At 45.7% G+C, this 72,089-nt stretch overlaps 1 protein-coding gene across 1 annotated transcript; it reads left to right on the forward strand.

Annotated features, from left to right (window-relative positions):
* The first annotated feature begins 23,822 nt into the window (after positions 1–23,822).
* Positions 23,823–36,463, forward strand: LOC123396430. Its single transcript, XM_045091370.1, has 4 exons — positions 23,823–23,917; positions 24,210–24,465; positions 31,401–31,557; positions 36,290–36,463. The coding sequence occupies exons 1-4, from the start codon at positions 23,823–23,825 to the stop codon at positions 36,334–36,336; spliced, it is 555 nt and encodes a 184-aa protein (XP_044947305.1). The 3' UTR covers positions 36,337–36,463.
* Positions 36,464–72,089: the final 35,626 nt, after the last annotated feature.

Below are 72,089 nucleotides of genomic sequence, written 5' to 3' on the forward strand. Positions count from 1 at the left end.
GATCCCATAGGCGTTCATTTCCATGACAAGTGGCATCATGATATAGGTTCATGCGTAGATGATATCTCGAGTAGAACACAAAAGAGTTTGTGGGCATTGATGTTCAATTTGCTGCCCTCCTTAGTGTTTTCTTGATTTAGCGGTATTGTTGGATTGAAGCGACCCAGACCAACATTACTCGTGCGCTTACGAGAGACCGATTTCATCGACTAATTTGCAACTTGTTGCATAAAGATGACTAGCGGGTGTCTGTATCTTCAACTTTAGCTGAATCGGATTTGACGGAGGCGGTCCTTGGATAAGGTTAAATAGCAACTTGCATACCACCATTGTGGTTTTCGCGTAAGTAAGATGCGATCATACTAGATACCCGTAGCAGCCACGTAAAACATGCAACAACAAATTAGAGGGCGTCAAACTTGTTTTTGGAGGGTATGCATGTGATGTGATATGGCCAAAGACATGATATGATATATTGGATGTATGAGATAATAATGTCGTAATAGTTAAATATCGACTTGCACGTCGATGCTACGGCAACCGACGGGAGCCATAGGGTTGTCTTTAATTATTTTGCACTTGGAGATGCTTTGCTTTATTGCTAGTAGTAGCTATAGTAGTAACAACATAGTTAGCGCAACAACCTCGATGGGAGCACAATGATGGAGATCAAGGTGTGGCACCAGTGACGATGGAGATCATGCCAGTGCTTTGGTGATGGAGATCAAGAAGCACAAGTTCATGGCCATATCATGTCACTTATGATTTGCATGTGATGTTAATCCTTTTATGCACCTTATTTTGCTTAGGACGATGGTAGCATTATAAGGTGATCCCTCACTGAAATTTCAAGATAAAATTGTGTTCTCCCCGACTGTGCACCATTGCGATAGTTCGGCGTTTCGAGACACCACGTGGTGATCAGGTATGATAGACTCTATGTTCACATACAACGGGTGCAAAACAGTTGCACACGCGGAACACTCGGGTTAAACTTGACGAGCCTAGCATGTACATACATGGCCTCGGAACACAAGAGACCGAAAGGTCGAGCATGAATCATACAGTGGATATGATCAATGTGGAGATGTTCACCATTGAAGCTAAACTCAACTACGGTGATGATCGGACTTGAATTAGTAAATTTGGATCATGCGACACTCGAATGGCTAGAGGGATGTCAATTTGAGTGGGAGTTCTTAAGTAATATGATTAATTGAACTCATTGTCATGAACATAGTCAAAAGGTCTTTGCAAATTATGTTGTAGCTTGCATTGTAGCTCTACTGTTTTTGTTATGTTCCTAGAGAAAATTTAGTTGAAAGATGATAGTAGCAATTATGAGGACTGGGTCCGTAAACTAAGGATTGTCCTCATTGCTGTGCAGAAGGCCTATGTCCTTAATGCACCGCTCGGTGTGCTGAACCCCGAGTATCATCTGTGGATGATGCGAACATCTCACATACACGTTTTTGATGACTACGTGATAGTTCAGTGCGTAATGCTCAATGACTTAGAATTGAGGCGCCGAAGATGTTTTGAATGTCACGGAACATATGAGTGTTCCAAGAGCTGAAATTGGGATTTCAGGCTCGTGCCCACGTTGAGAGGTATAAGACCTCCGACAAGATTCTTTGTCTATGAAGTAAGGGAGAAAAACTCAATCGTTGAGCATGTGCTCAGATTGTCTAAGTACTAAAATCACTTGAATCGAGAGGGAGTTGATCTTCCAGATAAGATAGTGATTGACATAGTTCTCCAAAGTCACTCCCACCGAGCAACAGAGCTTCATGATGAACTATAACATATCAGGGATAGGGATGATGATCCTTGAGCTATTCACGATGTTTGACACCGCAAAAGTAGAAATCAAGTAGGAGCATCAATTGTTGATGGTTAGTGAAACCACTAGTTTCGAGAAGAGCAAGGGCAAGAAGGGATACTTCATGAAAGGCAAACCAGTTGCTGCTCTAGTGAAGAAACCCAAGGATAAGCCCAAACCCGAGACTAAGTGCTTCTATTATGAGGGGAACGGTCGCTCGAGTGGAACTACCCTATTTACTTGGTAAATGAGAAGGCTCGCAAAGTCGATAAAAGTATATTGGATATACATGATATTGATTTGTACTTTATTAGTACTCCTAGTAGGACCATGGTATTAGATACCGGTTCCGTTGCTAAGTGTTATTAACTCAAAATAAAAGCTACGGAATAAATGGATACTAGAAAGGGTGAGGTGATGATGTGTGTTGGAAGAAATTTCAAGGTTAATTTGACCAAACATCACACGCTCCCTCTACCATTGGGATTAGTGTTGAACCTAAATAAATGTTATTTGGTGTTTGCGTTGAGCATGAACATGATTAGATCGTGTTTATTGCAATGCGATTATTCATTTAAAGAGAATAATGGTTACTATATTTTCTTGAATAAATACCTTCAATGGTTTATTGAATCTCGATCATAGTGATACACATGTTCATGACATTGATGCCAAAAAATACAAAGTAGTAATGATAGCACCATTTACTTGTGGCAGTGCCGCTTGAGTCATATTGGTGTAAAACGCATGAAGAAGCTCCATACTAACGGATCTTTGGACTCACTTGTTTTTGAATCGTTTGAGACATGCGAACCATGCCTATTGGTGTAAACACATGAAGAAACTCCATGCAGATGGACCATTTGGACTCACTTGATTTAGAATCACTTGAGACATGCAAATCATGCCACATGGGCAAGATGACTGAAGGCCTCGTTTTCCAGTGAGATGGAACAAGAAAGTAATTATTGGAAGTAATACATTTTGATGTATGTAGTCCAATGAGTGTTGAGGCACGCAGTGGATATCGTTATGTTCTTACTTCACAGATGATTTGAGTAGATACTAGTATATTTACTTGATGAAACACAAGTCTGAATTATTGAAATGTTCAAGTAATTTCAGAGTGAAGTTGAAGATCGTCTTGACAAGAGGATGAGATGTCTATGATATGATCGTAGAGATGAATATTTGAGTTGCGAGTTTGGTACACATTTAAGACAATGTGAAAATTGTTTCACAACCAATGCCACCTAGAACACCATGGTGTGATGGTGTGTCCGAACGTCATAGTTGCGCCCTATTGGACATGGTGCATACTATGATGTCTCTTATCAAAATACCACTATCGTTTCTGGGTTAGGCATTAGAGACAACCGCATTCACTTTAAAAGGGCACCAAGTTATTCCGTTGAGATGACACCATATGAACTATGTTTTGGAGAAACCTAAGCTATTGTTTCTTAAAAGCTTGGGGCTGCGACGCTTATGTGAAAAAGTTTCAGCCTGATAAGCTCGAACACAAAGCAGATAAATGCATCTTCATAGGATACCCAAACTAGTTGGGAATACCTCCTATCTTAGATCCTAAAGCAAAGTGTTTGTTTCTAGAAACGGGTCCTTTCTCAAGAAAAAGTTTCTTGAGAAAGGATTGAGTGGGAGGATGGTGGAAACTTGATGAGTTTATTGAACCGTCACTTCAACCAGTGTGTAGCAGGGCGCAGGGAGTTTTTCGTGTAGCGCGTACACCAATTGAAGTGGAAGCTGGTGATAGTGATCATGAAGCTTCAGATCAAGTTACTACAAACCTCGTAGGTTGACAAGGTCACGTACTACTCCAGAGTGGTATGCTAACCCTGTCTTGGAGGTCATGTTGTTGGACAACAATGAACCTATGAGCTATGGAGAAGCGATGGTGGGACGGGATTCCGACAAATGGCTGGAGGTCATGAAATCTGAGAGAGGATCCATGTATGAAAACAAAGTGTGGACTTTGGAAGAACTACTTGATGGTTGTAAGACTATTAAGTACATATGGATCTTTAAAAGGAAGACAAACGATGATGGTGAAAAGTCACCATTAAGAAAGCTCGACTTGTCGCAAAGATGTTTCTGACAAGTTCAAAGAGTTGACTATGATGAGACTTCCTCACTCGTAGTAATGCTAAAAGTCTGTTGGAATTATGTTAGCAGTTGCTAGATTATTTATGAAATCTTGTAGATAGGATGTCAAAACATTGTTTCCTCGACGGTTTCCTTGAGGAAAGGTTGTATGTGATACAACCAGAAGGTTTTGTCGATCCTAAGTATTCTAACAAGTATGCAAGCTCCAGCGATCATTCTATGGACTGCAGCAAGCATCTCGGAGTTGGAATATACGCTTTGATGAGATGATCAAAGCTTTTGGGTTTATACAAGGTTTATGAGAAACTTGTATTTCCAAGGAAGTGAGTGGGAGCACTATAGAATTTCTGATAAGTATATGTGGTTCACATATTGTTGATCGAAAATAATGTAGAATTTCTAGAAAGCATAAAGGGTTGTTTGAAAGGAGTTTTTCAAAGGAAAACCTAGATTGAGCTACTTGAATATTGAGCATCAAGATCTATAGAGATAGATTAAAACACTTAATAAAACTTTTAAATGAATACATACTCTGACAAGATTTTGAAGGAGTTTAAAATAGATCAGTCAAAGAAAGAGTTCTTGGCAGTGTTATAAGGTGTGAGTGTTGAGTAAGACTCGAAGCCCGACCACGGCAGAAGAAAGACAAAGGACGAAGATCGTCCCCTATGCATTAGTCGTAGGCTCTATAGTATGCTATGCTGTGTACCGCACCTGATGTGTGCTTTGCCATGAATCTGTCAAGGGGTACAATAGTGATCCAGGAATGGATTACTGGACAGCGGTCAAAAGTTATCCTTATTAACTAGTGGAATAAGGAAAAAAATCTCGAATATGGAGGTGATAAAAGAGTTTGTCGTAAAGGGTTACGTCGATGCAAGATTTGACACCAATCCGGATAACTCTGAGTAGTAACCGAATTCATATAGTGGAGCAGTCATTTGGAATAGTTCCAAATGGCATGTGGTAGCAACATCTATAGGATGTCACAGAGATTTGTAAAGCACACACGGATCTGAAAGGTTCAGACCTGTTGACTAAAAACCTCTCTCACAAGCAACACATAATCGAACCCCAGAACTGTATGGGTGTTAGATTCATTGCAATCACATAGTGATGTGAACTAGATTATTGACTCTGGTGCAAGTGGGAGACTGATGGAAATATGCCCTAGAGGCAATCATAAATTGGTTATTATTATATTTCCTTGTTCATGATAATTGTTTATTATCCATGCTAGAATTGTATTGATTGGAAACTCAAATACATGTGTGGATACATAGACAACACACTGTCCCTAGTGAGCCTCTAGTTGACTAGCTCGTTGATCAAAGATGGTCAAGGTTTCCTGGCCATGGACAAGTGTTGTCACTTGATAACGGGATCACATCATTAGGAGAATGATGTGATGGACAAGACCCAAACTATGAATGTAGCATATCATCATGTCAGTTTAGTGTTATTGTTTTCTGCATTTCAATGTATCTGTTCCTATGACCATGAGATCATGCAACTCTCGTACATCGGAGGAATACCTTGTGTATCAAACGTCGCAACACAACTGTGAGACTATAAAGGTGCTCTACAGGTATCTCCGAAGGTGTCTGTTGGGTTGGCATGGATCAAGACTGGTATTTGTCACTCCGTATGAAGGAGAGGTATCTCGGGGCCCACTCGGTAATACAACATTACAATAAGCCTTGCAAGAAATGTGACTAAGGAGTTAGTCATGGGATCTTGTATTACGGAATGAGTAAAGAGATTTGCCGGTAACGAGATTGAACTAGGTATGGAGATATCGACGATCGAATCTCGGGCAAGTAACATACCGAAGGACAAAGGGAACAACATACGGGATTAACTGAATCCTTGACATAGAGGTTCAAACGATAAAGATCTTCGTATAATATGTAGGAGCCAATATGGGTATCCAGGTACCGCTATTGGTTATTGACCGAAGAGTGTCTAAGGTCATGTCTGCACAGTCCTCGAACCCGCAGGGTCTGCACACTTAAGGTTCGGTGATGTTTCAGTATTATTGAGTTATGTGTGTTTGGTAACCGAAAGTTGTTCGGAGTCTTGGGTGTGATCCCGGATGTCAAGAGGAGCTCCGGAATGGTTCGGAGGTAAAGATTAATATATAGGAAAGTTGCATTTGGCTTCCGGAAAGTTTTCGGGCATTACCGGTAAAGTACACGGAGTGACGAATGGGTTCTGGGGTTTTACTCGGAGGGGGCACCCACCCGGGAGAGGACCTAATAGGCCTAAAGGTGTTGCACCATCCCTTAGTGGGCTGGTGCGGCCAGACCAATAAGCCTATTTCGGCCAAGTGTAAAAGAAAAAGAAAAGAGAAGAAAGAAGGAAGGGCAATCTCACAAGGAAGAGGAGTCCTCCTCCACCAAACCTAATTGGAGGAGGAGGACTCCCCCTTGGATTCGGCCGAACCTCTCTGGCAAGGCAGCCCACCTCCCTCTTACTCCTATATATAGTGGAGGTTTCGTGGGCAGCCAACACCAGAAAAACTACGTGTTGCCCTCTCCTCCATAGATCGTCTCCCTCGCCTAGACTAGTCCGGTATAGCTTGGTGAAGCCCTGGTGGATTAGTTCACCACCACCACCACCAGCACGCCATCATGTTGGAGAACTCATCAACCTCTCCACCCCTCTTGCTAGATCAAGAAGGCGGTGATCGTCATCGATCTGTACGTGTGTTGAACGTGGAGGTGCCGTCCGTTCGGCACTAGATCGGGATAGATCGTGATGGGATCGCGGGACAGATCAAGATGAGATCGCGGGACGGGCTGCGATTTGGATCGCGAAGATGTTCCACTACATCAACCGCATTATATATGCTTCCGCTTAGAGATCTACAAGGGTATGTAGATTCACTCTCCCCTCTCGTAGATGATCATCACCATGGATAGGTATTGCGTGTGCGTAGGAATTTTTTTGTTTCCCATGCAACGTTCCCTAACACACGGTGTGGTGGTGGTGGTGGTGGTGGTGAACTAATCTAGCAGGGCTTCGCCAAGGAATGCCGGACTAATGTGGACGAGGGGGACGATCTATGGAGGAGAGGGCAACACATGGCTTTTTTGGTGTAGTTTGCCCTCAAAACCTCCACTATATATAGGAGGAATAGGAGGGAGGGCTGCCTTGCCTCCTACTCCAAGGACGAGGGTTCGGCTGAGCCAAGGGAGGAGAGTCCTCCCCCAATTCGGTTTGGTGGAGGACTCCCTTCCTACTTGGCCACCTCCTTCCTTTTTTTCATTTTCCTTTTATTTTTGCACCTTTGGCCGAAATAGGTTTATTGGGCTGGCCGCACCAGCCCACTAGGGGCTGGTGCGCCACCTCTAGGCATATTAGGTCCTCTCCCGGGTGGGTGGCCCCTCCCTATAAAACCCCAGAACCCATTCGTCACTCCCGGTACTTTACCGGTAAAGCATGAAATCTTTCCGGAAACCAAATGCAACTTTCCGATATATCAATCTTTACCTCTAGACCATTCTGGAGATCCTCATGACGTCATGGATCTCATTTGGGACTTCGAACAACTTTCGGTCACCAACATACATAACTCAATAATACTGAAACGTCACTGAACCTTAAGTGTGCAGACCATGCGGGTTCGAGAACTATGTAGACATGACGTGAGACACTATCCAGTCAATAACCAATATTGGGACATGGATGTCCATATTGGCTCCTACATATTCTATGAAGATATTTATCGGTTGAACCTCTATGTCAAGGATTGAGTTAATCCTGTATAACATTCCCTTTGTCCTTCGTATGTTACTTGCCCGAGATTCGATCGTCGGTATCTCTATACCTATTTCAATCTCATTACTGACAAGTCTATTTACTCATTCCATAATACAAAATCTCGTGGCTAACTCTTTAGTCACATTGCTTGCAAGGCTTGTTTGTGATGTTGTATTACCGAGTGAGCCCCGAGATACCTCTTCGTTATACCGAGTGACAAATCCCAATCTTGATCCATGCTAACTGATGTTTGCTGTGTATCCCCGTCAACGGTGCCAGAAATGCTTCTAATGTCTGTTATGCTACTGCACAAAAGACCTTCTAGTGGCGCCAGAAATGGGCACGTTGACGACACCAGGAATCCTTCTGCGTTGGTGTTCCCTCGAAGCGGAGAGGATGATGTAGCACGGCGGAGGTAAGTATTTCCCTCAGTTTGAGAACCAAGGTATCAATCCAGCGGAGGAGTATCTCAAGATCCTGCACAAACACAAAAGCTTGCACCCAACGCTATGAAGGGGTTGTCAATCCCTTATAGATTGTTTGCCAAGTGAGAACTGAAAGTAACAAAGCGAAGTAAAAGCGGAGTTGTAAACGATGGATGTGAATAGACCCGGGGCCATAGTGTTTACTAGTGGCTTCTCTCATGAAAGCAAGTAGACGGTGGGTGAACAAATTACTGTCGAGCAATTGATAGAACTGTGCAGAGTCGTGACGATATCTATGCAATGATTATTTCTATAGGCATCACGTCCGAAACAAGTAGACCGATACTTTCTGCATCTACTACTATTACTCCACACGTCGACCGCTATCCAGCATGCATCTAGTGTATCAAGTCCATAAGAAGAGAGTAACGCCTTAAGCAAGATGACATGATGTAGAGGGATAATATCAAACCAATGATAAAAAACCCCTTCTTTTTACCCTTGATGGCAACTGCTTGATGTGTGCCTTGCTGCCCCTACTGTCACTGGGAAAGGTCACCACATGGCAGAACCCAAAACCAAGCACTTCTCCCATTGCAAGAATCATAGATCTAGTTGGCCAAACAAAACCCAAGAATCGGAGAGACTTACAAGGATATCAAATCATGCATATAAGAAATCAGCAAAGACTCAAATATAAATCATAGATAATCTGATCACAAGTCCACAATTCATCGGATCTCGACAAACACACCGCCAAAGAAGATTACATCGGATAGATCTCCATGAAGATCATGGAGAACTTTGTATTGAAGATCCAAGAGAGAGAAGAAGCCATCTAGCTACTAACTATGGGCCCGTAGGTCTGAAGTGAACTACTCACGAGTCATTGGAAGGGCAATGATGATGAAGAAGAAGCCCTCCAACTCCAAAGTCCCCTCCGGCAGGGCGCCGGGAAGGGTCTCCAGATGAGATCTCGCGGAAACGGAAGCTTGCGGCGGCAGAAAAGTATTTTCGAGGCTCTCCTGATTTTTTGCAGAATATTTGGGAATTTATAGGCCAAAGACCTAGGTCAGGGGGCGGCCAGGGAGGCCACAAGCCTGCCCACCGCCGCCTCCCCCTAGTGGCGGAGTGGGGGCTTGTGGGCTCCCTGGAGCCCACCTGGCTTGGCCCAAAAGCCCCGTGGACTTCTTCCGTTCGGGAAAAAATCATTTCGGGGTTTTTCTTCCGTTTGGACTCCCTCCAAAATCAGATCTGAAAAGAGTCAAAAACACGGAAAAAATAGGAACTGCACTTGGCACTGAATTAATAAGTTAGTCCCAAAAAGATATAAAAAGGTACATACAACATACAAAGAAGGCAAGATAACAACGTGAAATCATCAAAAATTATAGATACGTTTGAGACGTATCACTAACTCAACGGAAACCTTTGGAGATACCTGTAGAGCACCTTTATAGTCACCCAATTACGTTGCGACGTTTGATACACACAAGGCATTCCTCCGGTGTTAGTGAGTTACATGATCTCATGGTCATAGGAACATATATTTGACATGCAGAAAACAGTAGCAATAAAATAACATGATCACATGCTACGTTCATAGTTTTGGTCTTGTCTATCACATCATTCTCCTAATTATGTGATCCTGTTATCAAGTGACAACACTTGTCTATGGTTAGTAAACCTCAACCATCTTTGATCAACGAGCTAGTCAACTAGAGGCTTACTAGGGACAATGTTTTGTCTATGTATCCACACATGTATTTGTGTTTCCATTTAATACAATTCTAGCATGGATAATAAACGATTATCTTGAAACATGAAATATAATAATAACTACTTTATTATTGCCTCTAGGGCATATTTCCAACACGTACCGCTCATGAAGCAGTGAGGGGTCGCCAATATCTTCCATGTTAAGTAGGTTAGTCTCAAGATGAGTGTTTATTCACTTGTCATTGCACGAGAATGTGGCGGTAATAGGGACGCCCAGTCCCAAAATGCAAATAAAATTTTTATGTTGTCAAATAATAAATTCCTTGGAAAGTTTTGGCATGGACGGTACCCGTGGATGCGGCTAGCCGTGGAATGTGAAATAATGGGGGAAAGAGGAACAAACTTTATTTCCAGTTTGGGAACCGCCTATGATTTGTTTAGCATTGGAGATATTGGAAATTCTTAGTTGTTTTCGTTGACAGGAAAACCATACCACCCAACATATTTTATCTCTAAATTTTTCGCTTTGAGCTCTAGCACCTCTACAAATCCCTGCTTCCCTCTGCGAAGGGCCTATCTATTTACTTTATGTAAAAAAAATTGAATTTGAGTCTCCATCTTCTCTTATAAAGCATCAACTAAGGAACACTATTATCATACTTGATCATTGGGTGTAGCTAATATTTGGGTGTGTTGCATGAATGGATCAATGATGGAGCATGATGGGCTAGGGATAACGTTCTTTAGCGTTGATATTTTGAAACACTTGGTTGCTTGTTGATATGCTTGAGTATTGAAGTTTTCATGGCAAATTATAGACTATTGCTTTGCACCATCTACAAGTCCATTTGTCCATGCTAAAGAGAAAAAAGGATGTGATGAACATGTTAGGAAGCATTCCACATCAAATATTCTGTTTTTATCATTTACCTACTCGAGGACAAGCAAGAATTAAGCTTGGGGATGTTGATACGTCTCCAGCGTATCTATAATTTTTTATTGTTCCATGATGTTATATTATCATTCTCGAATGTTTTATGATCATTTTATAGCAACTTTATATCATTTTTGGCACTAACATATTGACATAGTAGCCAGTGGAACTTGCTATTTTTTGTTGTTTTTTCCTTCGCAGAAAATCAATACGAGTTGAAGTCCAAATGCCACGAAACTTTTTGGATATTACTTTTGGACCATAATTAAACTTGGGGATCAAGGATGGTCACCAGAGGAGGCACAAGAGGCCCACTAGGCATGAGGGCGCGCCCAGTGCCCCTAGCGCGGCCTGGTGGGTAGTGGGATCCATTTGATGGTCTCTTGGAGATCCATTTGATGTAACTCAATCTTTTGCGGTGTGTTTGTTGGGATCTGATGAATTGTGAGTTTATGATCAGATCTATGAAATCATATCCATTCTTGATTATTATAGCCTCGTATTTCTTCTCCAATATTTGGTTTTTGTCTGGCCAACTTGATCTTTTATCTTGCAATGGGAAGAGGTGCTTTGTGATGGGTTCGATCTTGCGGTGCTCAATCTTAGTGTCATAAGGAGACATGACACACATGTATCGTTTCTATTAAGGATAAAACGACGAGGTCTATTCCTACATGAATAGATCTTGTCTATATCATGCCATCATTCTTAAAGCATTACTCAGTTTCTCCATGAACACAATACACTAGATGCATGCTGGATAGCGGTCGATGTGTGGAGTAATAGAAGTAGATGCAGGCAGAAGTCGGTCTACTTGTCTTGGACGTGATGCCTATATACATGATAATTGTCTTGGATATCATCATAATTATTTTATTTTCTATCAATTGCCCAACAGTAATTTTTCTACCCAATGTTCGCTATTTTCTCGAGAGAAGACACTAGTGAAACCTACGCCCCGGGTCTATTTCACATCATCTATTTGCAATCTCCACTCTGCTATTCGTGTTTCCATTATTTGCTCTTTTATTTTCAAATCTATGTTATCAAAAAACAAAAAATACCTTGCTGCATTTTATTTGCCATCACTTTATTTGCATCTATCAAACTATCCTTTTACTTTACCCACGAGGGATTGACAACCACTACACGCGTTGGGTTGCAAGTATTTGTGGATCTTCCTACTGGATTGATACCTTAGTTTCATAACCGAGAGAAATACTTGTCGTCGCTGTGCTACATCACCCTTTAAACTTGGAGGGAAACCAACGCAATCATCAAGGAGTCAATAAGGTCTGAGTCGGACAGAGTCAACTATGAGATGTAGTGAGATGAGGCCATCTGTAAGTCTCTAGCACAACATACATTTTGTGTCCTAAGACCTGAACTGGCACATGTTCTCAAGATGGTGACATACTTGCTTTGGGGCAACCAAACACCACTCCATAACTAGGTAGTTATAAAGGTAGGTTTCAGGCTTGTCCAGACCCATGCTGCGAGACATGGACAAGCAAGATGGAATTTGCCCCTCCGACCCGGAAAGATATACTCTGTGCTCCTTAGGGTGATCCGACCTGGATAAGCATGGCCATAAGATAACCCTAAGTGTTGATCGGAACGAGAAAGAGGTCGGGCTGCAATAAGGATGACCATGTCACCTTGAGCTTGACAACATGTATCTTGTGGCAAAGGGAACAAAAGTGTGATGTACACGTTCACCTAACAGTACAGGAATCTGATACTTTGCCGTCTGCCATGGTGGACGGCAAAGGGGGCCACCCCGGACGGCAAAGGCCTTTGCCGCCCGTCAGCAGACGGCAAACTGGACGGCAAAAGAAAATCCGGTGAAGGGCCTCTTTGCTGTCCGCATTGGGACACCTGACGGCAAAGGATCTTTGCCGTGAGGGGGCTGACGACAAAGAATATGGGACGACACATCTACGGGCACCTCCGTCAAGTGCTAACGGCGGCCTGCTGCACCCATAGATGGTTTGCCGTCCGCCATTGTCCCCTTTGTCGTGTGCTGTGCTGGTGGACTGACGGCAAAGGCACCGCCAAAGCCCCTCTCGTTTGCACCTTTGCCATCTGCCCTTTGACCCTTTGTCGTTTTCCCTTTGACCCTTTGCCATCCGCCGTGCTAGTGGGCTGACGGCAAAGGTACCAGCAAAGCCCCTCTCACTTGCCCCTTTGTCGTCTGCCCTTTGACCCTTTGCCGTCTGCCCTTTGACCCTTTGTCGTCCGCCCACCAGCACGGCAGACGGCAAAGGGGGCACCCAATTTGATTCAACACGCCAGTTTGGGTCCTTTTCCATTTTTTGTAGCTCCTTTGCCATTGGTGGGCACACGGCAAAGGCTCCAAACTGCCACTTTTATTTTATTTTTAATAATATCCAGAAATTTTCACACAAATCAGGAATATATTTCACACAAACTGCCCCAAATGACATAATATATTTCACACAAACTACCCATACTCATAACCATATTAAAATAAGTTTCATGCATAATCCATACATATTATGCAAATTTCATCCGTACCAAACCATATATTACACTAGTTTCATCCATACATACAAAGTTTCATATCCATTTACTACAATAGTTTCAATCCAAGCTTCTGTGAATCCATTTTAGAAGAAACCATATTGAAGCACTCCATCAATATAATCCAATCTTCCGTGAATTGAATGTAATCTACAAAATGGGAAATAAGTAAGTTAGAAGAAGAAGACTAGATGAAGAGGAGAAGAAATAAGTATATTGGAGCTAAATTGGCTAATTATATCATTTAGGTGGAAGCCAAGCTAAGTATATAATATTCGTGAGCTAACCAAGGTTATTATGCCATTTTGAGCTTATTATTTCATTATTGAGCTAAATTGGTCATTTTAATTAGCTTACCAAGGTTCTTATGATGTTTTCACCTAACTAAGCTAATTATGTCATTTTGTAGGATAATTAGCCAATTTAGTCTTTGTTGGATGAGTCTAAGCTACGTAGAAGAAGAGAAAGAGAAGAAGCAAGAAGAGAAGAATAATGAGAAGTAAAAGAAGAAGTGAGAGGAGGAGGAGAAGGAGAAGGAAGAGGAGAATAAGAAGAAAAGAAGAAGGACAAGAAGAAGGAGAAGGAGGAGAAGAAGGAGAAGGAGCATCTCTCCTCCTTCTCCTTCTTCTCCTTCTTCTTCCTCCTTCTCCTTCTCCTTCTTCTTATCTTCTCCTTCTCTTCTTCTTCTTCTTCTTCTTCCTTCTTTTCATTTTTCCTCTTTCTTCTCCTCTTGTCCCCTTCTTCGGGCTAAATTAGTTAATTATGCCTTTTTGGAGCTAATTATGTCATTTTGGAGGATAATTAGCTAAGTATATGCCATTTTTATTAAATAGACCATTTTGGAGGTAACTAAGCTAATTATGTCATTTGGGTGGAAGCCTAGCTAACTATAGGTCATTTCGGAGCTAACTTGGGTAAAATAGGTCATTCCGGAGCAAACTATGCTTATTAAGCCATCTTGGATCTTGCTAAGCTAATTATAGGCTATTTAATACCTAATTTAGGGGGAATAGGTCATCTTGGAGCTACCTAAGCCTTATTATGTCATTTAGGAGAGAACTTAGCTAACTATAGGTAATTTTTTAGTAAATAGGTCATTTTGGAGCTAACTAAGGTAATTATGTCATTTAGGTGGAAGCCAAGCTAACTATATGTCATTTTGGAGCTAACTTGGGTTAAATATGTCATTTTGGAGCTAACTGTGCTTATTAAGCCATATTGGACCATTATGCGGTTGTTCAGCAAAACACTAGAAATAACATACCATTATCGTCATCACGGCGGTGAAGCACGATGGCTCTGGTTTGTTTCACCTGGAGAAGGCTGCCCTGGAGAAGGCTCCACTGTAGAAGGGTCGTGCGATGCGTTTCGGGAGATATTCTGCACCAAACATCGTTTGCAATGTGTCGTTAGCATAAGGACACTCTTAAGATCACTGCACTGAAATGAAACTCACCGTTCCCGCCATGTTAATGACTGGCATCGCCGGAGGGACTTGGCCGGTCTTCTCGCACATAGACTGTACATTTGGTTTCGACAAGTCAAAATTTTTAGTTATTAATGAAACAGACATTAAAATGCAAGATTTGAAATAATATGAAGAAGAAACTTATCACGAAGAGCTCGTATATGGCCCTGTTAGACGCATCATTCCGTGCCCTCTCCGCCTCCACCAATGCAGTCGTCCTCTCCTCCAGCTCCCTCATCTCCTTATCCAGCTCCGCCATAACCGCTTGCATTGCCTCTCTATCTTTCAGAATAGCAGCCTGCAACACAACTCATTGTTAGCATTGTAATCATATTGGTTCCAACGCACAGCATAATGCGGAAAGATAGTTGAGTCCATTAAAATAACCTCGATGGCGAGCTTGACTGGCCGTGGACGAGGTGTTATCTCAAGACAGGAGCTCGTTTGGCGTGCCTTTATCTGCCGGAGAGTGCTAGGACAACGTATAAGGCCGTCTCCAATGGCGATCGAGCCATGGGGTCTTCCGTTGCCAGCTATCATCACCAGATCTAGATCAATAGGCCCCTTGCTCGGGTTAAAGTCCTCCCCTTTCCTCGCCTTCCCGTGATCTCTATACTTCACGAGCTTGTGGTGGGAGGAGATGTTGGTGAAGTTTTCTGGATGCTCGAGGTCAGACTCAGAGAATGCCGTGACCTTCTTGTACGAGGCAGTATGGGCCATCGCATACAGGTCGTACATCTGTGGCACCTCCATCTTATTGTGACGCGCCTAAGAGAGAGAGAGAGGAAAATTGTATTAGTAAAGGGCTCAAGATAGCATTAAGAATGAATTGCATGAGGCGTGAAGCAAACCACATACCGAGTTCTCTCCAAATTGGATTAAGTTGACGCTCCCTTGATGGTGTGGCACACCAACCATTTTGCCACGCCTCTCCTTGGCGTTGTTGTGGCTGGCCTCCCACGTTTCGGAGCACCACTTATCCACCAAGGCCTCCCAACAATCCATATTATCCACACACCATCTCGGGGGCACCTAAGTTAATAAAGAGAAATTTGAGCGTAAGAACCAAATCAAGAAAACTAACTACAAAGCCTTAATAATATGTAATTACCTTCATGTAATGCTCCTTCTCCATCTTAGAATCACGACACTTCGCCTTGTCCTTCCTAATACGCCACGTAGTAGTCTCGAACAGCCTGCAGCCGAGCCTCGTGCCGAAAGTTTTGAAGTAGGCGGCGACATTCGGTTTCGATAACCTTTGTCGCGTCCTCCTTGTATCCCTCCTCACACGTGTAGTAGGTTTGCAAATGAGACAACACCGATTAGTATAATAACTAGCTATGGTTGATTTATAATTGTGTGAAGGAGAAATTACCGAGAACTATCGGATCACCATGTCGTCCCTCATGTGGCACAAAAAACCGTCGATTTCCACCTCCGGGGGAGCCGGGGCACCCAAGTAGTGCTCCCAGGTCATTGCTACCTCTCGCTCCCGACCGGGCAACGTAACAAACCCTGGGAAATTTTGACGCCAAAGCACACCAAGGATGCTGTTGGGCTTGCGGACACCCTTGGCAACAATCCAAGCCCTGCGTATGACAAATTAAAGCCAAAACATTAGATATTTGAGAAAACGTGAAGGCAAAAGGTTAAATAAGAGTAAATTAACTTACTTGTCCCCATTTGGCTTAATCGACCACCTCTGCTCGCGGGTCGCCGGCACGAGTGGGAGCCCCGAACTACCACGCTGGTAGACGGTAGCCCCCTCACCCAGCTCCTCGTTGCTACCAGCATGGCCACTTGGCTCAGCCCAGGTATCCCACTGGGTCTCTAGGGACGTACCCTCATCCCTGCTTTGCTCCGGAGTCGCCTGGAACGAAGCCTCTGTGACACGAGTCTCGTGGGTCGAAGGCTCGTCGACCTGAGGCTCGTCGACCCGAGGCTCGTGAACCGGAGACCGTGTAGCCTCCACCTCAGACGAATCCACCCTAGAAGTCTTGTGCTGAGGTGAATCAGCTTGGGGTGGTGGCGGAGACCGAGTAGCCTCCACCTCAGAAGGCATGGCAGCCACCGCCCTACCTATCCCGCGGCCATGTGTACCTTTAGTACAACATAAATACCAACATGAGTAATAAAATGTATATAAATATCAACATGCATACAACATGAGTACAACATAAATACCAACATGAATACAACGTGTACCTTTAGTACCTCTCGGCTTCGCGGGGGGTCGATATCCTCTCACGTGGCGCGCTCCTTGCAGAGTAGAGAGCAACGCTCTCCGAAGAGGCGAGGCATGAATGGAAGTACCCATCCCACCACCCACCGACGAAGAAGGAGCCACGGAATGCTTTTGACCCTTTCCCACCATCTTTCAACACTTGTCATGACAAAGATTAAATGAAATTAGTACAGCATAAATACCAACATGAGTAATAAAATGTATATAATTTAAGTGTATCATCGTCATAAATACCAACATGACTAATAAAAATTGAATACCTAACATGAACTCAAAATTTATATATAGTAATAGTTGAATACCTGACATGAACTAATAACAATCGTGCTTGTCTATATATGCTTCGGGGTCAATAAATGCATCATGATCATCACTATCATCAATAAATGCATCATCATCATCACTATCAGGAAGAACATGTGGAAGGCCACCATTATGTAATCGGTCAAGAAGTGACAGGTCATCCACAGCAGTAACCTCTTCTTCTTCCAGCTCTTCCTGTTCGGGCTCAGGGGTTAAGACGGATTCACTGTCGCTGTCTACTTCAATGTTCTGGGGTGAAGTAGAGCGGTTCTTGAAACGTTTCTTGGACATACGTGTTTCTTGGAAGAATTCTCCTTCATATGTGTCTGGGTTAATGTGAGGTTCGTAATCCTCTTCATTGAGGGTAGGTGGTCTAAAATGTGGTGGCACTTCATAAACAACATCCCAACCTTTGAGATTTGGATCAGTTTGGCAGGCCCACGGTAGATAGAAAACTTGTGTCGCCTGTTGAGCCGTAATATAGACACCGGGAACATCTAAGTGGGTGTTTTGGTTGATTTCGACTAGTCCTATATGTTCATGAGTCCTTCTAGTCTCCCTCGGTTCAAACCAATAACATTTGAAGACTACGACGGTCGATGGATTTTCACCATAGAATAGAAGTTCATAAATTGCTTCAACTCTTCCATAATACTCAGTGCCTCCTTCGCCGATAGCAGAGGCAGAACAATTTGTAGTCTTTAGGTCGGGCATAGATAGCTCTTTGCTAAAGGAACAAAAGTGATACCCGTCGATGTTGTATTTGTCAAATGAACGAACCTTATAGTCAAAACCATTAGCGACTTGTCTCAACTCGGCGTCCATAGACTCTGCATCAGCCTACAAGTTTAATACGGAGAATGGATGCATTAGCCGCAAATTAGACCAAGAAATCAAATGGGCCCTTAATGGTAATTAATTACCCTTTGTTTGAACCAAGAGATGAAACCGAGATAGTCGCCTCCATGCTTTGCGAGAAGCTCATACTCTTCGACGGAATCCTTTTCGATGACCGCTCCATCCGAGAATTCGGCGACGTATCGAGTATATCAAATATCCGGGAATAAGAGTAGTTCAAAGGAATTAGAAGTTGCGGAACAATAATTTACCGAGAACTTACTCGATGTACGGCCGCACTTCTGTTAGGTTGATGAAGATATACAATGAAATGGTCCGACATTCTTCGACATCCAACGATTTCCCTTTCAAAGCACCGGATGGTGCGAGCTTACCTTTGAATAGGCTGAGGTTGGATCGAACTTTTTCTGGATCGCCATCATTGTACCGAAGCTTCGAGTTATGCAAATGATGATTTTTGGCTTCATAGTGTGCTGTCACGAAGTTTGCTGCCTCCTCAGTAATGAATGCCTCGGCCATCGATGCTTCAATTCTACGTTTATTTTTACACTTAGCTCGAAGCGTCTTCTGCATCCTCTCAGTTGAGTAGCACCATCGATTTTGAACGGGCCCCCATTCTTGCCTCGGTCGGGGGATGCAAAATCAATTGCTGCATTGGATTAAAGAAGCCCGGTGGGAAGATCTTTTCTAATTTGCAGATCAACTCCGCCGCCAACTCTTCCATTTCATCTAGCACGCCAGGCGATAGTTCTTTCGCACAAAGAGAACGAAAGAAATAGCTGAGCTCTGCCAGTACTAGCCATTCATCCTCAGGGATAAAGCCATGCAACATCGCCGGCATTACCCGCTCAATCCATATGTGCCAATCATGACTCTTGAGACCAAATATTTTCAATTTCTCAAGACTCGCTCCCCTCTTTAGATTTGCAGCATACCAATCGGGGAACATCAACCGCATTTTCACCCACAATAGCATGCCCCTCATAGCTGGCCTTTCAAGATTGAACCATGCCTTTGGCTTCGCTATGTTTTGCTTTCCTTTCCGTTGTTGCAAGTTTTGCAACGGTCTATCAGATAGAGCCTCCAGGTCGATTATAGCCTTAGGATTATCTTTTGACTTCCCCTCTATGCCGAACAATGTACCCAAAATGGCCTCCGCAATATTCTTTTCAGTGTGCACCACGTCGACGTTGTGTGGGCAAAGGAGGTCTTTGAAGTAAGGCAGATCCCATAAGCATGACTTGTGAGTCCAGGCGTGTTCCGTATTATACCCTTTGAAGTATCCTGGACACAAAGGATCAGGCTCGAGAGCGTTTAACTGATCAAGGGTCTGTTGGCCTGTCAACGCAGCTGGTGCAGTGTTTTTGACAACTCTACCTTTGATGAAATTCTTCTTGTCTTTTCTGAACTTATGGTCAGGATCCAGGAATTGTCTATGCATGTCGAAGCAAGAAAACTTGCGACCAGCCTGCAGCCAACAGAACTGAAGAGCTGCCTTGCATGTGGTGCACGGGAACCTTCCATGCACACACCAGCAAGCGAATAGCACAAACGCTGGATAATCATGCGTCGAGTACATGTACCACACATGCATTTTGAAATTTGTTTTGGTAGCCGCGTCGTAGGTCTTGATCCCATTATCCCAGGCTTCTTGCAACTCATCCTTAAGCGGCTGCATGTACACATTCATATTCTTCCCCGGATAGTTGGGCCCTGGAATTATCAACGTCAGGAAAATGTTCTTTCTTTTCATAATCTCTCCGGGTGGCAAATTGAGTGGAATGACAAATACAGGCCAACAACTGTATTGTGCTGCCGTCATACCATACACATTGAACCTATCCGTGCTGATGGCAACTCTAGGATGCCTTGGATCTTCCGATTTATCCTTATGTAATGCATCAAAGTGCCTCCACGCAAAACCATCTGAAGTGTGTACCAGCATCTTGTTCCCATCCGCATCTAGTTCGGTTCTTTTGCCCAATTGTGCCATGTCATCTGTCTGGCCGTCTCTTCGACCATGAAAAGACGTTGAAGTCTTGGTACGATTGGCAGATACCAAAGAACACTAATGGGGATTTTGGTATGATTCTTCTCACCCATACCGTTGTCTACCACAATATACCTGGAAGAATTGCAAATGGGGCAATAATTCAAGGTCGCATACTCAAGCCTAAATTAGGCACATCCATTCTCACAGGCATATATATTCTCATAGGGCATCTTAAGTACACGGAAGATTTTCTCTGACTGGTACATGTTTGCAGGCAGTACATGGCCTTTGGGTAGAAAGCATCCAGATATCGTCATCATCGCGTCGTAGCATTCTCTGCCTATGTTGAATTGAGCCTTCAAAGCCATTACTTGCGCAATGGCATCCAGCTGACAAAGCTCGGTCTGCTCGTGGAGAGGACGTTTTGAAGACTCCAACATTTCATAGAAGGCCTTTGCAGATTCCTCCATCTCATCGTCCGAATCCCAAGCATCATCAAAGTCTTGCACCATGTCTTCGATCCCGGTACCATGCTCGTCGGTGCGACGATGAATCACCTCAGCTCTGGCACATGGGTGAGACTCACCATGAAAAGTCCAGACCGTATAATTAGGTGTAAAACCCCACTTCTGCAGGTGTTTACCCATTTCAAACTCTGTCTGCTTTTTCCAGTTGTCGCAGTTGGGACAGGGGCACCATATTTTTTGCTGGCCATTTGCAAATGCGGCTCTCACAAACCCCCTGGTTTTTGTTAACCATTCATTGGTCATGTCTTTCTGACTAGGGTGACCAGTGTACATCCAAGCACGATCACTCATGTTGCCTAGCTACCTATGGGCGCACAAGAAATAAATATATAATTCATCATCTTTATTCATTCGCTAATCAAGTTTGTCAGTTTTATTACGTCCATGCAACCTACATGCTAATAGGTAAAGATAGGTCCTAATCCCACCCAAGCATGTGTAGATTGGGTTCGTTTTCCCATGCTCTGCTCTAGATGCGACGTAGAATTTCGGCAGCACCTCCCCGCTGTTCTCCTGATACACGTCTCGACAATAAGCAGAGAGGATGTGTACCCGGAGAACAACAGGGAGGCACTGACAAAATTCCGCATCGGATCCGGAGCACAGCATACGGGAAAACGAACCCAATCTACACATACTCAGGTTGTCCATGGATAACGTTGGACAATTCGAAAGGATGGCGGTTATAAATATGCAAAGACATGCATATTTATAGATGTCGCCCTTTCGAACAGGAGACACATACTCGTCACGCATACTCATGATTGAAGAAACCTATATCTAGCAAGTTTCATCGGCACGAAGACCGGAACAGAGCAAATTAAGGGGGTAGGAGGAGAAGTCATTTGTGCTCACCAACAAATGCAGGGGCATAGCTCGTCCAACGACGTGGAGGTCGTCGAACAACCGCACATTGAAATTCACACGATCAACAGAAATATGATGTTTTTAAAACATAATCGGAAAATATGCGACCTAACTTATAATTTACAAAACTATGACCCCCGTCGGCTTAGTGGCGTCGATGGTCGGTGGTGTTGTGTGTCGGTGGCATCGATGGTCGGTGGCGTCGGGGGTCGGGGGTTAGTTGTGTCGGTGGTCAGGGGTCAGTGTCGTCGGGGGTCGAGGGTCACTGGCGTCGGGGGTTGGGATCTTTTCGGTCAACAAGAGGCCGAAGAGGTGTCGGGGTCGGGGTTGGGGGTCAGTGGCGTCGGGGGTCAGGGGTAGGGGGTCGGGGGTCGAGGGTCAGTGGCGTCAGGGGTCGGGGTCGGTGGTCGAGGGTCAGTGGCGTCAGGAGTCGAGGGTCAATGGCGTCGAGCGTCGGGGGTCGGGGGTCGAGGGTCAGTGGCGTCAGGAGTCGAGGGTCAGTGCCGTCGGGCGTCGGGGTCGGGGGTCGAGGGTCAGTGGCGTCTGGAGTCGAGGGTCAATGGCGTCGGGCGTCGGGGGTCGGGGGTTAGTGGAGTCGGGGGTCGGGAGTCGGGGGTCGGGGGTCGGGGGTCAGTGGCGTCGGAGGTAAGGGCGAGGGTCGGGGGTTGGTGGCGTCAGGCGCCGGGGGTCGGGGGTCGGGGATCGGGGTCCTCTTCTTTCTTCTTCTCCTCTCTCCTCTTTTTCTTCTTCTTCTTCTTCTTGATCATCTTATTATTATTATTATTCGTCTTTTTTCTCCTCCTCCTCCTCCTCTTCTTCTTCTTCTTCTTCTTTCTTTTATCTTTCTCCTCCTCTCCTCTTTCTTCTTCTTCTTCTTCTTCTTCTTCTTCTTCTTTCTTCTAGTTTATTATTCTCATATTTTCTTCTAAGTTTTTTTTCTATCTATTTGTTTTCTTTTCTATCTACTTTTTCTACCTAATAAACTAACTATCTAATTTAACATAAAAAACAGAAAAAAACTAAACCTAGCACTAAACTACATATTCTTCTTCTACTTTTTCTACCTTTTCTACTTTTTCTTTTTATTATTCGAACATTCTAGCAAAAAAGAAGAAGAAAAACACAAGAATTTTGTTTATAAAAACCGTACCGGAGGGGAGGGCGTCGGGGTCGCCGGCACAGGGGAGGTGAGGCTGGGGCGGCGACCGGGAGGGAGGTGGGATGGGGGCGGCGGCCGGGAGGGAGGGGGAGGGGGGCGGTGGCCGGGAGGCAGGTGGGAGGGGGCGGCGGTGTCCGGGAGGGAGGTGGGAGGGGGGTGGCGGCCGGAAGGGAGGTGGGTGGCGGTCGGGAGGGAGGTGGGAGGGGGCGGCGGCCGGGAGGGGGGCGGCGCGGGGTGGCTGGGGAGGGGAGCTACGGCGGCGCGGGGTGGCTGGGGAGGGGAGCTACGACGGCGCGGGGTGGCTGGGGAGGGGAGCTACGACGGCGGCGGGGTGGGCAGACGACGGCGCGCGCGAGAGAGAGGGGGTAGTCGGGCATGGATTGAGTGTGGGGTGGGAGCCGTTAGAGGCGCCGGAGCCGTTAGGGCCATGCCCCCTTTGCCGTCTGCAAAGGGAGGGTGGCGGACGACAAAGGGGCGGGGAGGGTGGGGATGGGGTTTCGGCCGTTTGGGGGGGCTTGCCGTCTACCCTCTCTTTGCCGTCCGCATAGGTCTCCTTTGTCGTCCGCCAGCGGACGACAAAGAGGTGGCCGACTGCAAATTAAACCTTTCCCATCAGCCACCTCTTTGCCGTCAGCACTGTGACAGCTGACGGCAAAGAGTACCTTTGCCATGCGTCAGCAGATGGCAAAGGCAAGGCAGGCGGCAAAATTATGAATTCCAGTAGTGTAACCTGCTTCACTAGACACTTGGAGTCGGCACGCTATGCTAGAGGCCTCTACCGACTAGCCGAGCCAAATGTGATCTGACTCGCGACCAAGTGAACCAGAATCCAAAGGGTCGCACGCTTAAGGGAAAAAACCTACAAGGTCGGATCCGAGGACACTGGTCGGATGCGATCCGAGGTGGACTTGGATCGTGACCAAGTAGACCGTGGGCTTTAGGGTCCATCGGGGCCCAAGTGTTGGTCCCGCAATGGATGCCTATATATAGTGCAGGTGTGGCACCCATATTCATTTGATCGCTTCAAGGTTGACACGTACCCGCTGGACAAGGCTGCCGTGGTCCTCGAATGCCCTTCCACCGCTGGAGGGACGATGACAACGACACGAACGACGACAATAGTATGGCAAGGCAGGGTGGCCATGCGTACGAGGTGACCGTCTGGTTAGTTCAAACAGTGATGAAATGTATGTAGGAAATGTTGGATCGTCGCCTTTGACATTAGTATCCGCAAATTAGCCCACCTATCCACGAAAGCATGGAAGATGCCCTATACTGTTTTAAAGGGCTGCTAGGTTTGAGCCGCCAGAGTCATCATCTTTTCTCATCGGATAATACCGTTGCAGAGGAGCACGTCATAGCCTTAGCCAAAAGAAGAGTAGCATTCCAACAAGAATGCAAGAAAAAAAGTAATAAGGAAAATAAAGCAATTGGATGGTCAGACGGTTATTACCAGTATATATCCGGAAACAGAAACTGAAGCCGTCAGCCGGTACATTTGGGCCGGTAGGGTCCAATCCAGCAGGCCCAGAAAGGAAAGCTTCGGGAGCTTTGCTCGTCGTGAGGGGATCCTTTTACAAACCCCCCCGTCTTTCGCCCTTGATCCCGCATCCGGCATCTCCCACTTCTCCGGCACTTGCCCCGATCCCGCGGACGCCGTCCGCTGCCTGCATCGTCTCAGGCGAGCTCCCCTGCCCCGCCAAGCAAGGATGGTAAGGAGATCAAAGATCTATTTCTTCTCCGCGCTGCGGTCTGTGCGATTTTCTCATTCTGCTCGCATCTTGAGGATTTGCGCCGGGTTCTCATATTCCCCTTGTGGAGTTGTGGTATATGATATGCAATCATAAACAACCGATTTCGATTGGTACTATGTGATTCGGGGTGGGGATGTTTTGATCGAACCTACCGAAATCTGGCTTCCGGGGCGGGGCATGAGCAGGGCGTTGATTTGGGAATTTCTGGCTGCGGTTTTCGGTGATCGATCCGCGTGGCTCTGTGCTGTGATGATCTGCGAGTTTCAATTAGGATATATTTATACCTTGGATAGAGATAATAGATTTTTATACTTTAGGTTAGTTTTCGATCGCAGATATGGATAAATAATGGTAAAATTATGGTGGATCTGTAGGTGGTTTACTATTTTTATTAATAATGCACAGATTTTAGCCCTAGTTAGTTCACTGGCACCTGTACAATCTGTTTTCTTGCAAAGCTGGACATTGATACGTTGGCATGAATGTTGCCTAGTCCATTGGAATGGATTGTGAAGAGAACATGCGCGTTCTAACTAAATGCCCACTGAAATAACTCTTGAGATTATTTTCTTCACCCACCAATCTCCTTTTTTTTCTCCGTTAGACTCAACCATGCCAATGATTTTGAAATCTGAACTGTACAAAGACTGAAAAATAAATGGTGATCTAACATATACTATTGAAATCTGCCAATGATTGTTATGAATGTGCAACTTATCTTATTAAGAGGTCAAAGCCAACATATATATATATATATATATATATATATATATATATATATATATATATATATATATATATATATACATGAGGATGCCAAAAGGTTACAGGAGGATGCCAAGAGACTAGAATACAAAAGATCAAAAGACACCACCAATATATAACTCTAACCCCCCCCCCCCCTCTCAAACTCATGGTGGATCCACAACATTGAGTTTGGAAAGGTGAAATCCATGTTGTGCTCTAGTCTAGGCCTAAGTGAAGAAGTCTGCTAGTTGTAACTCGGAAGGCACATATTGAAGAGCAACAACATGATCCTGCACAGCAGCGCGCACATAAGAAGCATCAACACCAATATGCTTGGTAAGTTCATGCTTCACGGGATCCCGCGCAATACTGATAGCATCTGTATTGTCTGACAAGAGGGTGGTAGATGTAGTAACAGAAACACCCAAATCCTGCAGTAACCAAGTCACCTCTGCCTTCGGAAGAGACATAGCTCGCAACTCAGCCTCTGCACTTGAACGGGAAACTGCAGTCAGTTTCTTCGTCTTCCAGGCAACGAGAAAACCACCAAGAAAAATACAGTAACCAGAAAGTGAACGGCGATCCGTAGGATCACTAGCCCCCGTAGCATCTGAATAGGCCTGGAGCTGTAACGAGCTGGAGCGGGGAAAGAAGAGTCTGTGAGAGATCGTGCCATGAAGATATCGTAGAACACGAAGAAGGTGACTATAGTGTATCGAAGTGGGATAAGAAACAAATTGACTCAAGATATGGACATGGTAGGAAATATCCGAATGAGTGACAGCGAGATAGACAAAACTCCCAACAAGATGACAATAACGTGTCGGATCAGACAAGGGCTCACCATCAGAAGCACGAAGGTGAACATTGAGGTCCATAGGAGTCTCAACGGTGCGCTCACCACTAAGAGCTGTATGAGTAAAAAGATCCTGGATATACTTTTCTTGGGAAATAAAAAAGCCAGCAAAGGTGGAGGAAACCTCAATCCCAAGAAAGTAACAAAGAGGACCAAGATCGGACATAAGAAACTGCTCACCGAGACGAGCCTTGACAAAGGCAATGTACTCAGGGTCGTCACCAGTGATGATCATGTCATCAACATATAGAAGAAGAGTCTGTCCACGGGCTGAAAGGTGGACAAATAGCGCTGGATCATGAGCACTTGCTGAAAAACCAGCGGCGGTCACTGCAGAGGCAAAACGCTCAAACCAGGCATGGGGGGCTTGCTTAAGGCCATAAAGAGAGCGACGAAGACGGCATACCGAGCCATCAGGAACAGAATACCTGAGTGGTGGCTGCATCTAAACCTCCTCACGCAACTCACCGTTAAGAAAGACATTCTTAACATCAAGATGAGAATTAGACCAATGACGAATAGAGGCCACCACGAGAAGTGAGGATTGTGGTCATATGGGCCACAGGAGCAAATGTGTCATCGTAATCATGACCATGATCCTGCTGGAAGCCACGAGCCATAAGACCAGCTTTGTAACTCTCAAGAGAACCATCAGAGCGAATCTTAACCTTGTAGACCCACTTACAAGTGATGGGACGAACACCGGGAGGAAGAGAAACAATATGCCACGTGCCGGTGCGCTCAAGAGCAGTAAGCTCCTCCGCCATCGCAAATTACCATTCAGGATGAACAACAACATCGAGATAAGAGGTAGGCTCAAGTATAGCCGAAAGACCATATCGACTAGGAGAATAGCGGTCCGGGGGCGGGCGAGGTCGAGCCCGAAGACCATAAGTTGGCTGGGATGAGGAGGATGACACACCAGAAGTAGATGGCACGTTAGTGGATTTATCCACAACACGTGGACGACGAATATAATGGAAAGGAAAGGAGGGAAGAGGTGGAATCACTAGAGGTGGAGACGGGGAATGTATCGGTGATGAAAATGGAGAAGGGGAAAGTATCGGCGATGAAGGTGGAGAGTCATGCGACGAGGGAGGAGAAGAATCTGTAGGAGATGATGACGTCGGAACTGCAATCGCAGGACGAGGAATAGGAATACCGGGCACAAAGGGAGGTGTATCAGGAAACGTAAGGAAGGAGATGTCCTCCACTGAAAAAGCCGAGGAGGATGGACGTGGGTAGAAGGGATGAGACTCATCAAAAGTCACATCCCGGGAAATACGCATCCGGTGATCGACATGATCCCAACATCGATAGCCCTTATGCTCATCACTGTATCCAAGAAAGACACACTCAACAGACTGAGCGGTCGGTTTGGTGCGTTCATGAGGGGCAAGCAAAATATAGCAAACGCAACCAAACAAACAAAGTACTGAATAATCAGGAGGATGACCACAAAGACAGTCGAGAGGAATACCACCATGTAGAGCAGTAGATGGCTGAATGTTGATGAGATAGGTGGAAGTAGTAACAGCCTTAGCCCGAAAGTGAGGCGGAAGAGAGGCGGCGATCATCATCGCACGCGTCGTCTCAAGAAGGTGATGATGCTTGCGCTCAGCCACACCATTCTAAGTAACGATGCATGAGCACCTGGGCAAGAGAACTGGGTAAGAGTACCTTGCTCAGCAAGAAATCCTCGTAACGCATGAGAGATATACTCACCGGCTGAATCTGTGCGAAAAACACGAATAGGAGTGGAAAACTGGGTATGAACCATGGCAGCAATTTTTTTTATATAAATAAGACCTCACTACGAGAAGACATGAAATAGATCCAAGTGTATCGAGAAAAATCATCTATAAAGATAATATAGTAGTGATGACCCCCTTTCGAAGCGAAGGGAGCCGGACCCCAAACATCAGAGTGAACGAGATCAAAAGGACGCTCGGACACCGACTCACTATGAGGGTAGGGCGGTTGAATCTGCTTACCAAGTCTACAACCCAAACAATCCAACGAAGCGTTATCGGAGACAGACCCAGAACATCGTGATGAACCAAAGACGAGAGATGAGAACCACATAAATGGCCAAGACAATGATGCCACTACTGAAAAGAGCTGATAGATGCAACTACAGGGGTTGCGATACTGGCGGCAGTGGCAGCAGAGGGAAGACGAAGCCAGTCAAGCTCCCAGAGACCATTAGAGCGTCGAGGGCCAGCACCAAGCAGAGCGTTCGTATGACGATCCTGAACAGAACACGAATCAAAGTCGAGAATGACCCTACAACTAGAGTCAACAATCTGACCACCAGATATGAGCTGCATGGTAAGTCGAGGAACATGAGCGACAGAGGGAACATGAAATGAAGAAGTGCTAAGAGTGCCTCGACTAGCTACAGGAAGGGGAGTGCCATCAGCCGTAAGAACACGAACCGGAGACTCTACAGGTCGAACGAGGGTCAAAGTGGAAGAATCATAAGTCATATGAAAAGACGAAGGGAATCCACAGGGATGTACCTGAATGAGTAGATGGTGGTTTCTCAGTGCTAGAAGAGTCAGCCACGGAAACCGCAGAACCTGACGGTGAAGAATCCCAAGCATTAAGCATGCATCACAGCTGTGCAATCTCATGCGCAGACAGGGACACGACCGAAGAGGTCGAGGTAGAAACACCTGCTGACAATGAGCAACCACCACCATTCGTGAAAGCCGCGTGTAGAGCCGATCGAGAGTAGCGAGTCGATGTAGAACCGCATGTGGAAGCCACTGGGGAGTCGATGTAGAGCGATCTCCGTCGTACGCGGAAGCCACGAGAGGAGTCGACGTAGAGCGGTCACCGACGCGTGAGGTAGCCGCGAGAGGAGTCGGTATAGAGTAGGCACCACCACCGCGGGCAAATGCCGCGAGAAGAGTCAATGAATAGTGACCATCACAACCTGCCGAAGATGCCGCAGGAGACAACGTCGCAGATGGACGGGCACCAAGTACCGAGCGACGATGTATGTGTGAGACTGGATCAACATAGGGAACACCGTCGAATATCCCCTGGCAGATGGCGACAGACATGGTTGTCCTTTCCTGTCTCAAGTTTTTTCTTCAATTCTTTTTTTTTGGAAATAGCAAAGACCAGAATGGATAGGAGCAGCAGATCAATCCAAACTGAAATCCACGATCCATGATCCGGAAACAACCCATGATCTAGAGAATTTCATGCTCGTACATACGAGAAACAGCAGCAGATACACACACTGGCTTGTGCGAGCGGGAGCCAGCAGCGGCGACTGGTCGACGGGACCGGCGACTGGCCTATGAAGCCGAGGCCGGTGAACAGCGGACGAGGCCGGGGCCGGCTGCCGGCGGCGACTGTTGTATAGGGCCGGCGTCCAGAAACTGGCGGCCGGTGGCCAGCGGCGAGGTTCGTGGCTGGAGTTGGTCTGGTGGCGTGGGCAGTTGGACAGGGGGTTGCACAACTTGAACGGGAACCAAGATGGAGGGGGCAGCAGCAGCGGAGCCGGGAGCAGCAGCGAGAAGGAACAATAACGGCCGGCAGCGGCAGCGCGAGATCGGATCCAGAAAAAAAATTCAGATCGAAGACGAGTTGTGGCGTCGACAGAGGAACCTATGCTCTGATACCATGTTATGAATGTGCAACTTATCTTATTAAGAAGTCAAAACCATACACATACATGAGGATGTCAAAAGGCTACATGAGGATGCCAAGAGACTAGAATACAAAAGGTCAAAAGACACCACTAATATAACTCTTAACAGAGTCTTCTGCAAGTGCTTTCTCAGAACTCCCGCCTCTATATGTAGTCTATTGAAAAACTAGTCCAGTATCCAGTCCTGTGATATTAACCATTAAGCTCAAGAAATTAGCATTATTGATTTTTAGCTTCAGCATTTCAGTACTATGATTATATAACATGTATTTTACGTAATATGCTCATTGTAAGGATTGATTTTTTTTTGTTGGCTTTGTTGCTTACTGTTAGGAAGCGAAATAGAAGCTGGGGTTAAATTTAAGGTTGATTTAATTAGAAAAAAAATGTTAGTACCAATGCGTATGCAACCTGTTGAATATGAATCCTTGCCGGTCTGAAGGATAATGGTTGATCAACCTTTTAAATGCTAAACGTTGTGTTTGTTAACTCTTGTTCTTGGACATGCCTGGGTACTTTGTGGCTCTTGATGCTTTTGCCTTGAGTCTACAGCTCATTGCTTTCTGAATGTCTCATGCTGTGCTGCAGTTACTAATTTGTAATAAATTGATCTTGCTAATTGATGCCCTGCTTTGGTAGTTACCATCTACTCCCTCTGTATCAAAATTTAAGACATTTATTGACACTAAAAAACGTCTTGTATTTTGATACGGAGGGAGTACTTGTTAGGGCTGACCTTGCTGTTGAGCTACAGCCGTTTGATTTTGGGGAGGAGCTGTCTATGAGCATTTTAAGGTCGGTTGGAGCACAGACCACAGTATGTTTTTGTCGTGAGTTTGTATTGAGCTGTTGATGGTTGTTGCTTTATATATAAAGCGGGGCGAAAGCCTCTTTTGATATAGATACCTTTTTGAGTATGTTTGTAAGGTCCGGTCATCCGCTTCTGTGCTTGCACTTCTGCGTAACTAGGGGTGCAAGTAAAGCTCTTCAAGCAAGCCAGTGAACCAATTCCATATGCTTGTTCTGCTTGTCCAAACGAGAATTAACTATTTTAGTTATGTTAAGAGTTTGGGAGAAATCCCCAATAAGTAGCTTTCCCCCCTTCCGATGCTTGTTTTGTTTTCTACTTGTGAATGGACGCATTCCGTTTTTTGAAAGAAGAAAGCATAAAAGGCTATCGACAAAAGTGGAGGTAGTTGGTCAGGCTGGCCAAGCCAATGATGCTAATTTGTGGTAATAATAGTTTCAACCAGTGAGGTGAAAATTGAATAGTTAGGTTAGAGAGAACCAAAATTCTATGATGTGTTAGATTTCCGAATCATCATTATTGGTAGAACAATTCCAAAATACTCATTAAGTAATTGATACCATTATTAATATTTATCATGGACGTCAGGAAAAATTAAATTTCACATGATTTAGTTGTGATCCTTGTCTTAACTGATTAATGCTAGCTGCATCAGAATAATTTTTTTGGGGAACCAAATATTTTATTTGTCTATATTGTGTTATCGTAGAATAAAATATATATCTTGTCTGAGGGATTTAAATGCGTTTGTTCTATCTTTGTCCATGGCATTTTGTTATGTTCTGTATACTAAATTGGTTTGATTTCCTTTGCAGACTACTTCAAGGCGTCTTGCTGACAGGAAGAGTGCGAAGTTTCAGAAGAACATCACAAAGAGGGGCTCAGTGCCTGAAACTACTGTGAAGAAGGGGAATGACTATCCTGTCGGACCTATCGTGCTTGGATTCTTCATCTTTGTGGTCATAGGATCATGTGAGCTTCCTATATAACCTTTTCTAATCTCCCTTCTGTTTGATCCTTTCAGGTATCCTTATGCTGTGTCTTTTGTTTGTGCACAAATCCACCATATTCTATGTCTCGATAGCTACTGTAAACAATGAGTTAACTCTGAGTTGAACATGGACGGCATGCTGGCTCTTTAAAAGAGTTACACCCTATTCGGTGGACCTTTTCTTCCTCCATACATGCTAACCCATTACGACTGGTTCTGGTAGACATACACCATTGCTCGAAACATCTCTACAGTGGCAAAAGGGACCAGTCAGCACACTAGCCCAGTGTTCTCTGCCCCACTGCCAATTTAGGTCTGGGTTGTCAACCTTGAGTGACACAGTTGCTGTAGCTAAGCCATGGTGTACTATATTAGCAAATTCTCTAGAGAAGATATCCTGTCTCAGCTATGAGCAGTCCAAGCTGGTAGAAACTCTTGCTTGTCCACTTATTCCACGATGCTTTGCAGCATTCAATAACCCCTGCTACCTCTTAACTGACTCTTGCAGCCCTCTTGTCATCTCCACCCAGTCCACAAGTACCCCTGATTTCTTGAAGTTCCCTTCTCATTTGTTTTTAGAGCTGCAAAAGGACACCATTCATCCCAGGCTGTCCTTTATAGAGTTAGGGCGTGTTCTGATTCTCTCCAACTTCAAACTCCACAAACTTCTTATTTGGAGTTGGGCCGAACGTCTGAGCTCCAAGAAGCTAAATCCAAGAAGCTAGACCCTCCTGCAGTGTGAAAACGAGAAGCACCACTGGCCCAGCTCCACGAAACTGAAAAGCAAGAGTTGTACATATTTACTACCGAAGTGCCACCACGAAAGAAAACGTTTCACCATCCTTCCCGAATTGGTATGTGACATGAGGACATGAGGAAAACCTACCGCTAACCCCAACTTGGACTGGTTCCAGCGGGCGCAACTAGCGCTAGACAGGCCAGCCACCGCTGCGAGCCCAATGTGGCGATGGAGAAGCCAGCCAAGGTGCAGAACGAACAGGATTAGCTGTGTGGAGTGAGAAGCTAAGATGAAAAGCTGGATTTGTGGAGTTTTGGGAAGCTGGAGGAGATCCAACACACCCTTAGGGCCTGTTTGGGACTGCCCTGCTCCAAAAAATCAGCTCCTCTCTAGAAAATGTAACCCAAACAGGATAGCTCCACGATATACCGCTTCACAAAAAAACTAAAATCTGAGATACAACTCCTTGTATTTTGTGAAGCTCTCTAGGTGGCGCTTCATAAAATTGTAGAAGCTGGAGTTGGAAAAAAATTACCCACCACTGTTACCAGTAAGTGGATACCCCTTTGTTTCTCCCCTCTCAACCAATCAAATAGATTCTTTACACCAAAATTTTCATTTGTGAAGCTGGAGCTAGATGAAAGCCAAACATTCTCTTTGAAGAGTTGCAACTTCTGTATGAAACTGCTCCAAAGTGAATTTGGTGGAACGGAATTGATATTAATGAAGCGGAGCAGTCCCAAACAGGCCCTTAGTCTCTGACTTGCTCATTTTTTTTCAAAACGGAGGCAAAAGATTTGCCTCATCGATTAATTAAGCAGAAGAGAGTTGCCCAGTTAATTAATGAAAAACCGGGTGAAAAACTCACATAACATGAAACCCCATAAGCACACAATCAGCCCGACAATCATACCCAACACATAACAACCACCAACCTCTACACAGCTACATTGCAAACACATAACCAACGGGAGTACCTTTGCCGAAGACCACGGCACCACCAAGCCTCAGAGACAAGTCAGACCGAAGGGACTGATGATCATCCATCAAGCAGCTGTGAACGCCTTCCCCGCGCCACCATTCTTCTTACTTTTGCCCTTGATGAGAGTCTCTTCCACAATGGTCTTGCCAGATCCAGGACAAACCGCCTCCAAACGCTTGAGCAAGCTGTGAAAGAATCTCATCGACCTTGTCACGCACAAATACCACCTTCCCAACGGTCACGTGCGAGTGGGTGACCACAACGTCGGAACCTTTGCGGTCCACAGAGGCGAGTGGCTGGCTGGGCTCCAAAAGGTCAGGCGCCAACATACTGACCGCCTCAACATCATCAGCCATAGAAACCACCGACACGACAACATCGCGCACGGAAACCATTGACACGATTGACTCAGGCACCTCCAGTTGCTCACATGACATAGGAGAATCATGATCCTCACACGAGATCGCCAACGAATCGACCTCCATATGCTCCACAGAAAGAGGAGAAGCAGGTCTCACACATAGTTGTTGAAGCTCGGGCATGATCTGCAGCACAGCGGCGCCGACCATGGCGATGGCCTCGCCCACAGCAGTAGTCGACACAAGGGGCAAGGCAGACAATGACGAAGAGCTGACCCCAACACGAGGGGAGAAACAACCGAAGAGCTCTGTCCTCATGTCTTCCGTGGAACCAACACACGAAACAATAGGAGAACGCGGTGTCAGAACAGTTGCCAACGGAGTCGGCCAGAGGGAGAGCTTGACCAAAGCATCATCCGCCCGCTCCAGAAAACTCCCAACACGCGCCAGCAAGACTTGCAACAGCTTGGACTGATCTGATAAAGTGGAGCGTAGATCCATATCAGACGAGGCAGCTGAGCCAATGATACCAGAAACGACAGACGCCCAAGACCCACGACAAAGCGCCTCGGAGGGGAGGGTGGACTTCATCGAACCTTCACAACAAGCCGGAGCTTGATGATGTTCCATGGCGTGGCATGACAAGGCAAGCGAGCTGAGTGGACGCCGGGGTTGCGGCACCCACGCGCAAGATGACCGTTCTCCAAACAACGGGAGCACTGAAGGGGATCCCTGCAAATAGCCGCACGGTGCCCAGGAGCAAGGCATTTGCAGCATCTGCCATGAAGCCACCTAGGAATGGGACGAGCAGCCAATGTCAGGGCCGACGATGCCGGATGCTGCGGACCGCGCCACGGCAGCACCTCCTGCCACCCCCCTCTTGTGTCTGGCCCATGCCCCATGCACACCTCGGCGAAGTCGGGGTCGATGGCCTTGGTGGCAGCTGGCGGCGTCAGGGGGGCCAGCACCTCATCGCCGTCTTCATCAGCAGGGGAAGCCCACAACACAGAGTGCGGCCGCGGGTAAGCTCGACTGCACCCGAAAGGGGGCCATTCGCCGAGGCCAGCGGCTTCTGCAGCTCCATCTCCACATCTTCATCCTCATCAGCTCACCCCAGTTGCCGCGGCAGAAGCGGCCTGTAGAGCTGGAGCAGCCGGTTTTGCTGGTGGCACCTCCATGGAGCCGCCGCCAACTAGGACAAGACGGCCCAGAGAAGGCTGCTCCTGATCCAAAACGGACCGAGCAGCGGACGAGGATGTCGAGGGGTGTCCAGATCGGGAGAACCGGCCGGCGGCAAGAGCAGCCGCAGCGAGCACGACGGCGGCGGCGGTGCTGGGGTTTGGAGCCGGCGCCTGGCCCGGAGGTGGCGACAGTCGACGCTGGTGTTGCCGCAGACACAGGCCGAGCGTGCGGGAGGGGCGCCATGGTGCGGAGGCTTCTGTAGGGAGGGGAGAGAGGAGGCCGAGCGGGTCTTGGATCTGCACTTGAAGGAAGCAGGGGAGGTCGGAGCTGGCAGATCGGGACGACGCCGCTACTTGTCATTTTGGAGTTGTGGATGCAGAGTGACGGCCTGAAAAGTGAAATGCAAATGAATTCAGAGAAAAGTCTGCAGTGAAACTTGAAATGATTCAAGAAGGGGAATGACTATCTTGTTGGACCTACCTGGGATCAGTTGTTTCCATCTCTAGGCTGGCAAATTCATGACCAGCATTTGTAGCTCTATAATGGACAACCAGTATTTGCTGAAGACATCAAGAAGCTTTCCAAGTGAGTTCTCCACTTGCCTAGGGTTGGTGTGTTCATAAGAGAGGACTAATTAGTCTTTCAAATTCTTTTAAGAGGGCTCCCATTAGTAGTCTAATTCGCTTATCTGATTAAGGGTTGGTTGTAATTAGTCTCTAATTTGGTTTTGGTCTAGCTTGGTTGAGGTTATGAAGCTCCGATTTCAGATTGAAGACCATGTAATGTTTTAGAGTAAGGGCATCATACCCTCCTTCGCTCATTTTTTTATTCTCAGTGAAATTACGAGCCCCACTCCTTCCATTTTCCATCCTCAACAAAATTACGAGCCCAACTCGAAATCAAGTTTCGCCACCGCATCTGCTCCGATTAGCAATCGCTGAAGGATCCATTGCCACTGTTACAAGACTCAGGAGGAGGAGGTCAAGCCCTTTGAGTACTTGATTCGATTGGCGTAGCTAAACCTGGAACGTTAAATCTCGATATGACAGCAGTCCCGCTGTCATGAGAAACTTACCGCTATTTGATTCTGTGCACCCAGGCAGAGGTGAAATAAAATGTATTTTGGTGTATCATTGAAGCATTGTTTTTGCTCTTACTTTGCCTTTCGCATTAATAGCTCCCAGGTAGTAGAGATTCTGTCTAAGGATCTCATTGCAACCCATGTGCCGTGTACGAAAAAGCAGTAATAGTATTTCACTATGTATTGTGGGGTGCTGTCTTATTATCTGATTTTTATATAACTTTTAGCATATGGAGTATATTACCAAGGGAAATGGAAACTGCACCTGATTTACCCTTTCAGTATCGTGCCTGTCTTTACTAATATGAGATGCTAATGTTCTAAATAAACAAAGGGAAATCTGACTTCCTGCACAATTGGTTCTTTGCAGCCTTGTTTCAGATTATCAGGACGGCTACTAGCGGTGGGATGGCTTAATATCGAGCTAAAACAAGACTATTGTTATCAGAGATTTATTATCCATGTGTTTGGGAGGCAATGTCATATCTGTACTCTGTAGCAAACTTTGACCCCGATGATGTTATGTGAGATTTAAATCTTGTGCGGTCGTGGTTGCCTTGTGTTACTAAGAAACTAGTCTAAACTCTAAACTAGAAAATGAATGGTGCATAAGTTGAAACTTTAAAATTATATAAACTTCAAATATCCATGGTAGCAATTTCTTTTCTTTTCTTTGTGATGACTCTTAGATGAGTTACTTATCCGTATTAACCCACGGGTCAAATATGTATTACAAGTCCCCTAAAAATATGTATTACAAGGACTCGTAGTACAAGTATAAGAAAATCTAAAATAATATGAAGATCTGTTATCTACCCCACCCCGGAAGCCAAAAATGTCCCCCGATGGGCAAGGTAGACCGAAGAATCAGATAAGAGTTGTGTGGCGGTGTTTTAACTTTTTGTCAATTGTTTATTGGGCGTGTGAAAGCATAATTGCTTCTAGGATGGTTTTAATAATTGATTATAACATATGCATCATTAGACTAATGTGTTTTTCAAGTATATTTTAGAAAAATTCAAAAGACGTTATGGCTTAAGGTTTATGTGGAGATGTCCCTGGATGTAAGAAAAGAATAATATTGGCTCAAGTTTTAAGCTAGAAGACTCTTCGTTTTGTATTTATGAGAAATCACTTTTGAGTCCATAAAAAAGCCAATACTATTAAAAGGGGTAGCCAATACTATTAAAAGGGGGGTGAGCTAGTAAAATGAACTGATTGCTCAAATGCTTAAAGCTAGCCATCAAAACACCCAGTCATTTTTTCAACATATCCACTTTGTCAAGTTTCACATTCACAAATTCGGTGTCACCAACATTGCCACATCGGACCCACCGAGTTTGAACGTAAGACAGAACCCTAGCCATTCTCACCAAATCGGTGCAACCGAAACTGCATCAGTGCTACCGAGTTTAGTGTGACCAACATTCTCTTGTCAAGATACACAAAATCAGAATTTTCGAGTTTGAGTATCGGTGCCACCGAGTTTGGCCATCTGTCCATTAGTCACCTTTTTGGTGCCACCGGGTTCTATGTATCGGTTTCATCGAGATTCAAAAGTTCACCACTTTAGTGCTAATCGGTACCACCGAGTTGCCCCCTTCGGTGTCACCGAGTTTGCTTTTTTGTATGTAACCGTTGAATTTTGGCTCCTGCCTATATATAGCCCTTCACCCACCTCTCATTCGTGGAAGGAGCACTCAGAACACACACTTCATTTGCAGATCCATTTTCCGACAGAGAACCACCTACTCATGTGTTGAGAGATATTCCAATCCAATCATTTGAAACTTGATCTCTGGCCTCTCCAAATTGCTTTCCACAAAATCAATCTCTCCTACCCATGCATATTCTGTGAGAAAGAGGTTTGTGTTGAGAAGACTATCTTTAGAAGCACAAGAGCAAGGAGTTCATTGATCTACCCCATATATTACCTTTTGGAGGGTGGTGCCTCCTAGATTGATTAGGTGTCGCTTGGGAGCCTCCTACTTCGTGTTATGGAGTTGAACCAAGATGTTTGTAAGGGCAAGGAGATCGCCTACTTTGTGAAGATCTACCGTGAGTAAGGCTAGTCCTCCATGGACGGAAGCCGTAGCGGGATAGACAAGGCCGCTTCTTTGTGGACCCTCCGTGGGTGGAGCCCTCCGTGGACTCTCGCAGCCGTTACCCTCTGTGGGTTGAAGTCTCCACTAACATGGACGTACGTTAGCGCCACCTATCGAAACCATGCCAAAAATCATCGTGTCAACCTTATGCGTTTGATCTCCCTTCCTTACTCCTCTATTTGCACTTGCATGTTTTCTTTCCGCTGCAATACTATTAGAACTGCATGTGTAGGGTGTATTTGACTTGTCATAACTGCCGTAGTTGCCTCTCAAGTAAAATTGGGAAAATGCAAAAATTTTATCTTGTCAAGTAGTCTAATCACCCCTCTAGATATACTTTCGATCCTATAAGTGGTATCAGAGCTTTGGTCTCCATTTCATTGGTTTAGCAACCTAGGAGAGTACGACATCTAGTGAGGGAAATTTTCATCATAGAGGTCCTTACTCCAATGGCACTAATTTTGCTAGTTGGAAGCGTAAAATGAAGATGCACATTCTTGGCTTTAATCCTCATGTTTGGGCTATTATTCGTGTTGGTGTGCAAGGTAACTTCTTTGGAGAAGGGCATGAACCAGATGGTGATGCGGCAGCTGATGAATTGAAGATGTTGCAACTTAACGCTCAAGCGTGCGATATCATCTTCAACTGCCTTTGCCCCGAAGAATTCAACAAAATCAGTCATCTTGAGAATGCAAAAGAGATTTGGGATACTTTGGTTGATATGCACGAAGGTACTCATTCCGTCAGAGAATCTAAGTTGGACGTGCTTCAAAGTCAACTTAACAAGTTCAAGATGAAGGATGGTGAAGGAGTCGCTGAAATGTACTCTAGGCTAGCTCTCATCACCAATGAGATTGCCGGCTTAGGAAGCGAAGAGATGACCCACAAATTCATCATCAAGAAGATACTTAGAGCTCTTGATGGCAAGTATCACACAGTGTGCACATTGATCCAAATGATGCCAAATTACAAAGATTTCAAGCCAACTGATGTCACTGGTAGGATTGTTGCTCATGAGATGTCACTCAAAGACAAAGATGAGCTGCACAACAAGTCAAGTGGTGCTTATAAAGCTTCATGCGATGCGCCCGCTACTTTAAAAGACATTCTTATCACTGATCAAGAGATAAGCCTCATGGTCAGAAAATTCAACAAGTTCTACAAGAGTAGAGGCAAAGATAGAAGCTCAAGTTCAAGACATGATGAGAAGCGTTCGTCCAGTCATGACCGAAACTGCTACAATTGCGGGAAACCCGAACACTACTCAAATGAGTGCTCGGCTCCCTACAAAAGAAGAGAAGAGTCACCTCGAAGTCGAAGCTCAAGAGATGAGTCACCTTGCAGAGAGAGAAGGAGTAGAGAAGATCACTATGAACGAAGACACTCACGGAGATGCAAGGAATCAGAGAAGAAGGACAAATACACCAAGAGCATTTCAAGAAGAAGACATCAAGCTCATGTTGGTGAATGGATTTCTGGCTCCGAATCTGATCACCACTCCGAGAGAAGCTATCACTCCCACTCCGACTATAGTCAAGATGAAGGTGTTGTCGATATTGCACTTGTTTCCTCCAACTCCTACAACTTATTTGATTCACCAAATGAGGGAGTCGTAAACTGCTTCATGGCTAAAGGCCCCAAGGTATCACACCCCGAGTATCTTGATTTCAATAGTGATGAGGACGACTTGTTAGGAGAAGATGATTTGCTTCTAGATAAAACTAGTGATTGCACTTAAAAATGAACTTGCTAATTATCATGCTAGTCAAGAGAAATTGAATGATGACGATAAGAAAGAGATTGATCGACTAACTCAAGAATTAAAAATTCTTAAGTTAGCTCACGAGACTACTCTAGTGTTGGAATTATGCCCTAGAGGCAATAATAAATATAGTTATTATTATAATTCCTGTATCAAGATAATAGTTTATTATCCATGCTATAATTGTATTGAATGAAGACTCATTTACATGTGTGGATACATAGACAAAACACCGTCCCTAGCATGCCTCTAGTTGGCTAGCCAGTTGATCGATGATAGTCAGTGTCTTCTGATTATGAACAAGATGTTGTTGCTTGATAACTGGATCACGTCATTGGGAGAATCACGTGATGGACTAGACCCAAACTAATAGACGTAGCATGTTGATCGTGTCATTTTGTTTCTACTGTTTTCTGCATGTCAAGTATTTATTCCTATGACCATGAGATCATATAACTCACTGACACCGGAGGAATGCTTTGTGTGTATCAAACGTCGCAACGTAACTGGGTGACTATAAAGATGCTCTACAGGTATCTCCGAAGGTGTTAGGTGAGTTAGTATGGATCAAGACTGGGATTTGTCACTCCGTGTGACGGAGAGGTATCTCGGGGGCCCACTCGGTAATACAACATCACACACAAGCCTTGCAAGCAATGTAACTTAGTGTAAGTTGCGGGATCTTGTATTACGGAACGAGTAAAGAGACTTGCCGGTAAACGAGATTGAAATAGGTATGCGGATACTGACGATCGAATCTCGGGTAAGTAACATACCGAAGGACAAAGGGAATGACATACGGGATTATACGAATCCTTGGCACTGAGGTTCAAACGATAAGATCTTCGTAGAATATGTAGGATCCAATATGGGCATCCAGGTCCCGCTATTGGATATTGACCGAGGAGTCTCTCGGGTCATGTCTACATAGTTCTCGAACCCGCAGGGTCTGCACACTTAAGGTTCGACGTTGTTTTATGCGTATTTGAGTTATATGGTTGGTTACCGAATTTTGTTCGGAGTCCCGGATGAGATCACGGACGTCACGAGGGTTTCCGGAATGGTCCGGAAACGAATATTGATATATAGGATGACCTCATTTGATTACCGGAAGGTTTTCGGAGTTACCGGGAATGTACCGGGAATGACGAATGGGTTCCGGGAGTTCACCGGGGGGGGGGGGGGGGGGGCGGGGCAACCCACCCCGGGGAAGCCCATAGGCCTTGGGGGAGACACACCAGCCCTTAGTGGGCTGGTGGGACAGCCCACAAGTGGTCTATGCGCCAAGAGAAGAAAAATCAAGAGGAAAAGAAAAAAAAAGGGAGGAGGTGGGAAGGGAGGAGGACTCCCTCCCACCAAACCTAGTCCAACTCGGTTTGGGGGGGGGGGAGAGTCCTCCCCCTTGGACTCGGCCGACCCCCTTGGGGCTCCTTGAGCCCCAAGGCAAGGCTCCCTCCCTCCCATCTATATATACAGAGGTTTTAGGGCTGATTTGAGACGACTTTTCCACGGCAGCCCGACCACATACCTCCACGGTTTTTCCTCTAGATCGCGTTTCTGCGGAGCTCGGGCGGAGCCCTGCTGAGACAAGGTCATCACCAACCTCCGGAGCGCCGTCACGCTGCCGGAGAACTCTTCTACCTCTCCGTCTCTCTTGCTGGATCAAGAAGGCCGAGATCATCGTCGAGCTGTACGTGTGCTGAACGCGGAGGTGCCGTCCGTTCGGTACTAGATCGTGGGACTGATCGCGGGATTGTTCGCGGGGCGGATCGAGGGACGTGAGGACGTTCCACTACATCAACCGCGTTCTCTAACGCTTCTGCTGTATTGTCTACAAGGGTACGTAGATCACTCATCCCCTCTCGTAGATGGACATCACCATGATAGGTCTTCGTGCGCGTAGGAAAATTTTTGTTTCCCATGCGACGTTCCCCAACAGTGGCATCATGAGCTAGGTTTATGCGTAGATGTCTTCTCGAGTAGAACACAAAAGTTTTTGTGGGCGGTGATGTGCGTTTTGCTGCCCTCCTTAGTCTTTTCTTGATTCCGCGGTATTGTTGGATTGAAGCGGCTTGGACCGACATTACTCGTACGCTTACGAGAGACTGGTTTCATCGTTACGAGTAACCCCCTTTGCTCAAAGATGACTGGCAAGTGACGGTTTCTCCAACTTTAGTTGAATCGGATTTGACCGAGGAGGTCCTTGGATGAGGTTAAATAGCAACTGATATATCTCCGTTGTGGTGTTTGCGTAAGTAAGATGCGATCCTACTAGATACCCTTGGTCACCACGTAAAACATGCAACAACAAAATTAGAGGACGTCTAACTTGTTTTTGCAGGGTATGATTGTGATGTGATATGGCCAACAATGTGATGTGATATATTGGATGTATGAGATGATCATGTTGTAATAGAAATATCGACTTGCACGTCGATGGTACGGCAACCGGCAGGAGCCATAGGGTTGTCTTTATACTAACGTTTGTGCTTGCAGATGCGTTTACTATTTTGCTAGGATGTAGCTTTAGTAGTAATAGCATAAGTAGCACGACAACCCCGATGGCAACACGTTGATGGATGATCATGGTGTGGCGCCGGTGACAAGAAGATCGTGCCGGTGCTTTGGTGATGGAGATCAAGAAGCACGTGATGATGGCCATATCATGTCACTTATGAATTGCATGTGATGTTAATCCTTTTATGCACCTTATTTTGCTTAGAACGACGGTAGCATTATGAGGTGATCTCTCACTAAAATTTCAAGACGAAATTGTGTTCTCCCCGACTGTGCACCGTTGCTACAGTTCGTCGTTTCGAGACACCACGTGATGATCGGGTGTGATAGACTCAACATTCACATACAATGGGTGCAAAACAGTTGCGCACGCGGAACACTCGGGTTCAGCTTGACGAGCCTAGCATGTGCAGACATGGCCTCGGAACACATGAGACCGAAAGGTCGATCATGAATCATATAGTTGATATGATTAGCATAGGGATGCTTACCACTGAAACTATACTCGACTCACGTGATGATCGGACTTGGGATAGTGTAAGTGGATCATGAACCACTCAAATGACTAGAGAGATGTACTTTTTGAGTGGGAGTTTAGCATATAATTTGATTAAGTTGAACTCTAATTATCTTGAACATAGTCTAAGTCCACTTTGAATATATTTGTGTTGTAGATCATGGCTCACGCAACAGTCATCCTGAATTTTAATACGTTCCTAGAGAAAGCTAAGTTGAAAGATGATGGAAGCAACTTTGTAGACTGGGCTCGTAATCTTAAGCTAATCTTACAAGCTGGGAAGAAGGATTATGCCCTTAATGCTGCGCTAGGAGATGAACCACCCGCTACGGCTGATCAGGATGTTAAGAACGCTTGGCTAGCACGTAAGGAGGACTACTCAATAGTTCAATGTGCAGTCTTGTATGGCTTAGAACCGGGACTTCAACGTCGCTTTGAGCGTCATGGAGCATTTGAGATGTTCCAGGAGTTGGAGTTTATCTTTCAGAAGAACGCCCGGATCGAGAGGTATGAGACCTTCGATAAATTCTATGCTTGCAAGATGGAGGAAAACTCGTCTGTCAGTGAACATGTGCTCAAAATGTCTGGGTACTCAAACCGTCTAGCTGAGCTGGGGATTGAACTCCCGCAAGAAGCTATCACTGACAGAATCCTTCAATCACTGCCGCCAAGCTATAAAGGCTTTGTGTTGAACTACAACATGCAAGGGATGAACAAGTCTCCCGGCGAGTTGTTTGCGATGCTGAAAGTCGCAGAGTCTGAACTCCGTAAAGAGCATCAAGTGTTGATGGTGAGCAAGACCACTAGTTTCAAGAGAAACGGCAAAGGCAGGAAGGGCAATTCGAAGAAGAGCGGCAAGCCTGTTGCCAATCCGCCGAAGAAACCCAAAGCTGGACCTAAGCCTGAAACAGAGTGCTTCTATTGCAAGGGTATGGGTCACTGGAAGCGCAATTGCCCCAAGTATCTGGCAGATAAGAAGGCGGGCAAAGAAAAATCAGGTATATTTGATATACATGTTATTGATGTGTACTTAACCGGCTCTCGTAGTAGTGCCTGGGTATTCGATACCGGTTCTGTTGCTCACATTTGCAACTCGAAGCAGGAACTGCGGAATAGACGAAGGCTGGCAAAAGACGAAGTGACGATGCGCGTAGGAAATGGTTCCAAGGTTGATGCAATCGCCGTCGGCACAGTGTCACTTCAGCTACCATCGGGATTAGTGATGAACTTAAATCGTTGTTATTTAGTGCCTGCGTTGAGCATGAACATTATATCTGGATCTTGTTTATTGCGAGACGGTTACTCTTTTAAGTCTGAGAATAATGGTTGTTCTATTTCTATGAGTAACATCTTTTATGGTCATGCACCGAATGTGAGAGGATTGTTCATATTGAATCTTGATAGCGATACGCATATACATAACATTGAGACCAAAAGAGTTAGAGTAAACAATGATAGCGCCATATTTTTGTGGCACTGCCGCTTGGGTCATATTGGTGTAAAGCGCATGAAGAAACTCCATGCTGATGGACTTTTGGAGTCACTTGACTTTGATTCACTTGACACGTGCGAACCATGCCTCATGGGCAAGATGACTAAGACTCCGTTCTCCGGAACAATGGAGCGTGCAAGTGACTTGTTGGAAATCGTACATACCGATGTGTGTGGTCCAATGACCGTAGAGGCACGCGGCGGATATCGTTATTTTCTCACCTTCACTGACGATTTAAGTAGATATGGTTATGTCTACTTGATGAAGCACAAGTCTGAAACATTTGAAAAGTTCAAGCAATTTCAGAGTGAAGTGGAAAATCATTGTAACAAGAAGATCAAGTTCCTACGGTCTGATCGTGGGGGTGAATATCTGAGTTTCGAGTTTGGTGCTCGCTTAAGACAATGTGGAATTGTTTCGCAGTTAACACCGCCTGGAACACCACAGCGTAATGGTGTGTCCGAACGTCGTAATCGTACTTTGTTAGAGATGGTGCGATCTATGATGTCTCTTACTGATTTGCCGTTATCATTTTGGGGTTATGCATTAGAAACAACTGCATTCACTTTAAATAGGGCACCATCAAAATCCGTTGAGACAACACCATACGAACTGTGGTATGACAAAAGGCCAAAGTTGTCGTTTCTTAAAGTTTGGGGATGTGATGCTTATGTCAAAAAGCTTCAGCCTGAAAAGCTGGAACCCAAAGCGGAAAAGTGCGTCTTCATAGGTTACCCAAAAGAGACAGTTGGGTACACCTTCTATCTCAAATCCGAGGGCAAAGTGTTTGTTGCTAAAAACGGAGCTTTTCTCGAGAAGGAGTTTCTCTTGAGAGAATTGAGTGGGAGGAAGATAGAACTTGACGAGGTTGTCGAACCTCTCATCCCTCTGGATGGTGGCGCAGGGCAAGGGGAAACCTCTGTCGTTGTGACGCCGGTTGAGGAGGAAGTTAATGATGATGATCATGAAACTCCAGTTCAAGTTTCTGTTGAACCACGCAGGTCGACGAGATCACGCGCTGCTCCAGAGTGGTATGGTAATCCCGTCTTATCAATCATGTTGTTAGATAACAATGAACCTGCAAATTATGAAGAAGCAATGGTGGGCCCAGATTCCAACAAATGGCTAGAAGCCATGAAATCCGAGATAGGATCCATGTATGAGAACAAAGTGTGGACTTTGGAGATACTACCTGAGGGCCGCAAGGCTATTCAGAACAAATGGATCTTTAAGAAGAAGACGGACGCTGACGGTAATGTGACCGTTTATAAAGCTCGATTTGTGGAAAAGGGTTTTTCACAAGTTCCAGGAGTTGACTACGATGAGACTTTCTCACCCGTAGCGATGCTTAAGTCCGTCAGAATCATGTTAGCAATAGCTGCATTTTTCGATTATGAAATCTGGCAGATGGATGTCAAAACGGCGTTCCTTAACGGTTTCCTTAAGGAAGAGTTGTATATGATGCAACCCGAAGGTTTTGTCGATCCTAAAAATGCTGACAAGGTGTGCAAGCTCCAGCGATCCATTTATGGACTGGTGCAAGCATCTCGGAGTTGGAACAAACGCTTTGATGAGGTGATCAAAGCATTTGGGTTTATACAAGTGGTTGGAGAATCTTGTATTTACAAGAAAGTGAGTGGGAGCTCTGTGGCGTTTCTAATATTATATGTGGATGACATATTACTGATTGGAAACAACGTAGAGCTTTTGGAGAGCATAAAAGGTTACTTGAATAAAAGTTTCTCTATGAAGGACCTAGGAGAAGCTGCTTACATTCTAGGCATTAAGATCTATAGGGATAGATCAAAACGCCTGATAGGACTTTCACAAAGCACATACCTTGATAAAGTTTTGAAGAGGTTCAAAATGGAACAGTCCAAGAAAGGGTTCTTGCCAGTTTTACAAGGTACGAGATTGAGTAAGACTCAGTGCCCAGCAACTGATGAAGATAGAGAGCATATGCGCTCCGTCCCCTATGCTTCAGCCATAGGTTCTATCATGTATGCGATGCTGTGCACTAGACCGGATGTTAACCTGGCCATAAGTATGGCAGGTAGGTTCCAGAGTAATCCAGGAGTGGATCACTGGACAGCGGTCAAGAATATCCTGAAGTACCTGAAAATGACTAAGGAGATGTTTCTCGTGTATGGAGGTGACGAAGAGCTCGCCGTAAAAGGTTACGTCGATGCAAGCTTTGACACAGATCCGGACGACTCTAAGTCGCAAACCGGATACGTATTTATTCTTAATGGGGGTGCAGTAAGCTGGTGCAGTTCCAAGCAAAGCGCCGTAGCAGATTCTACATGTGAAGCGGAGTACATGGCTGCCTCGGAGGCGGCTAAGGAGGGTGTCTGGATGAAGCAGTTCATGACGGATGTTGGAGTGGTGCCAAGCGCACTGAATCCAATAACCTTGTTCTGTGACAACAATGGTGCCATTGCCTTAGCAAAGGAACCACGGTTTCACAAGAAAACCAGACACATCAAACGACGCTTCAACCTCATCCGCGACTACGTCGAGGAAGAGGACGTAAATATATGCAAGGTGCACACGGATCTGAATGTAGCAGACCCGCTGACTAAACCTCTTCCACAGCCAAAACATGATCGACACCAGAACTGTATGGGTGTTAGATTTATTACAATGTAATTCACATGGTGATGTGAGGGCTGGATTATTGACTCTAGTGCAAGTGGGAGACCGTTGGAATTATGCCCTAGAGGCAATAATAAATATAGTTATTATTATAATTCCTGTATCAAGATAATAGTTTATTATCCATGCTATAATTGTATTGAATGAAGACTCATTTACATGTGTGGATACATAGACAAAACACCGTCCCTAGCATGCCTCTAGTTGGCTAGCCAGTTGATCGATGATAGTCAGTGTCTTCTGATTATGAACAAGATGTTGTTGCTTGATAACTGGATCACGTCATTGGGAGAATCACGTGATGGACTAGACCCAAACTAATAGACGTAGCATGTTGATCGTGTCATTTTGTTTCTACTGTTTTCTGCGTGTCAAGTATTTATTCCTATGACCATGAGATCATATAACTCACTGACACCGGAGGAATGCTTTGTGTGTATCAAACGTCGCAACGTAACTGGGTGACTATAAAGATGCTCTACAGGTATCTCCGAAGGTGTTAGTTGAGTTAGTATGGATCAAGACTGGGATTTGTCACTCCGTGTGACGGAGAGGTATCTCGGGGGCCCACTCGGTAATACAACATCACACACAAGCCTTGCAAGCAATGTAACTTAGTGTAAGTTGCGGGATCTTGTATTACGGAACGAGTAAAGAGACTTGCCGGTAAACGAGATTGAAATAGGTATGCGGATACTGACGATCGAATCTCGGGTAAGCAACATACCGAAGGACAAAGGGAATGACATACGGGATTATACGAATCCTTGGCACTGAGGTTCAAACGATAAGATCTTCGTAGAATATGTAGGATCCAATATGGGCATCCAGGTCCCGCTATTGGATATTGACCGAGGAGTCTCTCGGGTCATGTCTACATAGTTCTCGAACCCGCAGGGTCTGCACACTTAAGGTTCGACGTTGTTTTATGCGTATTTGAGTTATATGGTTGGTTACCGAATGTTGTTCGGAGTCCCGGATGAGATCACGGACGTCACGAGGGTTTCCGGAATGGTCCGGAAACGAAGATTGATATATAGGATGACCTCATTTGATTACCGGAAGGTTTTCGGAGTTACCGGGAATGTACCGGGAACGACGAATGGGTTCCGGGAGTTCACCGGGGGGGGGGGGGGGCAACCCACCCCGGGGAAGCCCATAGGCCTTGGGGGAGACACACCAGCCCTTAGTGGGCTGGTGGGACAGCCCACAAGTGGTCTATGCGCCAAGAGAAGAAAAATCAAGAGGAAAAAAAAAGGGAGGTGGGAAGGGAGGAGGACTCCCTCCCACCAAACCTAGTCCAACTCGGTTTGGGGGGGGGGGAGAGTCCTCCCCCTTGGACTCGGCCGACCCCCTTGGGGCTCCTTGAGCCCCAAGGCAAGGCCCCCTCCCTCCCATCTATATATACGGAGGTTTTAGGGCTGATTTGAGACGACTTTTCCACGGCAGCCCGACCACATACCTCCACGGTTTTTCCTCTAGATCGCGTTTCTGCGGAGCTCGGGCGGAGCCCTGCTGAGACAAGGTCATCACCAACCTCCGGAGCGCCATCACGCTGCCGGAGAACTCTTCTACCTCTCCGTCTCTCTTGCTGGATCAAGAAGGCCAAGATCATCGTCGAGCTGTACGTGTGCTGAACGCGGAGGTGCCGTCCGTTCGGTACTAGATCGTGGGATTGATCGCGGGATTGTTCGCGGGGCGGATCGAGGGACGTGAGGACGTTCCACTACATCAACCGCGTTCTCTAACGCTTCTGCTGTACGGTCTACTAGGGTACGTAGATCACTCATCCCCTCTCGTAGATGGACATCACCATGATAGGTCTTCGTGCGCGTAGGAATTTTTTTTGTTTCCCATGCGACGTTCCCCAACATCTAGAAGATCATAGAGAGCTTGCAAGAACCCATAAGAAGCTACGCTTCGAGAAGCTCAACTTGGAGCAAGAGCATGAGTCCTTAAAAGCAATCAATGAGGACCTTCGAAAGAAGAGTTCTTCTTATCTAGCCAAACGATTACTCTTGTCTAATTTTGTTCCACAAGTTAAGCCTAAGAACACTAGTAACAATGGCAAGAAGGTTTCTTCATCTAGTAACAACAATGCTAAAGTTGAATCCAATAATGTTGCTGCTAGTAACTCTATTGATTCCACTAACGATTCGCTTAGCCAAGTTACACTTGAGCAAGAAAATGGTTATTGAAAGGGATTATAGAGAGAGGTGTCTTCAAGAGTATTGCCGGAAGTAAGCAATTCGAGGAAATTGTGCGCAAGCAAGGTGGACATCGAAAGAAACAAGGTGTTGGCTATTTCAACGTCAACAAAGATGTTTGGGAAGAAGGTCCATATCCCACTCCCAAGTTTGTTCCCCAAGAGGAGAAGTCCACTCCTTCCGAAGGAACAAGCTCACAAGATGACCTTCCATCACAAGACCACAAAGGCAAGGGAAAGCTTCAAGATGACATTGACCTATTTGAAGAAGAATCCCAAGCCAAGGTCGAGTGGGTTCCCAAGGATACTACTAGCTCTACCTCAACAAGTGCTACAACAACTCCAAGTATTCCCATCAATTTGATGTGGATTCCCAAGAGGAATAACTAGAAGTTCTTGAGGGGTGACTCTGCCAATGAAATTCACTCTTATTCATTTTGTCAAGAACTATAGGCAATCAACCTCAACCTTATGCATTAGTTCAAGGAGTCACACATTCCCTCAAAGGTAAGCATGGAACTAGGTAATCAATGGATCTTTGGACATCATCCCATTTGTGCGTCACTCCATGTCCATAAATATACTTGCATATGTTCGTTTTTGGCTTTGGGACTAACCCATGTAGGTGAGAAGAGTATGAAAACAACAAGGATTGCTCCCAACTCAAGATGATCTTCATCAACTTTGAGCATCCACCACTACTTCACCTACTTGAAGTCTTCCACGACAAAACCCAAGGTTAGTTGATCCCTCTTTGTGGGGATATCATATCAAGGGGGAGCTTTACTCTAGTATAAGCATCTCCTAAGGATATGAACACATTAATGCTTATGTAAAAGTGGTAACCCCACTTGTGCTTAATGATGAGTATGACCTATGATCAAGTATTCTTGCTTGGCTCCTATGTCAATATATTCATATATAGATGACCTTGTCATCGCCCAAGTGCTTGATAGCTCCTAGGATGTTTGTGCATGTTCACCATGTTTGTATCATCATTCTTATTGTGTGAGCATGTTGGTATGCATGAATTTAATCATTCGAGGACATCCAATTGTTGTTATATGGCTTTTTTTTTATCTTTTGCCAATTGGATGGACAAGAACTGGGACCCTTCTCAAGCTATCTATGCTATCTCATCTCAAGTTCTATTCATGCTTCATCACAAAACTTGAACAAGCACTTGTCGATCCCTCTGTGTGAAGGTGCACTCGGAGTTCAGTATCGTCAAAGGTTGCCTTCCAAAACCTCTTTGAAAAACTCGGTGTGACCAACTCCATAAACTCGGAGCCACCGATTTTCCAAAGTTGATAAAGTTTTGTCATCTCGGTACCACCGAAATCGCCAACTCGGTTACACCGAGTTTCCCTGTCTACTCACAGTTGAGGAACTCGGTGACACCCATTTTGCCATCTCGGTGACACCGACAACGCACGGGTATATATACCTGCGGACCGGACCTTTTGATTTCACTTCGTCAAAACAGTTCGTTCGCCAAACCCTCGCTGCCCCCCCGAGACCCCAGGTCATCGCATTGACTCCCCGAGCGCCGCCACCGCTAGGACTCACTGTCGTTGACGAAATCTGCTCCTTCGTCGTCCCCGTAGCCGAACTGCCACCGAGCTAGGGTACGGTTCGATCCCCTTTGCGTCCCCCGTCTGTTTCTCACGCATTGGATCTTTTAATTCTTCTTTCCACTTTGTGCAAACCTCCTGTCCACCAGATAAAATCAGTAGATTAGGAGAAGTAGGAAATTTCGGATCTGATCTACCGCAGAATGCAACTCGGTGAGACCGAGTTTGTAAAATCGGTTCCACCGATTCCTGTTTTAGGGTTCCTGAGAAGCAACTCGGTGAGACCAAGCAACTATTTTCGGTGCCACTGAAAATGACTGCCAAGTTTCTGTTAAGAGAGTCTGTTTTCTCGGTGACTCCGAAAATGCCATCTCGGTGCCACCGATTTACATGCTGCAGAAGATCATACCCTGAGTTTCAGACTTCATTTTTTCAAAAAATATCTGAATTTTGTGATGCTCATCCATTTTGTCTTTCCTACATCCACTTCACAAGATCTGATGTTTGCTAGTGAGTGTGTGTGTTAGTATTTCAGGTTCAGATGATAGTCAGAACGATTTTAGAGAGCAGAGTATCGAGATGGATGCTAGCACTAGTCTAGAGAGGACAAACTCTAACCCTGGATCATACAGTTCTCATGGCTTGCCCAAGGTAGCCACCGGGCAAAGGAGGAAACTAAATTTTGATGAGAAGGACTCAGAATTTTTGCTAGAAGAAAGTTCAGCCCCTCCTAAGGCTCCTCCAAGGAAAGTTGTCACGAAGATGTCTGCCAATGATGCTGATCTGAAAGCACCTGATTATGCCAAGAAGGGCAAAGCTATTGCCAAGGAAGCACCCGCAAAGAAGGTTGGTGTGAAGAGTCCCAGGAAGAGAACTATCCATCTTGTTGGCATAAAGACTTCTATGTTTGAAGACCCAGAAGAAGCTCAGGAAGAAGCTCCTCAGGAGATCCCAGTTCCTCCCAAGAAGAAGAAGCTCATGGGATATGCAATGAAGTCTCCTGCAAAGCCTGCTGCTAAAGCAAAGAAGGTTGTAGCTTCCAGCAAGACCACTAAATATATACCTGCAGCTGCTAAGAGAAAAGGCCGTGCATCCAGTGCCCATGCTGCAGAAGAAGAAGGAGATGAGAATGCTCCAGTTCTCAGGAAGCTCAGACCATACCTTCCACTCCACAATGATGCTCATCCTGTAGCAGAAGACATGAAGAAGAGGAAGGATGCCATATTAAGAAAGTGGAGAGCTACTGATCCATATGCTGTCCCAAGAAGTTCTGCTGTTGATCCAAGGTTTCACACCAAGGAACAACATGATTTTTATGAGACTGTCTTGTATGACAAGAGTCCTGCTGTCAGTGATACGAGGTATGTCGACTGGGAATACATCAAGGAGAATGAGAATTTATTTCCACATGTTCAAGAGAACTTCATGCTAGTTGACTGTCACGCCCAAGATGCGGTCCTATCCTTATTTTGGCGTGAGGGCCTCGACAGGGATAGAAACGCATCTCGTCGTTTCGCAAGAATGGATATCGTTACAAGTACATGTACTGAAAATATGAGTAAAAGGAGTTGGCTTACACTCGCCACGAGCTACATCAGAGTCACATCATTACAATACATACAATCATCATGAATAAGAGCAGGGTCAGTCTACGGACGAAAACAAACGATAAAAGAACGACGTCCATCCTTGCTATCCCAAGCTGCCGCCTGGAACCCATCCTAGATCGACGACGACGACGACGAAGAAACTCCAAATAGCACAATCAGCGCGCTCACGTCACAGTAACTCTTTACGTGTACCTGCAACTAGTGTTGTAGTAATCTTTGAGCCACAGGGACTCAGCAATCTCATTTCCAAAGGTATCAAGACTAGCAAAGCTTAATGGGTGAGGTATGGTTAAGTGGTGAGCCTGCAGCAAGCGACTAAGCATTTATTCGAGGTGGCTAACTTACGAGTATCAGAATAAAAGAGGGGGGGGGGTGAGATCTACGCATAGCGGACGTGAATTACTGCTGATCAAATGAATGATCCTGAACACGTACTTACGTCAGACATAACCCCGCTGTGTTCTCAGTCGGAGAAAGAAACTCACGAGAGAGACAGTCGCGGTTATGCACTCAGTTGGTAAGTTTTAATTAAGTTTACATCAGGTCGTATAGAACCTGATGTTAAAGAAAGTTTCCAAGTTTGCCACATAACCGCGGGCATGGCTTTCCGAAAGATTTAACCCTGCAGGGGTGATCCAACTAGTCCATCACAAATTAACACAAGCCGCATAGAAATCCTCGATCACGAAACTCGCGATCTCTTCACTCCTTAGTGGAAAACCTCAACTCCGAGATAGCCCAAAGCATCACATGAATTCCGATGCACAAGATATTTCGTAAAAGGTAAAACTAATCCAACAAGGCCGCCCGGCATGCTGACAGTCCCGATAGGAGCCGCGTATCTCGTTCTCAGGGCACGACCGAATGAGCTCGATGTCGGGTTGGTTGAAACCCCGGGTAACCAGGGGGCGCTGGACATCACTCATTTTGGATCAACACTCATGAGGAGCACTGGCCCGGGGGTTGATAAATTATCCGCGGGTGCCGGCGGGTCCCTATGCTTTTTATTAGGTTATTAGGCAAATGTAGTACCAAAGTTGGGCCTTGCCACACCAGTTTTAATCAAAGACGAATTATCAAGGGGGTCCCCATAACAACCCCGATCATGTTAGGAGCGCTCAGTTATGAAATATAACACCGGTAGCCAAAACACCAGGCTAGAAAGCTGAGCCTTCCACCTTTTACCAAGTATATAGGTGCATTAAATTAAATAGCATTTAATAGGGTGATATAACAAGGAACCCATGTTATCACACGGAAGCAACTGCACCTGCAACTAGCAACGCTAACAAATGGTTAAGCAAGTGGTAACATAGCCAATCAGTGGTTTGCTAGGTTGTAGAAGGTTGAAGGTTTCATGGCAGTGTTGAGAGGCTGATATTTAACAGGTGGTAGGCAACGAGACAACTAGCATGGTAATAATAGTAATGGTATCTAGGGAAATGATCATCTTACCTAAGATCCCGCTTGGAAGAAGAACGACTTCGTGAAGCAGACGAACCGACGTAGTCGAACGAATCCTCACATTCCGACACACTTGCAAAACTCTATCGAGACAAAGCAAACCAGAAACAAGAATAAACACACGACAACACCATCACAAAAGAACGATATGATGCACCTCCTAATATGATGCATGATCATTTTCAAATATGCAAGGCATGGCATGGCAATTCACACAATCAAACACTACACATTAAGTGAAGCGCAATATGCAACGAGTTGCATATTGACGGAACTCCACGTTTAATTATTTAGTTCACTCCTGTCTGATACCACGACCATATTAAATGTTGTTAAACATGGCAAGGAGTTAAGCACAAATTAAACTACCTATCTAGGCATTTTAAATGAGGCCGGAAACGACATTTAGCATCTTCGAACTGACCCATGTGTTAAATTCTAAATCTGTCCAGATTTGTCCTAAACACATTTTATGTTTGTTAAATGGCAAAACAACGTGGTTCACGTGATTCTTCTCGTCGTTCCAGTCCATTTACATGTATGGCTAATCTCCAACGGAGCTACCGATCACTAGCTACGAACTAAACTGTTTCTAACCCGTTGTCACGCAATCCAATGCAAACAACACTCTAAACAGGTTTAAATATGCATGAGAGTTGGAAAATATTATTCTACACGAAAATCTACACGTTTTACATATACAATTTGTCGCGATCCGGCGCACGGTTTAAAAACTAGGGGCGTTTGAATATATGAATTTTTTTTCTGATTTTTTTGCAAAAAACTAAAATAAACTAAACGAGATGATTTGTCCTAATGGGCCTAACAGTGCACGGACGCATCTAAACTAAACACCGCTCGAGGCTAGAGATAGGCGAGGGGATGGCTCACCTTGGGCCTTTCGGCCTGCTGGAGGAGGCTCGGTCGCGGAAGCTGCTTGGGTCGGCGAAGGGAGGCGTGAGCTCGGCCGGTCGCTGGGCTGCGGTGGCCTAGCTGGGCCACGGGCGGTATCGGGGGCGAGCTGGGCCGGGATCTTCCGAGGGAGGTGGGCCGGATCCTCGTGGCCCACGCGGTTGGGAGAACCGTGCATCTCACCGTCCCCGTCGTCTCCCTCTTGGAGAGCGAGCAGGACGGGTTCGCCGGCGGCGCGTGACAAGGTAGGGCTCCAGATGCGTAGCCCGGCAAGGAACCGGCAGGGGGGCTCGGCCACATCCGGATCTGGCCACCGACGGCCGGATCTGAGCCAACTCGCGATGGCGGCGACGCTCAAGGGGCGACCATGGCGGCCCGGTTCGTGCAGAGAAGAGGGAAGAGAGGCGAGGTGCGGGCACGGGGCACTGGCCTGCGGGGCTTGTTGGAGCTCCGGTGGCTGGAAGCGGGAGATGCTCCGACGGGGCGCGACGACGCATGACGAGGGGCTGAGGGGTGGAGGCGCATGCGGGAGCTGCGGGCGACGGCGGAAGCAACCGGGCCCAGATGGGCTTCGCGCAGCCTGTACGCGGGCTCGACGGGCTTGTCAGCTGGGAGGAAGGGGGAGGCTGCGGCTGGGAGGAGCTAGCGGCTAGGGTTTGCATGGATCCCGAGGTGGGGGGCTAGGCTGCCTGTTTTGGATGAGGAGATTGTCTATTTTTAGAAAGGGGGCTAGGGTTAGCCATTTTCGCCCAAATCCGGACCGTAGGATCGCGATCGGACGACCTGGGTTGTGGGTAGGGGCTAGGTTAGGGCTTAGTGGCTGTGTATAGGGTGGTTGTGGGCAAGAAGAGAGGGATACTATGGCCCGTGACACGCGTTTTAAAACTCCAAAAACGTCCGACGATAAACCGATGACGGTGCCGCTACGTCGACCGTTCGGGTATCAAACGAACTCCGATTTCGACGAAATTAGGCAGGCGGCCTACCTACACTATATTAAGACCGCACACCAAGTTTCAACTCAATTCGATAATATTTTTTAGACACTTTTAAAAACAGTATTTTAACGATGTCGCGGGCGCATGCGAGTGTGGTCCGGCTCAAAACGATCAACGACGAACACGGGGAGAACCGACAACTAATAGCGAATGCAAGTTTTCAAAACTGGAAACAACGGAGTGTTGATGCAATGCAGATGATGCGAATGATGCGATGATGAATGGGACAGACGATCTAATCACACGACGACATTGGAATAAGAGGGGAATCTTTTGGAGCGTCGGTCTCGGGCTGTCATAACTCTCCTACACTAACAAGAGATCTCGCCCCGAGATCTAAGAATGAAAAGGGGAAGAGGAAGAGAAGCAAGAGGTAAAACTTAGTCGCTTCTTTGATCAACGAGTGAAACTAGTGAATCTTGAAGGTTGCAAAGAGATGAAGAATGATATGAGAAACAAGCAATAATTCAAACAAAAAATTCGATAAGATGGAAAGATCTTGAGAAGATTCACAACAAACCAACTAATTGAAAAACAAGGAAAGAATATGATCTTTATAGAACAAGCTGATAGATTGAAGAGAGCAACATCACCATTACTCATGAACAAGAGAATAGAAACTAGATCATTAGGAAGAAGGAATGGCAAAGAAATGAAAACTTCTACCACAACTGAATTGAAGAGCCTCCGGACAAGAAGAATTGAACGTAGTTGTTGGAAAACAACAACGAAAAGAACAAGCTTGTTATGGGCTTATGGAAACCATTTCAAAATAATGATGTGACAACCAGCCACTAACAGAAACAAGGATTGATTGGGAGAAACAAGATATGCACAACTTCTTACACCAAAAGGATACATTGAGAACTTGGATCACTGATAATCACCATAATAGCTGGAATCCTTAGGAAACGCTTTAGGTGAAATCTAAATCCAGACAACTTATTGAAGAACCATGGGTTGAAAATATCTCATGATCAAAGAATTTGTGGATTTAAATATCTCATTCTTGAAACATCTTCTCTTCGAGACTCCTCCAGTAACAAGAATGCTATAACACCACCTCAGTGGATAAAGGAAAAGAAAAGATGGAGCAGTTGGGAAAAGAATTGATATCATGATCCACTCCGCACTACTGGAATCCAGAAATTTGCCGTCAGCCAGTTCTTTACCGTGTGCTGGCTGACGGCAAAGAACCTCTTTGCCATCAGTTGACACAATACAGACGGCAAAGATCTGACACATGGCAAAAATACTATTTGCCATGTGTGGGTCCTTTGCCGTCTGCCAGCAGACGGCAAAGAGCCCCAGGGCAGACGGCAAAGGGGACGCGTGGGTCCCATGCCTGCCGTGTCCGAAATCCGGGGGCCTTTGCCGTCCGCGGGCCTTTGCCGTTTGCCATACGGCCCTTTGCCGTCGGGGGGCGGACGGCAAAGGGGCAGCCCTATAACGGCCGTTACCCCCCCTCGCTCACTGTCTCTCTCTCTCTCTCACCCCGACCACTCTCTCTCTCCACGGCGGCGACCCCCTCCCCGCGAGATCCCCTCCCCGCGGCGAGCCCACCCCCCCGGCGAGCCCCTCCCCGTGGGATCCCCTCCCCGAGAGGGCACCTCCCCGCGGCGACCCACCCCCACGGTGAGCACCTCCCCTGCGGCGCGCCCCTGCCGCCGCCGCCCCCTGCCGCCGCCCCCTGCCGCGTGCCCGCGCCACCTGCATTGCGCCCCCTGCCGCGCGCCCGCGCCACCTGCATTGCGCCCCCTGCCGTCGCCGCCCCCTGCCGCCGCCGCCCCCTGCTGCGCGCCACCTGCATTGCGCCCCCTGCCGTCGCAGCCCCCTGCCGCCGACGCCCCCTGCGGCGAGCCCCCAGCCGCGCGCCCCCTGCCGCCGCCGCCCCCTGCCGCCGCCCCCTGCCGGTGAGTTTTTCCTGTTTTTCTTTTTAAAAAAGTTAATTACTTTAGTTAGTTTATTAGGTTAGTTTTTTTTATTATATATAGGGTAATTTAGTTAGTTTATTTGGTTAGATTATTAGGCTAATTAGGTTAGTTAGTTAGGTTAGAAGAAAAAAAGCAGAAGGAAAAAAAGCAGGAGAAGAAGAAGAAGAAGAAGAAGAAGAAGAGGAGGAGGAGGAGGAGAAAAAAGAAGAAGAAGAAGAAGAAGAAGAAGAGGAGAGGAGGAGGAGGAGAAAGAGGAGGAGAAAGAAGAAGAAGAAGAAGAAGAAGAAGAAGAAGAAGAAGAAAAAGAATAGAAGGAGAAAAAGAGGAGGGGGAGTAGGAGGAGAAAAAAGAAGAAGAAGAAGAAGAAGAAGAAGAAAAAGAGGAGAGAGGAGAAGAAGAAAGAAGAGGAAAAGGGAACCCCAACACCCCGAAACTGACCCTCGACCCCCGACCCCTGACGCCCGACGCCACTGACCCCCGACCATCGACCTCCGACGCCATTGACCCCCGACCCCCGACCCCCGACGCCACTGACCCCCGACGCCACTAACCCTCGACCCCCAACGCCACTGCCCCCGACCCAGACCCTCGGCCCACGACTCCCGACCCCCGACGCTCGACGCCACCAACCCCCGACCCCCGACGCCACTGACACCCGACGTCACTGACCCTGGACCCCCGACGCCACTGACCCTGGACCCCCGACGCCACTGACCCCCCACAACCGACGCCACTAACCCCCCGACCCCCGATGCCACCGACCCTCGACAGCACTGACTCCCGACGCCACTAAGCCCCGACCACCGACACCTCTTCTGCCTTCTTTTGAACGAGAAGGTGCTTTTCGGCCTTCCAGAGGCCCACGGGGTCATAGTTTTGTAAATTATGAGTTAGGTCACATATTTTCTGATCATGTTAATTATAAAAACATCGTATTTGTGTTGATCGGGTGAATTTCAATGCGCAGTTGTTCGACGACCTTCACGTGCGTTGGACGAGCTCCGCCCTTGCGTTTGTTGGTGAGCACAAATGACTTCTCCTCCTACCCCCTTAATTTGCTCTGTCCCGGTCTTCGTGTCGATGAAACTTGCTAGCTATAGGTTTCTTCAATCATGAGTATGCGTGACCAGTATGCGTCTCCCGTTCGAAAGGGCGACATCTATAAATATGCATTTCTTTGCATATTTATAACCTCCATCCTTTCGAATTGTCCAACATTATCCATGGATAGCCCGAGTATGTGTAGATTGGGTTTGTTTTCCCGTATGCTGTGCTCCGGATCCGATGCGGAATTTCGTCAGTGCCTCCCCTGTTGTTCTCCGGGTACACATCCTCTCTGCTTATTGCCGAGACGTATATCAGGAGAACAGCGGGGAGGTGCTGCCGAAATTCTGCGTCGCATCTGGAGCAGAGCATGGGAAAACGAACCCAGTCTACACATACTCGGGTGGGATTAGGACCTATCTTTACCTATTAGCGTGTAGGTTGCATGGACGTAATAAAACTGACAAACTTGATTAGCGTATGAATATAGATGATGAATTATGTATTTATTTCTTGTGCCCCCATAGGTAGCTAGGCAACATGAGTGATCGTGCTTGGATGTACACTGGTCACCCTAGTCAGAAAGACATGACCCATGAATGGTTAACAAAAACCAGGGGGTTTGTGAGAGCCGCATTTGCAAATGGCCAGCAAAAAACATGGTGCCCCTGTCCCAACTGCGACAACTGGAAAAAGCAGACAAAGTTTGAAATGGGTAAACACTTGCAGAAGTGGGGTTTTACGCCTAATTATACGGTGTGGACTTTTCATGGTGAGTCTGACCAACGTGCCAGAGCTGAGGTGATTCGTCGTCGCACCGACGAGCATGGTACCGGGATTGAAGACATGGTGCAAGACTTTGATGATGCTCGGGATTCGGACGATGAGATGGAGGAATCTACAAAGGCCTTCTATGAAATGCTGGAGTCTTCAAAACGTCCTCTCCACGAGCAGACTGAGCTTTGTCAGCTGGATGCCATCGCGCAAGTAATGGCTCTGAAGGCTCAATTCAACCTAGGCAGAGAATGCTACGACGCGATGATGACGATATTTGGACGCTTTCTACCCAAAGGCCATGTACTGCCTGCAAACCTGTACCAGTCAGAGAAAATCTTCCGTGTACTTAAGATGCCCTATGAGAAGATACATGCCTGTGAGAATGGATGTGCCTTATTTAGGCTTGAGTATGCGGCCTTGAACTATTGCCCCATTTGCAATTCTTCCAGGTATATTGTGGTAGACAACGGCATGGGTGAGAAGAATCAGACCAAAATCCCCATTAGTGTTCTTCGATATCTGCCAATCGTACCAAGACTTCAACGTATTTTCATGGTCGAAGAGACGGCCAGACAGATGACATGGCACAAATTGGGCAAAAGAACCGAACTAGATGCGGATGGGAACAAGATGCTCGTACACACTTCAGATGGTTTTGCGTGGAGGCACTTCGATGCATTACATAAGGATAAATCGGAAGATCCAAGGCAACCTAGAGTTGCCATCAGCACGGATGGGTTCAATGTGTATGGTATGACGGCAGCACAATACAGTTGTTGGCCTGTATTTGTCATTCCACTAAATTTGCCACCCGGAGAGATTATGAAAAGAAAGAACATTTTCCTGACGTTGATAATTCCAGGGCCCAACTATCCGGGGAAGAATATGAATGTGTACATGCAGCCGCTTAAGGATGAGTTGCAAGAAGCCTGGGATAATGGGATCAAGACCTACGACGCGGCTACCAAAACAAATTTCAAAATGCATCTGTGGTACATGTACTCGACGCATGATTATCCGGCGTTTGCGCTATTCGCTGGCTGGTGTGTGCATGGAAGGTTCCCGTGCACCACATGCAAGGCAGCTCTTCAGTTCCGTTGGCTGCAGGCTGGTCGCAAGTATTCTTGCTTCGACATGCATAGACAATTCCTGGATCCTGACCATAAGTTCAGAAAAGACAAGAAGAATTTCATCAAAGGTAGAGTTGTCAAAAACACTGCACCAGCTGCGTTGACAGGCCAACAGACCCTTGATCAGTTAAACGCTCTCGAGCCCGATCCTTTGCGTCCAGGATACTTCAAAGGGTATAATACGGAACACGCCTGGACTCACAAGTCATGCTTATGGGATCTCCCTTACTTCAAAGACCTCCTTTGCCCACACAACATTGACGTGATGCACACTGAAAAGAATATTGCGGAGGCCATTTTTGGTACATTGTTCGGCATAGAGGGGAAGTCAAAAGATAATCCTAAGGCTAGAATCGACCTGGAGGCTCTATGTGATAGACCGTTGCAAAACTTGCGACAACGGAAGGAAAGAAAAGCATAGCGAAGCCAAAGGCATGGTTCAATCTTGAAACTCCAGCTATGAGGGAAATGCTATTGTGGGTGAAAATGCGGTTGATGTTCCCCGATGGATATGCTGCGAATCTAAAGAGGGGAGCGAGTCTTGAGAAATTGAAAATATTTGGGCTCAAGAGTCATGATTGGCACATATGGATTGAGCGGGTAATGCCGGTGATGTTGCGTGGCTTTATCCCTGAGGATGAATGGCTAGTACTGGCAGAGCTGAGCTATTTCTTCCGTTCTCTTTGTGCGAAAGAACTATCGCCTGGCGTGCTAGATGAAATGGAAGAGTTGGCGCCGGAGTTGGTCTGCAAATTAGAAAAGATCTTTCCACCGGGCTTCTTTAATCCAATGCAACATTTGATGTTGCATCTCCCGACCGAGGCAAGAATGGGGGGGCCCGTTCAAAATCGATGGTGCTACTCAACTGAGAGGATGCAGAAGACGCTTCGAGCTAAGTGTAAAAATAAACGTAGAATTGAAGCATCGATGGCCGAGGCATTCATTACTGAGGAGGCGGCAAACTTCGTGACAGCACACTACGAAGCCAAAAATTATCATTTGCATAACCCGAAGCCTCGGTACAATGATGGCGATCGAGAAATAGTTCGATCCAACCTCAGCCTATTCAAAGGTAAGCTCGCACCATCCGGTGCTTCGAAAGGGAAATCGTTGGATGTCGAAGAATGGCGGACCATTTCATTGTATATCTTCACCAACCTAACAGAAGTGCGGCCGTACATCGAGTAAGTTCTCGGTAATTTATTGTTCCGCAACTTCTAATTGCTATGAACAACTCTTATTCCCGGATATTTGATATAGTCGATACGTCGCCGAATTCTCGGATGGAGCGGTCATCGAAAAGGATTCCGTCGAAGAGTATGAGCTTCTCGCAAAGCATGGAGGCGACTATCCTGGTTTCATCTCTTGGTTCAAACAAAGGGTAATTAATTACCATTAAGGGCCCATTTGACTTATTGGTCTAATTTGCGGCTAATGCATCCATTCTTTCGTATTAAACTTGTAGGCTGATGCAGAGTCTATGGACGCCGAGTTGAGACAAGTCGCTAATGGTTTTGACTATAAGGTCCGTTCATTTGACAAATACAACATCAACGGGTATCACTTTCGTACCTTTGGCAAAGAGCTATCTATGCCCGACCTAAAGACTACAAATTGTTCTGTCTCTGCTATCGGCGAAGGAGATACCGAGTATTATGGAAGGGTTGAAGCAATTTATGAACTTCTATTCTATGGTGAAAACCCACCAACTGTCGTAGTCTTCAAATGTTATTGGTTTGAGCCGAGGGACACTAGAAGGACTCATGAACATATAGGACTAGTCGAAATCAACCAAAACACCCACTTAGATGTTCCCGATGTCTATATTATGGCTCAACAGGCAACACAAGTTTTCTATCTACCGTGGGCCTGCCAAACTGATCCAAATCTCAAAGGTTGGGATGTCGTTTATGATGTGCCACCACATTTTAGACCACCTACCCTCAATGAAGAGGATTACGAACCTCACATTAACCCAGACACATATGAAGGAGAATTCTTCCAAGAAACACGTATGTCCAAGAAACGTTTCAAGAACCGCTCTACTTCACCCCAGAACATTGAAGTAGACAGCGACAGTGAATCCGTCTTAACCCCTGAGCCCGAAGAGGAAGAGCTGGAAGAAGAAGAGGTTACTGCTGCGGATGACCTGTCACTTCTTGACCGATTACATAATGGTGGCCTTCCACATGTTCTTCTAGATAGTGATGATGATGATGCATTTATTGATGATAGTGATGATCATGATGCATTTATTGACCCCGAAGCATATATAGACGAGGACGATTGTTATTAGTTCATGTCAGGTATTCAACTATTATACTATATATAAATTTTGAGTTCATGTTAGGTATTCAATTTTTATTAGTCATGTTGGTATTTATGTTGTACTAATTTCATTTACTCTTTGTCATGACAGGTGTTGAAAGATGGTGGGAAAGGGTCGAAAGCATGCCGCGGCTGCTTCTTCGTCGGCGGGTGATGGGATGGGTACTTCCATTCCTGCCTCGCCTCTTCGGAGAGTGTTGCTCTCTACTATGCAAGGAGCGGCCCCCGTGAGAGGAGGTCGACCACCCGCGAAGCCGAGAGGCACTAAAGGTACACGTTGTATTCATGTTGGTATTTATGTTGTACTCATGTTGTATGCATATTGGTATTTATATACATTTTATTACTCATGTTGGTATTTATGTTGTACTAAAGGTACACGTGGCCGCGGGAGAGGTAGGGCTACACGGTCTCCGCCACCACCCCAAGCTGATTCACCTGAGCACAGGAGGACTTCTAGGGTGGATTCGTCTGAGGTGGAGGCTAAATGGTCTCCGGTTCACGAGCCTCGGGTCGACGAGCCTCAGGTCGACGAGCCTTTGACCCACGAGACTCGTGTCCCAGAGGCTTCCTTCCAAACGACTGCGGAGCACAGCAGGGATGAGGGTATGTCCCAAGAGACCAAGTGGGATACCTGGCCAGAGCCAACTGGCCATGCTGGTAGCGACGAGGAGCTGGGTGAGGGGGATACCGTCTACCAGCGTGGTAGTTCGGGGCTCCCGCTCGTGCCAGCGACCCCCGAGCAGAGGTGCTCGATTAGGCCAAATGGGGACAAGTAAGTTAATTTACTCTTATTTAACCTTTTGCCTTCGCGTTTTCTCAAATATCTAATGTTTTGGCTTTAATTTGTCATACTGTAGGGGTTGGATTGTTGCCAAGGGTGTCCGCAAGCCCAACAGCGTCCTCGGTGTTCTTTGCCGTCAAAACTTCCCAGGGTTTGTTACGTTGCCCGGTCGGGAGCGAGAGGTAGGGATGACCTGGGAGCACTACTTGGGTGCCCCGGCCCCGCCGGAGGAGGAGATCGACGGTGTTTTGTGTGACACGAGGGCGGACATGGTGATCCGAAAGTTCTGGGTAATTTCTCTTTCACACAATTATAAATTAACCATAGCTATTTATTGTACTAATCGGTGTTGTCTCGTTTGCAGACCTTCTACAGGTGTGAGGAGGGATACGAGGACGACGCGGCAAAGGTTATCGAAACCGAATGTCGCCGCCTACTTCAAAACTTTCGGCACGAGGCTCGGGTGCAGGCTGTTCGAGACTACTATGCCACGCGGCGTATTAGGATTGATAAGGCGAAGTGCCGTGATGCTAAGATGGAGAAGGAGCATTACATGAAGGTAATTACATATTATTAAGGCTTTGTAGTTAGTTTCCTTGATTTGGTTCTTACGCACTCAAATTTCTCTTTATTAACTTAGGTGCCCCCTAGATGGTGTGTGGATAAGATGGATTGTTGGGAGGCCTTGGTGGACCAGTGGTGCTCCGAAACGTGGGAGACCAGCCACAACAACGCCAAGGAGAGGCGTGGCAAAATGGTTGGCGTGCCACACCATCAAGGGAGCGTCAACTTAATCCAATTTGGCGAGAACTGGGTATGTGGTTTGCTTCATGCCTCATGCAATTCATTCTTAATGCTATCTTGAGCCCTTTACCAATACAATTTTCTGCTCTCTCTCTCTTTTAGGCGCGTCACAATAAGACGGAGGCGCCACAGATGTACGACCTGTATGCGATGGCCCATACTGCCTCGTACAAGAAGGTCAAGGCATTCTATGAGTCTGACCTCGAGCATCCAGAAAACTTCACCAACATCTCCTCCCACGACAAGCTCGTGAAGTACAGAGATCACGGGAAGGCGAGGAAAGGGGAGGACTTTAACCCGAGCGAGGGGCCTATTGATCCAGAGCTGGTGATGATAGCTGGCAACGGGAGGCCCCATGGCTCGATCGCCATTGGAGACGGCCTTATACGTTGTCCTAGCACTCTCCGGCAGATAAGGGCACGCCAAACGAGCTCTTGTCCGGAGATAACACGTCGTCCACGGCCAGTCGAGCTCGCCATCGAGGTTAGTTTAATGGACTCAACTATCTTTCCGCATTATGTTGTGCGTTGGAACCAATATGATTACATTGCTAACAATGAGTTGTGTTGCAGGCTGCTATTCAGAAAGAGAGAGCGGCAATGCAGGCGGCTATGGCGGAGAAGGATAAGGAAATTAGGGAGCTGGAGGAGAGGACGACTGCATTGGTGGAGGCGGAGAGGGCACGGAATGAAGCGTCTACCAGGGCCATATACGAGCTCTTCGTGGTAAGTTTCTTCTTCATGTTATTTCAAATATTGCATTTGAATGTCCGTTTCATTAATAAATAAAAAGTTTGACTTGTCGAAACCAAATGTACAGTCTATGTGCGAGAAGAACGGCCAAGTCCCTCCGCCGATGCCAGTCATTAACGTGGCGCGGACGGTGAGTCTCATTTCAGTGGAGTGATCTTAAGAGTGTCCTCATGCTAACTACACATTCCAAACGATGTTTGGTGCAGAATATGTCCCGAAACGCATCGCACGTCCCTTCTACAGTCGAGCCTTCTCTAGGGCAGCCTTCTCCAGGTGAAACAAGCCAGAGCCAGCGTGCTTCACCCTAACTTAGGTATGTTATTTCTAGTGTTTTAATAAAAAATAGCTAGACTTCCATCTAATGACATAATTAGCTTAGTTAGCTCCAAAATAGCTAGACTTCCATCTAATGACATAATTAGCTTAGTTAGCTCCAAAATGGCCTATTTAATAAAAAATGACCTATACTTAGCTAATTATCCTCGAAATGACATAATTAGCTCCAAAAAGGCATTCTTAGACAATTTAGCCCGAAGAAGGGGACAAGAAGAGAAAAAGAGGAAAAATGAAAGGAGGGAAGAGGAAAAATGAGGAGAAGAAGGAGGAGAGGGAGGAGGAGAAGAAGAAGGAGAAGAAGGAGAAGAAGGAGGAGAAGGAGAAGGAGCTCCTCCTACTCCTTCTTCTTCCTCCTTCTCCTTCTCCTTCTTCTTCTCCTTCTCCTTCTTCTTTTCTTCTTCTTCTCCTCTTCCTTCTTCTTCTCCTCCTCCTCCTCCTCCTCTTCGTCCTTATTTTACTTCTTCTTCTCTATCTCTTCTTCTACGTAGCTTAGACTCATCCAAGAAAGGCTAAATTGGCCAATTGTCCTACGAAATGACATAATTAGCTTAGTTAGCTCCAAAATGTCCTATTTAATAAAAAATGACCTATACTTAGCTAATTATCCTCGAAATGACATAATTAGCTCCAAAAAGGCATTCTTAGCCAATTTAGCCCGAAGAAGGGGACAAGAAGAGAAAAAGAGGAAAAATGAAAGGAAGGAAGAGGAAAAATGAGGAGAAGAAGGAGGAGAGGGAGGAGGAGAAGAAGAAGGAGAAGAAGAAGGAGAAGGAGAAGGAGCTCCTCCTTCCCTTTCTTCTTCCTCCTTCTCCTTCTCCTTCTCCTTCTCCTTCTTCTTTTCTTCTTCTTCTCCTCTTCCTTCTTCTTCTCCTCCTCCTCCTCCTCCTCCTCCTTATTTTACTTCTTCTTCTCTATCTCTTCTTCTACGTAGCTTAGATTCATCCAAGAAAGGCTAAATTGGCTAATTATCCTACGAAATGACATAATTAGCTTAGTTAGCTCCAAAATGACCTATTTAATAAAAAATTACCTATACTTAGCTAATTATCCTCGAAATGACATAATTAGCTCCAAAAAGGCATTCTTAGCCAATTTAGCCCGAAGAAGGGGACAAGAAGAGAAAAAGAGGAAAATGAAAGGAAGGAAGAGGAAAAATGAGGAGAAGAAGAAGGAGGAGAGGGAGGAGGAGAAGAAGAAGGAGAAGAAGGAGAAGAAGGAGAAGGAGCTCCTCCTTCCCCTTCTTCTTCCTCCTTCTTCCTCCTTCTCCTTCTCCTTCTTCTCCTTCTTATCCTTCTTCTTTTCTTCTTCTTCTCCTCTTCCTTCTTCTCCTCCTCCTCCTCCTCCTCCTTATTTTACTTCTTCTTCTCTATCTCTTCTTCTACATAGCTTAGACTCATCCAAGAAAGGCTAAATTGGCTAATTATCCTACGAAATGACATAATTAGCTTAGTTAGCTCCAAAATGGCCTATTTAATAAAAAATGACCTATACTTAGCTAATTATCCTCGAAATGACATAATTACCTCCAAAAAGGCATTCTTAGCCAATTTAGCCCGAAGAAGGGGACAAGAAGAGAAAAAGAGGAAAAATGAAAGGAGGGAAGAGGAAAAATAAGGAGAAGAAGGAGGAGAGGGAGGAGGAGAAGAAGAAGGAGAAGAAGGAGAAGAAGGAGGAGAAGGAGAAGGAGCTCCTCCTACTCCTTCTTCTTCCTCCTTCTCCTTCTCCTTCTTCTTCTCCTTCTCCTTCTTCTTTTCTTCTTCTTCTCCTCTTCCTTCTTCTTCTCCTACACCTCCTCCTCCTCCTTATTTTACTTCTTCTTCTCTATCTCTTCTTCTACGTAGCTTAGACTTATCCAAGAAAGGCTAAATTGGCTAATTATCCTACGAAATGACATAGTTAGCTTAATTAGCTCCAAAATGGCCTATTTAATAAAAAATGACCTATACTTAGCTAATTATCCTCGAAATGACATAATTAGCTCCAAAAAGGCATTCTTAGCCAATTTAGCCCGAAGAAGGGGACAAGAAGAGAAAAAGAGGAAAATGAAACGAAGGAAGAGGAAAAAGGAGAAGAAGAAGGAGGAGAGGGAGGAGGAGAAGAAGAAGGAGAAGAAGGAGGAGAAGGAGAAGGAGCTCCTCCTTCCCCTTCTTCTTCCTCCTTCTTCCTCCTTCTCCTTCTCCTTCTTCTTCTCCTTCTGCTTCTTCTTTTCTTCTTCTTCTCCTCTTCCTTCTTCTTCTCCTCCTCCTCCTCCTCCTCCTCCTTATTTTACTTCTTCTTCTCTATCTCTTCTTCTACGTAGCTTAGACTTATCCAAGAAAGGCTAAATTGGCTAATTATCGTACGAAATGACATAATTAGCTTAGTTAGCTCCAAAATGGCCTATTTAATAAAAAGTGACCTATACTTAGCTAATTATCCTCGAAATGACATAATTAGCTCCAAAAAGGCATTCTTAGCCAATTTAGCCCGAAGAAGGGGACAAGAAGAGAAAAAGAGGAAAATGAAAGGAAGGAAGAGGAAAAAGGAGAAGAAGAAGGAGGAGAGGGAGGAGGAGAAGAAGAAGGAGAAGAAGGAGGAGAAGGAGAAGGAGAAGGAGCTCCTCCTTCCCCTTCTTCTTCCTCCTTCTTCCTCCTTCTCCTTCTCCTTCTTCTTCTCCTTCTCCTTCTTCTTTTCTTCTTCTTCTCCTCTTCCTTCTTCTTCTCCTCCTCCTCCTCCTCCTCCTCCTTATTTTACTTCTTCTTCTCTATCTCTTCTTCTACGTAGCTTAGACTTATCCAAGAAAGGCTAAATTGGCTAATTATCCTACGAAATGACATAATTAGCTTAGTTAGCTCCAAAATGGCCTATTTAATAAAAAATGACCTATACTTAGCTAATTATCCTCGAAATGACATAATTAGCTCCAAAAAGGCATTCTTAGCCAATTTAGCCCGAAGAAGGGGACAAGAAGAGAAAAAGAGGAAAATGAAAGGAAGGAAGAGGAAAAAGGAGAAGAAGAAGGAGGAGAGGGAGGAGGAGAAGAAGAAGGAGAAGAAGGAGGAGAAGGAGAAGGAGCTCCTCCTTCCCCTTCTTCTTCCTCCTTCTTCCTCCTTCTCCTTCTCCTTCTCCTTCTCCTTCTCCTTCTTCTTTTCTTCTTCTTCTCCTCTTCCTTCTTCTTCTCCTCCTCCTCCTTATTTTACTTCTTCTTCTCTATCTCTTCTTCTACGTAGCTTAGACTTATCCAAGAAAGGCTAAATTGGCTAATTATCCTACGAAATGACATAATTAGCTTAGTTAGCTCCCAAATGGCCTATTTAATAAAAAATGACCTATACTTAGCTAATTATCCTCGAAATGACATAATTAGCTCCAAAAAGGCATTCTTAGCCAATTTAGCCCGAAGAAGGGGACAAGAAGAGAAAAAGAGGAAAATGAAAGGAAGGAAGAGGAAAAAGGAGAAGAAGAAGGAGGAGAGGGAGGAGGAGAAGAAGAAGGGGACAAAAGGATAAGAAGAAGAAGGAGAAGAAGAAGGAGAAGAAGGAGAAGAAGAAGGAGAAGGAGCGGGAGCTCCTTCTCCTTCTTCTCCTTCTTCTTCTCCTTCTTCTCCTTCTTCTTCTTCTCCTCTTCCTTCTCCTTCTCCTCCTCCTCCTCCTCCTCCTTTTTCTTCTTCTTCTCCTCTTCCTTCTTCTTCTCCTCCTCCTCCTCCTTCTTTTACTTATTCTTCTCTTTCTCTTCTCCTATAGTTAGCTAGGGTTCCACCTAAATGACATAATTAGCTTAGTTAGCTCCTAAATGGTCTATACTTAGCTAATTTCTCTCCGAAATAACCTATATATACACTACTTCATCTAGTATTATTTTTCTAACTTTCTTATTTGTCATTTTGCAGATTACCTTCACTTCACGGGAAGCTTGGTTGATGGAATGCTTGAAGATGATTTCTTGTACCATGGGTTGTATTGAAACTATTGTAGTATATGAATATATGAAACTTTGTATGCACGTGGATGAAACTGGTGTAATATATGGTTTGGTACGGATGTAACTTCCATAATATGTATGCACTATGGATGAGAGTTATTTTAATATGGTTATGAGTACGGAAAGAAATTTATTTATGTCATATATATATATATATCCTGATTATTGTTAAAAATGCTGGATATAACAAAAAATAATTAAAAAAGGGGCTGGTTCCCCTCTTTGCCGTCTGCCAACACATGGCAAAGGGGTGGAGGCAGACGGCAAAGGGGGAATCTGCCCCCTCTCTCTCCCCTCTTTGTCGTCTGCCCCCACATGGCAAAGGGGGGGAGGCAGACGGCAAAGAGAGAATCTGCCCCCTCTCTCTCCCCTCTTTGCCGTCTGCCCCCACATGGCAAAGGGGGGGGAGGCAGACGACAAAGAGAGAATCTGCCCCCTCCCTCTCCCCTCTTTGCCGTCTGCCCCCACATGGCAAAGGGGGGGAGGCAGACGGCAAAGAGAGAATCTGCCCCCTCTCTCTCCCCTCTTTGCCGTCTGCCCCCACATGGCAAAGGGGGGGGAGGCAGACGGCAAAGAGAGAATCTGCCCCCTCTCTCTCCCCTCTTTGCCGTCTGCTCCCACATGGCAAAGGGGGGGGGAGCCAGACGGCAAAGAGAGGAGGCCTGCCGTTAACACTTAACGGGGACGTTGCAATATATGCCGTCCCACTTATTTTGCCGTCTGCCCCCTCATGGCAAAGATTCTTTGCCGTCCGCTTTGTGAAAGCAGACGACAAAGAGCCTCTTCACCGGATTTTTTTTACCGTCTACTTTACCATGAGGGGGCAGACGGCAAAGCCTTTGCCGTCCGTGGTTGCCCCCTTTGCCGTCCGCCTTGGCAGACGGCAAATTTCTGAATTTCAGTAGTGCCGGAAGAAGAATTGAAATCACTGTGGAACAAGAATAATAATTATGTTATGCGTATCCTTCATCAAGTAAAATTGATGACAAACAACAGATTTAGCATACCACTTAGTGAGGAGAGATATGAGCGCAAACTTGAAGAAGTCTTGCAGGAGACACCGGTAAGAATTGGAATGAATGGGGATAACAGGAATGAATGGAGATACATGAGAGTGAAGAGATCATGAGCCACCTGAGAGAAAAACTTGAACAGGGCACCGGAATAATTGAGAGACAAACGAAGAGACAACAATCGAGAAGAATTTGAGAATGAAAGCCGACAACGAAGAAAACTTCTGAAATGATGGACTTAGGAGGATCGATAATGAAAACAACTCTGAAATGCATCGGATAGATATGGAAGGAATTACTCATGATTGGAAACAATTGAGAGGATAACACAAAGTTGAGAAGACAATCTTCAAAAGAATGGAGCAAGACTTAAGAGAAACTCTCCTTCGGTCTTCCAAGCTGAGAATGATGAGAAGAGACACCACCAAAATTACTGAGACACTCTGGAATAATGAAGAATGAAAGGTTGAGCCAAAGATGAGAATTAATTTTGAAGCAATCTTGGAGAAGGAATATGACTGATGAAATTCATACTTACGCCATAATTGAAAAGAATTAGAGATCTCCGGGAAAAGATGAATAAACAAGAGAGACTTGGATGAGAATAACCCACATTGGAAATAATTTAAATGATGAAAAGGATATCATGAACATGAATGGCTTGAACTGAATTCACCGGAAAAGAGAACAAGAATGAAAAATGATGAATTGACAACTCCCGAAAATCTTCACAATGAATCACCGGTAACAAAAGAAAAGAAAAGATAGCGGAAGCAATAACGAAAGGAAGATACTTGGATGATAATTGAATCACTAAAGAAAAGGACGGGAGGGCAGGGAAAAACAAAGACAACTTGGGACATATGAGACGAACTCCGAAAGGAAATGAGAGATTGATCTTGCAATTTTTTTTGGAGAAGATTGAATTGACTTGAAGAGAAGCACACAGAATGAAAAAGAATTGACATGACGACTCCGGTTGAGAAGAATTGAAAAGACAACTTGATTGATCAAAAAAATTAGCATTCCCATAAAAATATGAGAACACCTCTAGGAAAGATATGAATTCACCACTTGACATCGAAGAAACTCGAACTACCACACTCCAACAAAACAAAGGATGAGGCTTACAAAACAAGCCAGAAGAAATTCGTGAAAGAGATTCCGCTCGAAATTTCCGTGGATAGGATCGCACGGGCTCTATCCTACAGTAGCCATCAAGTAGAAGGCAATGCACACGACATACGAAGCGTCCCTGAGTCGTAGCAAGCTACAAGGACTCTTTACGACACAAAGAGAACCGTTGTAAGACGACTGTGAACAAACAAATCCACTAGATGTCGAACCCCAACCTCACATCATGCATATGTCGGAAGATTGTCCTATAAGTAACTACTTGAATTCCCACCTAAGAACTCCCGAAATTTCTAGTCATGCAATCGGGTCCATGGATACGAGGAGTAAAATCCATCACTCAACTCCTAGCAATAACACAA

The sequence above is a fragment of the Hordeum vulgare genome, chromosome 5H (genome assembly GCF_904849725.1).
Source record: "Hordeum vulgare subsp. vulgare chromosome 5H, MorexV3_pseudomolecules_assembly, whole genome shotgun sequence".
Classification (NCBI taxonomy): Eukaryota; Viridiplantae; Streptophyta; class Magnoliopsida; order Poales; family Poaceae; genus Hordeum; species Hordeum vulgare.

Bases quoted from the DNA above. Each gene is read 5' to 3' on its own strand.
- LOC123396430 (XM_045091370.1), top strand. From the start codon at position 23,823: ATGCCCTTCCACCGCTGGAGGGACGATGACAACGACACGAACGACGAC. The intron at 23,918-24,209 runs GTTAGTTCAAAC...GGTTATTACCAG, and splicing joins GCGTACGAGGTGACCGTCTG to TATATATCCGGAAACAGAAA. The intron at 24,466-31,400 runs GTAAGGAGATCA...TTTCCTTTGCAG, and splicing joins TGCCCCGCCAAGCAAGGATG to ACTACTTCAAGGCGTCTTGC.